Source organism: Carcharhinus amblyrhynchos, chromosome 1 (assembly GCF_965287045.1).
Source record: "Carcharhinus amblyrhynchos chromosome 1, sCarAmb.v2.hapA, whole genome shotgun sequence".
NCBI classification, from domain to species: Eukaryota; Metazoa; Chordata; class Chondrichthyes; order Carcharhiniformes; family Carcharhinidae; genus Carcharhinus; species Carcharhinus amblyrhynchos.
Window position 1 is genome coordinate 161376376 of NC_137324.1, and position 72089 is coordinate 161448464.

Consider the following 72089-nt stretch of genomic DNA (forward strand, 5'->3'; position numbering starts at 1 on the left):
AAGCCAAAATAAAAATCTGAAGACGCAAACACACATGATCGAGGATCAGTTACCCCGACCTCATTATACAGCAGTCTGATGTTACTGAAAAGCGAGATTCAATGGGTGACAATCTGAAGCATTTTCTCAAGATCCTGAACAATTCCACAATATTCAAATTCAAATATTCCAGCAGTTGCTGTTGGTCAGAATCCTTTAATTGCCTCAAAGGATGGATTTTGCAATATGTTTCATCCAGTAGGTGAGATTCCCTATCGTCAATTGTGCTATTAAAGTTGACCTGATAAAGAAAAGCAGTATGGAATTAATAGTACTTTCACATTTTTCTAAACATAAATAGGACTTGACAGTGGCAGCAAGTTAAGAAATCAGTCTTTGAAGGGTATGAGGTTCCAGCTTTACACCATTTATGTGCACCGGTCATGGGGAGGCGGTGGCATCATGGTATTATAAAATGTAATTATTATTGTCATAAGTGGGCTTATGTTAACATTGCAATGAAGTTACTGTGAAAATCCCCTTGTTGCCACGCTCCAGCGCCTGTTTGGGTGCAGTGAGAGAGAATTTAGCATGGCCAATGCATCTAACCAGCACGCCTTTTGGAAAGTGGAGCACCTGGTACAAACCCACACAGGCATGGGCAGAATGTGCAGACTCTGCACAGACAGTGACCCAAGGCAGGAATCGAACCCAGATCCCTGGTGCTGTGAGGCAGCAGTGCTAATCACTGTGCCACCATTCCCTCCCGCATCACTAGGCTATTAATCCAGAAGCTCAGCTAATATTCTGGGGACCCAGGTTCAAATCCCATCAGAGGATGGTGGAATTTGAATTTAATCTTAAAAATCTAGAACTCAGAATCTATGGATGACCATGAAAGCGCAGTTGATTGTTGGAAAAACCCATCTGTTTCACTACTGTCCTTTAGGGAAGGAAATCTGCATCCTTGTCTGGTCTGGCCTATATGTGACTCCAGAGCCACAGTAATGTGGTTGACTCTCAACTGCCCTCTGAAATGGCGTAGGAGGCCATTTGGTTGTTTCAAGAAGGCGGGTCACCACCATCTACTCTAGGGCAACTAGAGATGGGCAATAAATAGTGGTCTGCCAGTGATGCCCATGTTTCACAAGTGAATTAAAAAAAAAGTCATTTGGATTACTTAGCCTTGAACTGATCTCACAATTGCAAACTGATGAGTAATCTTCCTCTCTTCACGTCGAACACTAGGATCACGATTTGTTTGCTCTGGTCGAATCTGAGAGGATTAAAGAGCCTGAAACTGTGCACTCACTTTTTTTTTCCTATTTGAAAAGAGTAATATTTCTTTCGATAGATTTCATGCAGAGAATGAGGTGATAGAGCCATGAATTACTGCTGTCTCAGATTCTGGATGGAACTGACATGGATACTGGACTAAGGAATTTGGTTATTTTACAATTTATGTCTCAAGTTTTCTGCTGATCATCCATCATGATAACATTTTGGACTGAATTCTTTCAATAAACCATTTTCATATTTTTTAACCTTCCTGCTTTCAGCGATGCCACAGACAGAATGATGTGTTATATTAACTCTCATCTTCTATTTGGTGTAGTTCCAAGTGTGTGTAATTGCAATGAATAAAAGTGCATTAACTCTCCAAGCTCTCAACCACATCAATACAGCAAAAAGCTATAGAAATGAATTGAAGTATTGACTAAAGTCAATCATCTGATCCTGGATTAGTTGAATACAAGGGACCGTTTCAGTTCTTGCCTGGTTGACCCAGGCAGTATTTTCAATCTCATGAAAAAAATATGAGAGCTTCCCTAAAGCTGATTAAGACAGCGAATCACTGAGCTACACAGACCAGGAAGGGTTGCAGGTTCAATCCTTGATCCATGTTGAGCTAGTTGATCTCAACTCAAGGGACTAGAAATGTCAACACTTCCGCTCTTGATTGCCATCTACTGACCCCAGCTAGTAGTGAGCTTACGTGGGTTGTTCAGCGAAGACACAATTAGGATCAGTTTTATTGTACCTCCCCCAGGGGCCTACCACAACCTCACATTGTCTTGATTCAGACATAAATAACAGCCACTCAGGCAAGGTCCCAGAGTGGAGGCCACCCATGGATCTGTACTATAACAAGAGGCCTGACAGAGAGAATGACAGAAATTGTAAAGAACGTCTGAATGAATAGATAAAGACATAAATAGATCGATAACAGAATTTCAAACATGTAGTTATTATTAGGATTTGAACACAGGATGGGATCAGTGCCTGATGGCTGAAGAATAAGGATGCATCAGACAGTCATGGAGGCCTCAAGGGCCACACAGGCCTCAATAAAATCGTCTCAACCTGTTGTCAGACCGAGACGGCTAGAGGCCAAGCAAAGCAATGCTGACCATGTCTGATGGTGCCCAGTGCTTCACTTGCCCCTGCTGCTCACAAAGATTCAACATAAAGCCATATTTTCTTTAAATTTAACTTAACCTCTTCAGTTCTGCCGTGGTTCATCTACGTCAAAGTTAGTTCCATGCAAACCACCCAAGTGCTGAGGTTAACGTGTGACACAATGTTGATGAAGTCATTCATCGCATGTCAATTTTTAGTTTTAAATGAATCCCCAGCTGTTTGCATTGGGAGTTTCACTGGCTGTGAATTAAGTTTAAGTTTATTTATTAGTGTCAAAGTAGGCTGACATTAACACTACAATGAAAAACCCCTAGTCGCCATAATTCAGCACCTGTTTGGGTACACTGAGGGAGAATTTAGCACGGCCAATGCATCTAACCTGCATGCCTTTTGGATTGTGGGAGGAAACCGGAGCACCCAGAAGAAACCTATGCAGACACGGAGAGAACATGCAGACTTCACACAGACAGTGACCCAAGCCAGGAAATGAACCCAGGTCTCTAGAGCTGTGCGGCAGCAGTGCTAACCACTGTGCCACCATGTCGCCCATGGAAAGGTGGATAAGGGCAAGGCAAAGGGAGTGGGGAGATCACCAACATCAATTACAAGGCATTCTGATGCAAATATACTAATTTTAATTTGTTGTAATGTCATCTAAGGCAAACATGTTACATAAGTCTCAGTTGCATTCTAATTGAAAGCATAAAGTGATGAACTGTCCAGGCCTAATCTTGGGAGACTTGGCCCCGTATCTTTGAATGTAAAATCCCAAGCAAAAGCAGGTGAGCGTACTCAGTCACCCTTTCACTATTGGCAATCATATAAAATCGGATTTTAAAGGGGAACACCTTCCTATAGCCTTGTAACTTCAGAAGTTTCATTGATTGATTTAGAATATTGTGAGCAGCTTCGGGCCCCATACCTAAGGAAGGGTGTGCTGGCCTTGGAGGGGGCCCAGAGGAGGTTCACAAGGATGATCCCCAGAATGAAGTGTTTGTCATATGTGGAGTGGTCGAGGAGTCTGGGTCTATACTCGCTGGAGTTTAGAAGGATGAGGGGGGATCTTATTGAAACTTACAGAATACTGAGAGGCCTAGATAGCAAGGACGTGGAGAAGTTGTTTCCACTAGTGAGTGAGACTAGAACTCGAGGGCACAACCTCAAATTGAAGGGCACTTCATTAAAATTGAAATGAGGAGAAATTTCTTCAGCCAGAGGGTGATGAATCTGTGGAACTCATTGCCACAGAGGGCCCTGGAAGCCAAGTCTTTGATTGTTTTTAAGACAGAAATAGATGTGTTCTTGATCAATAAGGGGAACAAGGGCTACAAAGAGAAGGCAGGAGAATGGGGATGAGAATCAAATCAGCCATGATTGAATGGCTGAGCGGACTCAATTAGCTGAATGGCCAACTTCTGCTATTATATCGTATGGTCTTGTGATTTTTTTCCTGGTGGCACTAATGTAATAAGTGCGGGCTAGCTTTAAGAACAAGGTCAGGAGAGCACAAAATTGACACAAATACCATACAACAGACAGCATCATTACATCTCACTGTTACTGAAGACCTGTCCAGTTTGCACATCAATTGTGAATGGGAAAATCATTCAGCCTGTGTTGACACAAAAATACATTTAGTGCACATTTTGCAATAAAAATGCATTTAACTGAAATGCAAGCAAATGATACAATTCTAGTTGGGTTTGCTTTGGCACATTATGGAGCAGGCTATGAAAGTGAAGCTGACATTAGGAATTCGGCATGCTGGTGTAAATGAACTTCACTCTGTTTAAGGTGCTGATCTGACATGCTGACACCACTTTGTAACACATATTTATTGGATTGGATTTTCTGGTATTCTGGTGGGAGCAGGTTTGCAGCCTAAGGTTCCATAAAATACCATGGGTGTCGTGCATGTGGCGTACTTACCTTCTCCTAGAATCACAGAATCCCTACAGTGCAGAAGGTAGCCATTTGGTCCATTGAACCTACACCAACTCTCTCACAGAACAACTTACTCAGCCTCTGTCCCCACAGCACCGTATATTTACTCCACTTATACTCCTAAACTTCACATCTTGGGACACTAAGGGGAAATTCAGCATGGCCAATCCACCTAACCCGCACAGCTTTGGACTGTGGGAGGAAATCAGAGCACCCGGAGAAAACCCATGCAAACACGGGGAGAATGTGCAGACTCCATACAGTGATCCACGGCTAGAATTGAACCTGGATCCCTTGGTGGTGTGAAGCAGCAGTGCTAATCGCTGTGCCACCGTGACACCTGTAATTATCTGTTGCAATTTTACCAGCACTGGGGGGGATACAAGCAGTCCGCTCACCCATTAACTAGTTGAGTCCCTAAAGTGGAAAATTAATGAGAGTGAAACATTCAGTCTGGCAGTTCACATTGAGCAGCCGGTAAGGGAAGAACTGCCTCTGTAATGGGCCCTCTGTGCTCATCAGAGACCTTCCTCCCCTTCTCATTCTGACAGGTGACTCTGTTGTTCTAGGTTTGTTGAACGCAGCACATGTCTGCTTGGCAAGCTGCTGGAGTCAGGGTTAGTGTACTACCAACATTTTCATTTGGGATGGGTGGGGAACTTGTTAAATCCAACCATTTATTACACTTCACTATCGCCTTCATCTTATTTAGCAGGAAAGGAGAGATTTCAGATTTTAAAAGTGGGTATTTTGGAACAATCCATGTCCAAATGTGGCAGGACCTGGCCAACATTCAGGATGGGACTGATAAATGACAAGTAACAATCATGCCACACAAGTGCCAGGCAATGATCATCTCCAACAATGATGTTCACTCGCCTGATGAAGGAGCAACCCTCCGAAAGCTTGTGATACCAAATAAACCTGTTAGAACAAAAGAACAAAGAACAAAAACAGCCCGGGAAACAGGCCCTTCGGCCCAACGAGCCCACGCTGCCATTTTAACACTATCAGTCCTCCCCTCCACCCATGACCCTTATCTATTGTTTTGTGGCCATCCACATTGAGGGAAACTAATTTAGGGCTTTAACCTGGTGTGTGAAACTTCTTCCTATCTCCAACCATCTCCCTGTGACATTCAATTGTGTTACCTTCTCTAAAACCCCCTCTTTTAACATCCTGGGGTTATCATTGACCCGAAACTGAAGTGGAGCAGCGTACAAATATTGTGGCTGCCAGATTGGGTTAGAAGCTGGGAATCCTGTGGCGAATAACTCACCTCCTGACCCCTCAAAGCCTGCTGTCCATCTACAAAGTCAGGCATTTGATGGAATACTCACCACTTGCCTGCATGAGTGCAGCTCCAACAACACTCAAGAAACTTGACACCGTCCAGGACAAAAACGTCTGTTTGATTGACAACCTATCCACTATTTTCAACATTCACTCCCTCCACTGCCCATGTACAGCAGGAGCAGAGTGTACCACCCACAGCAAGCTTGTCCGACCTTTTTGTGTGGGGTGGACGGTATGCATTTCCATCTTTTTCTCACACCAGGGCCCAATGAGGACATTTTGGAAAGCTTTGGGGGTAGTTTGCTGACCGTTCACGCTGGAGGGGTTTTCTGACCCCGTTGCAGTGAATGGAGATTTGACTGAGCGCCACATTCTCAGTCCCTGCTTCCAGCAGCAGTGGGTGTGAATGGCTGGAACATTCCAGCCTTGGTTTGGCACAATGTTAAACATGATTTTTTTTTTAAAAAATGAAGTATAAACAAAGTAATCAACTTGCTGAGCAAAAATAGAGCAATGTCAAAGCAATGCATTGATCATTTTAAAAATAGTAATTAATATGGATGACTATTAAAGTGTGAGAGTGTGCGTATCTGGCTCGCTGCAGTCTTAACCTACACTCACCCACTGTGAGAATGGGTGTGAGCATGTGTTAGTATGTTGGAGTAAGGGTGAATGAGAGTGAGCCAGACACACACACACATGTATGCGCGCACACACACACATACGCTCACACACACACATACACTCACACACACAAACACACACATGTACGTGCGCACACACACACATATGCTCACACACACACACACAAACACACACACACACATGTACGCACACAGTCCCTATTTATCTCGCACAAAGGGCAGGATTTTCTGGCCACGCTCACCCTGAAACTGGAAAGTCTCACCCAAGGTCAATGGGCCTCTCCATGGGCATCCCTCACCCACCATGGTTCCGGAGATGGGGTGGGGGGGGTGGGGGGAAGAATGGGAACATTTGCTCCAAATTCTCTGGGCGGGGTTTATGGCTGGTCCCCCAACTCTTCCCCCTGCAACTGGTTCCCTGGCATCTTTATTTTAAGAAGGTCCATCTTCTTTCTTCAATAGGGGCTCAGTGATGCTGGACATCTTTCCAGTGGAACATTAACCTACCCTTTTTTTCTGAGATGCAGATGAAACTGGAATGTATTTCCAAGGCTTGTTGTTTTTTAATGATGATAGTATGGGCTTGTTACATACTTACTGAACAGTGCCGAGTAATACTTTATGCTCCAAATACAATTATAAGACACTGCAAAATGTAATATCTTCGTAAGTAAATTGGAAGAAAAGAAAAAGAGCAAGCTTGCATTTTTATGGTGATTTTTATGACTTCAGATGTTGCAAATTGCTTCACAGTTAATTCCCCTCATACTGTCCATTCCCATCCATGATTGTAAGATCCTGCTCACCGCCTGCTCTCCGGTGCCTCCCCCATGCCCACAAGTTTCTTCCTCACCACACATGGTGGGGGAAAACCCCCACCATGGACTCCCCTGGCACTGCTCCAGCAATGCCCCTTGGCACAGGTTAGCACTGCCAGGTTGGCACTGTGTTCACATAATTGTTCACATGTGTGAAGAAAATGTTTCTTTTTTAATACGGCTAGGGTCAATGTGTTACTCTGTAACAAAGGTTTGAGGGGGTCTTGAGTGCATGGGTGTATGACTAACTTAAGTAAGCTGGGGATTGAGTGTCTACATGATTGAGGGCATCAAAGGGGTAGGAAGTGAATAGATAAAAGTTTATTTATTTATTAGTCATTAACATTGCAATGAAGTTACTGTGAAATTCCCCGAGTCACCACACTCTGACGCCTGTTCAGGTCAATGCACCTAACCAACATGTCTTTCAGACTGTGGGAGAAAATCGGAGTACCCAGAGAAAACCCATGAAGACCTGAGAGAATGTGCAAATTCCACACAGACAGTGACCCAAGCCGGGAATCGAACCCAGGTCCCTGGCACTGTGAGGCAGCAGTTGCTAACCACTGTGACCAACAGGGTGAGATTAGATGCTTTACACGTAAAAACAACATGGATAAAGATGTGCATTAGTAGACAAGTAAGGATATTGATGTTTAGCTGTTCAATTTCAAAGGGAGGCAAGAAGAATATTACAATTTAGAAAAGGTCAAAAGGAAATAAAGCAAAGTTATGGCATTTTGTCTTACTCAAACATAGTGACCACTGGGAAAATATATATTTTTTGTATCCTGGAACAAGTTTAATTCAAAGAAGAATAAGGTCAATGGGGAAAAAATAAAATGTAAAGAGAGGTTGGAAACTGTACTGCATGTGGCCATATAAGATCTCCTGAAGAAAATTCTTCATTCTGATACAGAACTGTGAAGAAGTGAAGTGCGTAGCCTTCAGCCATCCTAGATAAGTATCTGGTTGTTACAGGAAGCAGGGTTTTCATTTAAAGACTTGAATTTCTGATTATACCTCTCCTAAAGCAACAGTGAATTGTGCTTTGTATTAATATTTCTGGAATGTTATAGATTAAATTGCCTAACAGGACACTTATTTGTGAATCGAACCAAGCAATAATCTTTTTGGGAAATATTCTATAAGACTAATTTTAACTGTGCAAATGGAAACCTATGTGTTGAAGTTTTACTTTCTTTTGTTAATGAAGGGTTTGATTTTTAATTTAAAATTTCAAAAATGTTATAGGTATTTGGGGCTCCTGACTTTAGTACACATATTTTCACATGATAAATACAAGTAGGAAACAGTCATTGTCGTTGTCAACTTTCATTTTTTGAGAATTGGCTCATATTGCACTTACCATTCTTGAATCATAATACATGCATTACAGTACTTTTCCAGTGGGAAAACACCATAATGCAGTGAAAATATTACAGAATGCCATTTTAGCCTGTGCTGTCAATCTTTCATAGTGCGATATAAATGGCGTGACAGATCTGGCTTATAAAAGAAAACTGATTTTGACATTTACAAAAATCCAACTACTTTCTTCCATTCATTGATTTTCAGGCACATTGTTTTGAAATTGAAATGAGCACCTTCTGTTCTTTCTAACTCAGTAAGTACTCTATTTTTATTTTGGACAGTTTTGGTCATAATGAATGCTTGTCCGAGTTTCAAGTCACAGAATCACAGAATACGACAGCGCAGAAAAGCCTTTCGACCCCTCGAGTCTGCACTGATGCATGAATGTCCTAATAGGTTTTAGCAAAATTAATATTCCACTCATCTGAGACCGGATGACAGCCTTAAGTTTTTGTAAAAGCAGAGTGTGCCTTTGATGTGATTTCATGCTTGCTAACACAAGCAAATAGGATTGAAAGTATTAGGTGGGTTGTCTTATAACAGAGTGCATCTTTTTCCTCAGTAAAATTGATAATGTGTTTGATGGAGGTTAAATGATGGTGAGAGGTTTATTTATTTCCCCAAAGAATGTAACATATTTTCCATGAACATTGCACAGAATCTGAGGACGGTACACTGTGCATATTAGTTGAGTGACTATGAGATGTGCATGGAAGGGGGCAAGAAATGACAGAGATGAGTGGTTGTGGGTAGTGGGAGGTAGTGAGGAATAAGAGTTAGGGGACCTTTACATAATTTTAGAAGCTGTGCTGCTGTCACTGAGACCTGAAGTGGGCCATCTTAGCAGCCAAACTCCTCTCACACAGGTTTGCACCTTGCAAATGCATTACCAACCCAACGCCTGAGGCAAAAGACAAAAGTCCTGGGCAAAATCGCACCCCAATCGCAAGTACAGTTTGTAAGCTGCCAAAATGGCAAAACTTGCAAAATCTTCTCCCAGGAGAAAATTCAGCCCTTGGTTTCACTGCAAAAACTCTTACAAAAGTTAGCATTGGCTGAATTAAGTGTATCCAGGTTCTGGCCACATGTTAAGTTCTTAATTACTTTAAAACACTCCGGCCCTGAAAGAGTAAATTTACACTTTTAAGCGCAAAATGTCTTCATTGTGCTAAAAGATTTCACATACTTTTGACGTTGTTCAATAGTTTGGTTACAGCATTTTAGTTTCTGCCTTAATCCTATGTGTACATCCCAATCATTTATTTCACTATCTGTAACATGTCAAATTAGAAGTGAAGGGATTCGGCGATTGTTACTACCTGGTTTGCTATCTTTGTGAATACTTTATGAGATTGGCTGCCTTTCCAGCTAGATTATGTCTCTTTCGTTTCAAGTTCAGATTCAAATTTACATCAGCAGAAGGAGATAACATTGGAAGAGATATTGCTAAATCTTTTTGTGCAGCTTTCTTGGAGATCAATAGCAAATACTGTTGTTCCGTCCTGTTGTTCTATGTCTATCTGAGAACATGGCATCTCTGACAGTGCAGCACTCCCTCGGTTTTCCACCAAAATGTCAGCCTAGATTATGTGCTCACATTTGTAGAGTAGGATTTGGAACCTGTAACTTTCTAACTCAGAGGTGAGAGAGAGCACTACCACTGAGCTAAGTATTTTCATGCATATCATTCCAAAGTTGTGCTGCAAATACAATTTTAGTTTTTAAAAAAACTCCATATTTCTCCCTATAACACTGTAAGTTTATCCAGTTAGTAACTGAGGCTCACAGATATAAATTGTCACAGACTGATCCCCAGTTTTTGCTGCACTAAGTGGGTTAGTAAGCTGAGAGTCAATCAGATATTATTCTCCTCCTTGCTATGTGGCAAGATACTGCTGAAAAACATGCATGTTAATATGCATAATGTCAGGATCATGCTCAGTAATAAGACCTGCAGCTAACTCCTGCTGGAATTGTACATGCGGTCATCAATGAGGAGAGGATTAAGCTCAACTGTGAAGCATCCAGTCAAACAACTTGCCAACAGCTCACTGTCACGTAGAGACGGCCACTGGGGAAAAGCTCTTGGCAGAATCTGGCATCCATTAACTTGCAAACCACCAAGGGTTCTGTGCTCTGAGGAGAGAGGAGACTGAAAAATATGGTGAAGAAAATTGTTAACAAAAACCTGTGTTCCTTTTTCTCTCCCTAAACTAAAAACTGAGGTTTACCAGAAAGAGGGTCAATCCAAATGTTAAATAAGATGCAGTTCTTGTTGTCAGTGTGAAATTAGGAGAGAAAGGCCAAAGAAAGGCACAATGAATAGCAGCTAATGCACTAGGAGACTTGAGGTGAAAATGAAATGAAAAGTCAGAAATGCAAAGTTAATATCAATCATTTTCTTTTACCTTTCTAGTTGACTGATATTTGAAAGTTGAGGAGGTGAGTGAACCTGTTAGGTTTTTGCGGTGACACCAAACAAATTCTGCAAATTCAAGCTCCTCCAATTCAATTCCAATACTGCAACTTGTGCAATGTGAAATGTATAAAGTTAGTTCAACAACCCAGCAAAGTATATGGACTGACCGACTTTGATTGGCACTGGCCTAATGGCAAGGCAATTGTTTTTGGCAAAATTTAGTGGGGTCATTTAACTGCAGGTTATTGGTGGCTTAAAAGGAAATACTGTACATGAATTGAGTTGCAAATAATGCTTTGGTGCGAATTTAAAGCTATAAGTGGGTGGGGGGGGGGCATAGTTCCACAACAGGTGTGAGAGACCCTCTTGGGCAACACTTAGAAGGGATTGGGAACTTGTGGACGGGGGATTAACTCCTGGCATCTAGACCCAAGTCAGATCACCCAAACACAGTGCAACACCATCACTGACGTCCTTAGTTCTCTTTGCCCACCAAGCTGACACCCAATAGAAGGGAATGGGCCAGAGTCACAGATGGACAGGAACACCTGATCTGAAATCTAAGGAGAAGGTGGATTTCTGAGCCATGACAGAGCCCATTGGTGTCCAGTATTGTTGAAAATGTTCAAGATGATAACATGGTCTGGCCTTGTTCCCTTTCCCAGTTCCCATTGCTCCCTTGCCCTGCTACCCGGATAATGAGCAAACTGTTGGTAGTGTGATCAGGTACCCCTTGCTTTTCAACCCAGCTCTCCTTCCCTCAAACCATCCTTCCCCCACTGATTTTCTGCCTTCAGGCACCCGAGAGCTTTCACCTACCCAGCTACTGCAGAGGAGGAGAGGAACAATACAATTGAACCGATTACGGACCCTTATCACTGACAGCCACTCCTTCAGAGATTGGTATTTCACATTCCTCATGGCTGGGAACTTGCTCATGGTGAGTCACAGGACACCGCAGGACTAAACTACACCAGAAGGAATGGTGGTTTGTGTGTCAGCTCTACGGAGGGCAATGTCACACATTAGCTCTGTGACAGACGGTGCATATGAGGATCTCAATGATGAAGCTCAGAGGAGAATGCTGATGGAAATGCACATCAAGATGTGTACAGTGCTGGCCATCTAAACTGACTTGCTTCATAGTCACAAAGTTTGGAGGAGATAAAGCAGAGATGAGAAGGGTGTCTGTGCCCTTCTTAAGATGATGCTTCTTGTGTGCAGCATGCACAGAGCACCAGGAGGGCAATCGGCTTCTGTAGTATCATCTCTGCCAGCAATACAGATCCAAGTTTGGAGTGGGATTCCTCCAAAAACATTCTAAGTGCCAACTTCATGTAAAAACCACTGATTTTTCATCAGGAGTTTCAAAATGGATCTCTCACACTCTGCGCACTGCAGAGTGTACTTGCAAGAATCTCATTAAAAATCTGTGGGCGCTGTCTATTCATGTCTGAGAAGCCGGCATCATAGCACTGAGCGGGCCACTGCACATGCGTCGATCTGTCATTGCAGAGATTGGCAAATGTGCAGTGGCCCCGCACTGCCAGCCTCCCAATCACTGGCCAGCGCTGTGATCCTATATCGCTGGCCTCGTGACCTCCCCACCACACCCCCTTGATCGCTGGGCCTACTGGATGTGTCCGGTCCAGCCCCAAAGATCCCCCAGCCCATGCCACCAGTAGGCCAGACACCCTTCACCCCCACCCCGCAGTCCCGACCACCCCACCCTGCAGTCTTGACCCCTTCAATAGGCCAACACCCCCCACGAAATGCCAGCCTCAATCACTAGCTTCCCTGTCTCTGTCACTGCTGACTGCAGAGTAGCAGCTGTAACCCCCACCCCCACCGATCTCCCTGCCAAAGACCGCCCCCCCTCCATGTAGGCCCTACCCTGGCCCCACCCCCTTGGCACTGCCTGATGCACGTTTTGGGCCGTGCCAACGTGTCCCCTGGGCATTGCCACTTTGCCCCTTGCGTCGTGCCAGGGGCCAGGCTGGCACTGCCAAGGTAGCAATGCCTGGGGGCACCCCTCTCACCCCGATCCCCTGCTGGCTCTGATGCCCACTTCACTACAGTGGGGTCGGGCTGCCGGCCCTCCATTAGTGAAACATTCCTGGTGGGTGGGGGGGCAGGAAGAGGCTGGCGGGCCCAGAGACTTCAGTCTGCTTGTGGGATGCAAATCCTCATTATAATAATTTATGCAGCTCCGTACCGATTTCTGGTGTGGAGATGGCGATACCAGAAATCCGGCAGCTGGAGGTGCACGGAGGCCATGGCACTCAACCCACACCACGGCCTCCGCTGTGCTGTGAGAGCAATGCACCAGGCTGCGAGAATCGCCCTCTTTATGTTTGACCTTTTTCAGATGTGCTCCAAAGCTTGTGTTCTCATGCAATCAAACGGGAGCAGAACACAGATGAGAAACTGATGAGATTGAATTATAAGCTAAATTTGAAAACAGAGGTGTGAAGAAGCCCTTTGGATGTGACATCTACTGAGATCATGCAAATTTGCAGTAACATTTAGAAACAATGCATTATCCATTTTAGTACAAGTGTCGACGAGGCAATTCTTCACAAAACGCCCAGAGGACATTCACCCTCAGGGTTATTTGTAGGTTGCAGGATTATGCGATTGCATGCAATTATGCTAATTCTTGGACCATAAAGGGAGTTAGCAACAAGGCACGCCGACTGCGCGGGGAGTGGAATGTCCCGACCTGTGTGCAATCGGCGTATACAATTGTCAACCTAACAACAATCAAATCTATTTCAGAATTGATCTGATGAAAGACTTGAAATGTTCACCAGAATGCCTCATTCACCACGGAATCGAGACAGATCGCGGAAGTGTCCATGGACTTCGGAAGGGAATTTCCGGTCTCGTTTGAGCGAGGGCATAAAATCCCGCACACCGTTCCCTCTGTTTCTCACTCCACAGATGCAACCTTACTGGCTGAATGCTTTTTGCATTGACTGTATTAAATTCAGTATTCCGTGAAATATAGGATTACAATAAATCTATTGGTTGTAAAGTTCCTTTAGAACATTCTGAGGATGTGAATAACATTTCATGAAAACCAGCTTTCTTCAAAATACTTTCCCTTTGACAATTTATAGCCCGGATGCTCCTTCTTCTGCTGGAGGCAGGTTGAGGCCTGATAGCATTACCCTCAATTCACCCCCATTAAGACACCATCCTATCTTCTGGGTCAGAGGTCAAAGTTCATGAAGTATGACCTCCCTTTGGGGTCCTTCAGTAAGTGGAAGCTTATCACTGTAAATAAAAGCACTACCAAGAGCTGTGGTTGCAGGGCCATTAGATACAGACCATGTAGACCATGAGTTCCAACAAGGTGTAAAGAAATATGTCTTTTAAATTGTAAAGGTTAATAAGACATATACAATGAACTTCTTGAGAAAAACTAAGGGTGCCATTTGATCAACTAGCAGGTTGATGGTAAAGAGCACAATGATGTTAATAGATTGGACCTATAGTGCTCATTTTGAGACGATCAGAATGGAATTATAGAATCATAGAACCCCACAACGCAGAAGGAGGCCATTCAGCCCATCACGCTTGTACCGACAACAATCCCACCCAGGCCCTATCCCCGTTACCACATATATTTACCTTTCCTAATTCCCCTGATACTAAGTGGCAATTTATCATGGCCAATCCACCCAACCTGCACATCTTTGGACTGTGGGAGGAAACCAGAGTGCCCGGAGGAAACCCACACAGACACGGGGAGAATGTGTAAACTCCACATAGACTGTGATCTGAGACCAGAATTGAACCTGGATCCCTGATGCTGCGAGACAGCAGTGCTAACCAGTGTGCCACTGCACCGCCCGCACAGTGTTCGGGAAGATAAGCTGGAAAAATAAACTTTGACAAACGAGATAAAGCAGCAGTGGCAAGGCAATGATCAATAGAGTTCAGGATAAATAGGTTCTTCTAAAAACAAGAAAAAAACTAACCAATAATTAAAGTCAATAGAGGAATAAAGAGATAAATATAGCTTTGAAACTAAAGAAAACTACATACTCCAACTACTCAGGTATTAAAGGAGAGGATGGCAGAAGAGGTTGTGATAAAAAAAGCACAATTGGGAAAGAAAAGTCAAACTACAAACTGTATTGATCAGGGAACTAATAAGAAAATTATGTCGCAGATACATAAATAATCAAAGAAACATCAGAATAGGGATAAGTCCATTGATGTGATATGTGAGCCACGTTCACAGGTAATGTCAGTAAAGTGGCAGGAATTCTGAATAATTACATCGTCTCTTTGGTAAATACAGAAGCAAACAAGGTGAACATGACTTTGGTAAAGGAGCAAAGGGACCCAGGAGTACAGGTAAGTTGCAATACAGGCTTATAAGGCCATTAAAAAAAAAACAAGCACTGAAGATCATTTTTTGAGATATATTGTTGAAAAGGAAGGAAAGATTGGATAGAACCAGCCTTGGATACAAGTGCAAAGTTCATTTTGCATGTTGTAAAAAAACGACATTAACGAAGGTGTAAAAAGATTGCAAGGATAATAGACTAATCCAAGATGGCGCTGGAACATGGCAACTTCTTGCAAGCTGCGCCCAGCATTCCCTCGAATTCTCTATTTTACTCTCGTTCTATGCTTTTCAAACTCAATTCTAACATTTTTAAACCCAATAACGGTGCTTTAATTCAATCTCTTATCTTTTTGTACAAATAGCTATAACTGTAACTCCACAGGCCCTATTTTACCACATTGATTCAAAGTGCTGGGCTGACTTGAAACTGGGAATGTTTCATATTTGATTTTTAAACTTATTTTCAGTGCCACTACACACACTTTGCCTGAAAAAATAGCAGCGATTCTGAATCACACTGCAGAAGCCTATGGACGAGGCTTGACGCAACAGAAACACTGCTGTTCCAATTGGTGCCTCCAACTCCGCATGAAAGAACAAATAGAAACACGCTTCTCTGCCACATCGCTCCTGAGCTGGATAATGCCTCCCCATGACCTCCCCACAGATTTTGCCCCATCCCCACAACATTAATGGCCCCCTTGTCCCGCACACCCTCTGCCACCCAGACCAATCGTGGGACCCTGCTCTCCTTCCCCCCCACCACTCACACACAGAATAGCAGCGGAAACCCTCGTCCCCCTTGCACTGCTCACACACAGAGCGGCAGTGGAACTCCCTCCCCCCGCCCCCCCAGTCATAGGCATAGTGGCAGCAGACTTCCCCCTTCCGAATCGGACCTTTACGCACCATGTTTGTTTCGCGCTGAATCTGGATGGGGGAACATGGTAGTAAAGGGGGATGTGCCGGGAGGTTTGGGCATTCGGCCCATTAAGTCAATTTAAATGAATGCAAATTCATTTAAATTGACATTGCGCCCGATCACGACCATTTTCAGCTCTTGATAAAGGGGGAACCAGCGTGGAGGTGGGCGTGTATCGCGCTATTCACCTCGTGCCCGACTTTACCAAGTTTTCTCACCCAAAAATGGGTCCAACTTGATGGTAAAATTTGGCCCTACATTCTGTACCATCTTTCCTTTTCTATGTCCAGTATGCTTTGCAAGAAACAATATTTTTCACTGTATACTAATAAATGGGCAATAATACCCTCCGTCATCAGGTCAAAAGTGAGGATGATCACCCAACATTTGCACCATGTTTAGCACCATTCATGTCTCCTCAGATACTGAAGCAGTCCATGTTCAAATGCAACAAGATCTGGACAATATCCAGGCTTGGGTTGACAAGTGGCAAGTAACATTCATGCCACTCAAATGCCAGGCAATGACCATCACCAATAAGAGACACTCTAACCACCACTCCTTGACATTCAATGATGTTACCATCGCTGAATCTCCCACTGTCAACATTCTTGGGGTTACCTTTGTCCAGAAACTCAACTGAACTTATCATATTAACACAGTGGCTACAAGAGCGGGTCAGAGGCTATGAATACTGCAGCAAGTAACTCATCTCTTGACGCCCCAAGCCTGTTTACCATCTACAAGGCACAAGTCAGGAACGTGATGGAATATTCCCCACTTGTCTGGATTGGCACAGCTCCAGTAACACTCAAGAAGCTTGACATCATCTTGGACAGAGCAGCCTGTTTGATTGGCACCACATCCACTCCCTCTATCATTGACACTCTGTAGCAGCAGTATGTATTATCTACAAGTTGCACTGCAGCGATTCACCAAAGATCTTAAGACAGCACCTTCCAGACCCACGACCACTTCCATCTAGAAGGACAAGGGCAGCAGATACATGGGAACACCACCACCTGCAAGTTCCCCTCCAAGCCACTCACTATTCTAACTTGAAAATATATCACCGTTCCTTCTCAATCACTGAGTCAAAATCCTGGAATTCCCTCACTAATGGCATTGTGGGTCAACCCACAGCATGTGGACTACAGCAATTCAAGAAGGCAGCTCACCATCACCTTCTCAAGGGCAATTAGAGATGGGCAACAAACGCTGGCCAGCCAGCAACATCCAGGTCCCACAAGTGAATGAAAAATAGTTGTAAATTCCCATTGTCCCCATATACGCCTTTAGCGCTGATTCACTAATCTTCATATGATCACACAGAGGAATCTCCTCAGGGTCAACTTTCAGAGTTCCAAAACTTATGTCACAATGTTCTGCACTCCCTAATTTCACAAACAAAATGCAAAAAAGAATCCCATCCCATTATTGAAATTGGTCAGGACCCAAAAACAGGAGTTGGGTAATTGTGATGTAGAATTTTTCTATATCCCTCTCTTCTGATCCAGTCACCACCCTAACGTTTTGCTGCCTGCTTAATTTAAATCATTGTGCTGATCACACTGTTAACTGCCTGTCTGCCAGAGCTGAGGGCTATAAAACCAAGAGTAACTACTGTGCACTACTTAAAACCAACCTGCACTTCTTCGGGTGATGTATGAACAGTCTTTGTCACTCTTATGCCACCAGAAAGCCTTCTGCACAATGTACACTGAGGGGCTGGTAACTGGTTAACAACCCTCAGACTGTGCTTAATCGTCAGTGTATGTAACTATATGGAAACATGCGCAGTTCTACATGATTGAGCATATGGAGTGAAAAGAATTGTACTCTCTCTAATGAAAATATTGAAACGTTTGTTCTATTCTCATTGTTGAAGTGAAGCACCTCAGAGTGCATCCTGACCTCTGGAGACGACGAGAATATCATTTTATTGTTAGAACCATTTGAAATGTTTTAGTAATGTGTCTTTCAGAGATTTTATGACAAAGTTTTTTTTTGCAAAAGAAAACTTTGCAAAGAATGCCTCTTCACCAAAACTTTCAAACAAGCACCAAGACTTAGCCGGCGATGAGAAAGTCCCTCCACATCCAACCTGTCTCACATCCTCACATTGCCCCCCAGATGACCGTGGTGGGGAAGAGACTGTTGTCCACGTCCTTATAGAGAGTGTCGTTGCAAAGAAGATCTGGAGAGGGATGCAGTGGGTCTTTGTCGAAGTTCATCCTCAGCAGCTCTGTGACAGAGGACTCTGTGCTCTATGACTTGTTCCCAAGGATGCACACCGAAACAAACATCAACTGCTGCTGAAGCTCATCAATTTGGTGAAAGACGTTCTTTGGTCTGACTGAAACTTGCTGGTTTGTCCCCTGCCAAATGGCACATTCCAATGGCCAGGACTATATGCTGAGGGACACACCAAAACTTGGGGCAGTGGCCACAAAAACACAATGGAGAAAGTTTGTGGTCTCAGACCTTTCAGTCATAGTGCACTAAGGGGCTGTGAACTATATAGACGGTCCCCACCACCTTGGGCTGGATGACAACATTGAATGTACACAGTGAATAAGACATGTATTACAATTGTGTTGAAGAACCTCAGAGTGCAACCTGACCTACGTAGACAACTTAAATATCATTGCACTGTAATCACCATTTTGAAATGGCTATATTGTTCCTTTAATTGTAGTGAAGCATGCCTTAATGCAACATGGTCCATGTATATAATATTAACATTATTGATGGCCATTTTGAAAAGTTTTATGATGTTCTTTCAGATATTTTACAAATAAAGTAAATTTTTGCAAAATAAAAATGTTGAAACATGTCAAGGCAAAGGTGCCCCACCTCCAGATAGATCTGAAGTGACACAGGCGCTGTCAAGAAAATCTTCAGCAGCGGAAACAGGCTGAAGGATGCTCTCTCTCTCTCCCTCTTCGGAATAAGCTTGTCTCCCGGTTCTGCACCAAAAACCTACGGGTCAACCGAAACCTCGTAATTATTGCAAAATCTTTTATGTCTGACAGCACCCAAGAAACCAACTAACCCAAACTGGCCGCAGCGTTTAAAACCTGTGCCTCAAGGATAATCAAAAGACCCATAACCATGGTAGGGTATGGGGTGGGGGGAGGAGGTGGGGGTGGTGAGTCAGTGCTTAGTGGTATGATCACTGGGCTACTAATCCAGACATTCAGTAATCCAGATAATAGTCTGGGAACCAGGTTCAAGTCCCGCCACAGCAGATGGTGAAATTTGAATTCAGTAAAAACCTGGAATCAAAAGTCAAACAATGACTATGAAATCATTGTTGATTGTCAGTAAAAACCCATCTGATTTGCTAATGTCCTTTAGGGAAGGAAATCTGCCATCCTTATCCAGTCTGGTCTATATGTGACTCCAGATCTACAGACTGATGAAGTGGGCTCAGCAAGCCACCCAGTTCAAGGGCAATTAGAGATGGGCAATAAATACTGACCATTGACACCCACATCCCATGAATGAATAAAAAAAAGTAACTTTTTTTTATTGGACCCGAACTCTCCACAAGTTTTTTTTTTACACAGAGGGTGATGGGTGCCTGGAACTCACTGCCAGAGGAGGTAGTGGAAGCAGGTATGACAGTGACTTTTAAGGGAGGGATGTTGTGACAAGTATATGAATAGGATGGGAATAGAGGGATATGGTCCCCAGAAGTGTAGGGGGTTTTGGTTCAGTCAGGCAGCATGGTTGGTGCAGGCTTTTAGGGCCGAAGGGCCTGTTCCTGTGCTGTAATTTTCCTTGTTCTATTTCATATATGTGTGTGTTTGAGTGAGTGAGTAAATCAATCTGAATGACTACATGATGGCTGGCTGCATCACGTCGCAGTTTTATGTCTCTTGGGTTCAGTGATTAATAACTTGCTCTTTCTTCAACTCAAGAAAGGTTTGTTTGATTGGCTCCTTACTGTTCATGGATTAAATAATCAAACCAGTTCTGATTTGGAAAAGACCTATCCTTGTCATACAGAAACTCAACATTTGTTGTGACTGACCAAGCAGGTTGAATAGAGGGGAACCAGTTCAAACTCTTTCACCTACTTGTAACACATTGGATTTTGAAAATATATTTGGATACCACCCCAATTGGATCAAGAACAACATCTTGAAAGGTGATTTGTTTTCAATATGTTTGAATAAAGAGATCTAACATCTGCATCTTTAGTGTCAAGTTTTGACTCCTGAAACTAGTTCATTAATATTGGAATATCTTTATTATTAACAATTCCAAGATCATTCTTTGTGATAACTCCTCTGTGTTTTGTAGTTCAAGAAATACTCTTTGGCCAGAAGTTTATGCTGCTTTGGGTAGCACGCCCCCAGCTGGAAAGTATGTGAAATCACGCATGAAAATGTTGGGCATTTACCCCAGTGTCATCATACACTTCGATCAGCAGATGTGTGCAAGGGTTGCGAGAGCCCAATGCCAACAGTCAAATAGGCAAGTTAGCCCATTATGAAGCCAATTGAAAGCAATTTTACATGGTCCGTCTGCTTTTATAGTTGGTGGGTGCACTGATTGTCTGGACAGCCTTTATGTTTTAGCTTCAACCTCGATCCAGAGTGGGATGAAGTATCAGAGCTGAAATAAAAATTAAAAAGGTGTCTAGGGTCTGGATTTTGTGTTTGAATGTGCTGCCAAGACACTCTTTATTCCCTCATTATTTATTATTCACGGGTCTGCAGCTGCCTGAGGTAACTACACAGCATTGTCCCCCTGATGGTGTATATTACAAGCATCAGCACGCCTCCTCCCTTTTTCTCAGCGCTTACCCTCTTCCTGCCATCCCTGGCAATTTCAGGCTGACTGTCCGCACTGTGGTGATCTGGGGCCAATCACAGGCAGAAGTGCATTCTGTGCCCCCCCTCCAGACCCACCAAGTGTGTATGTCAAATGAGCAAAAAATTCAGGCCCTTGTGGTCTTTGTCATTGCCTCCTCAAATTTGCATTAAATGGAGTGAATTCTGGGTCCCTGGGTTTTAAAGCCTTGTCATCTCTTGTTTAAACATGTCAGAAGGCCTTCGATAACATCTCGCGTAACAGACTACTATGTAAAGTTAAAGCACATGGGATTGCAGGTAATGTCTTGGTATGGATAGAAAGCTGGTTAGCAAATAGGAAGCAAAAAGTTGGCATAAATGGGTCTTTTTCTGATTGGCATTCAGCAACTACTAGGGTTCCGCAGGGATCAGTGCTAGGACTCCAACTGTTCACATTATATGTTAACGATTTGGAGAGGGAACTGAATGTAAAACTTCTAAATTTGCAGATGATACAAAATTGGATGGGAGGGTGAGCTGTGAAGAGGATGCAGAGATGCTTCAGTGTGATTTGGATAGGCTGAGTGTGTGAGCATCTGCATGGCAGATACAGTATAATGTGGATAAATGTGAGGTTATCCACTTTGGTAGCAATAATAGGAAGACAGATTATTATTTGAATGGGTGTAAATTGACAGAGGTGGATATTCAATGAGACCTTGGAATTGTTGGGCATCAGTCACTGAAAGTTAATTCATAGGTACAACAGGCAGTATAGAAGGCAAATGGTATGTCGACCTTCATAGTGAGAGAATTTGAGTATTGGAATAAAGATGTTTTGCTGCAATTGTTTAGGGTGTTCGTGAGACGTCATCTGGAATACTGTGTGCAGTTTTGGTGTCCTTATCTGAGGAAGGATATCCTTGCTATAGAGAGAACACAATGAAGATTCCTAGGAGTGAAAGGGGACCTCATAGAAACTTATAAAATTCTAACAGGTTTAGGCAAGGTAGATTCAGAAAGAATGTCCCTGATGTTGGGGGAGTCCAGAACTAGGAGTCAGAGTTTGAAGAGAAGGGGTAAACCTTTTAGATCGCAGGTGAGGAGAAATGTCTTCACCCAGAGGGTGGTGAATGTGTGGAATTCATCACCACAAAATACAGATGAGGCCTAAACATTGTCTGGTATCAAGAAGAAATTAGATATAGTTTTTGGGGCTAAAGGGATCAGGGGATCTGGAAGGAAAGGGGAAAATCAGGATATTGAATTTGATGACCAGCCATGATCAAGATGAATGGTGGAGCAGTCTCGTAGAGCCAAATGGCCTATTCCTATTTCTAGTTTCTTTGTTTCTATGTTAAACCTCTCATGAACGACAACTTTGATTGCTGAATATGATTTGGTTTTGGTACTGACTACTGGTGAGTATGTACTGAAAACCAAGGAGAAATTGATGGTCATGTTACTTCTTGTCTCTGTATTTAGCAAAGTAGATATTTTTTTTAAAACCATACATCTCATTGTGATCATTAGTGCTGGTCTCAGTGTTTGTACCTTCAGATAGAAGTTCGCTCTACCAATTCTGTCTAGATTTCATGTACTCCGTGTGTCGCTCTTTTCAGTTTTAAAGATTATATCATTGTGGTCCATGACCTCTAATTTTAAAAATGTCCGTCCCCCACCAACCCTCCACCCCAATCATTGCATTCTCATTGAGATCATTTGAAGACTGCTTCATTTCAAGGTTTGAACTGAATTAGGATGCCGCTGTTCCATAAATTGACAACAGGATATGGACTGGCGATCTTCTTAGTTGATCTATTTAAGTTCAGGCTTTAAACCAGCCTCACCGCATAATGAGTTACCTGGGCTCAGATTCAGTCCTCAGATCAGTTAGCATGTTTGACATGATTGACAGGTTTAACATTTCCTAGAGGCCTTTGCAAGGTTTGAAATGTTCTGGATATCTTCAACAGGTTTGACAGCAGTACAGCTCCTTAACATCTCCCTGACAGCTAGACTGTTCCATGATAATTCCTTGACAGCTGGGAGGTTCCTGGACAACTGGGCATCTCTTTGACAGCACCAATGATTTTGTGCACAATCATGTCACTTTTACCAATTCCAAAGAATGTTTTACCTCCCTCAAAGGGTGTCTTGTCTCTCCCAGAGGTGTCCTGGAACCTATCCAAAGGAGTACCATATATCTCCAAAGGGGCTCAAATCTGCACACTCAAGATTCCACATTCTTCTAAAATTCCATTTCAGTAGAGGCAGTTAACCATTTAAATCACCAGCTGCTTCTGCAAAAACCCCAATCATCATAGAATCCCTACAGTACAGAAGGAGGCCATTCAGCCCATTGAGTCTGCACCGACAATTATGCTACCCCAGGCCCGATCAACCCCACATATTTTCCCCACTACTCCCTCCAACCTACTCATTCCGGGACACTAAGGGGCAATTTAGCGTGGCCAATGCACCTAACCCACACATCTTTGGACTGTGGGAAGAAACATAGCACTCGGAGGAAACCCACGCAGACACAGGGAGAATGTGCAAACTCCATACAGACAGAGACCCAAGCTGGGAATCGAACCCAGACCCCTGGAGCTGTGAAGCAGCAGTGTTAACCACTGTACCACCTTGTCGCCCAGTCTAACTCGTTGGAAGGTAAGAAATGTTGGATGTCAGGGCCAGAGTTAGAATTTTCAGCTATTTCCAGGGTTTTCACCGCAACAGAGAGAGCTTCTCCATTGAAGTAATATCTGGGCCCTTACTTTTGATAACAATTACAGATAATTGCTCCACCTGAATTGACAACAGGTATCCATTTCCTTTCCCTCGGTGAACTGGATCAATTGTTTTGACGTAATTGTAGATCAGGAATTAGTTATAATTAGTTCTAAAATAACTAATGGAACTCAAGATGGGTGGATCATTGATCTCTTTATCACACACCCTAGATTGTTGAAAGAATAGCAGAGGCTGGACAAAATTTTTCATTTGTCCTTAAACATGCAAAGAAGCCAATGGAGGGTAACTTGTCCTTGGTCAAGGAGTGAGACAAAGGATAAAAGCAGGTAACTATGAATCAGTTAACCTAACATCAGAAGTAGATAAATTGGACATTAAATCAGTGAACCTTGTGCATAGATTAATTGAGGTCAGCCAGAACAGATTTGTAAAGGTGAATTTTGATTGATAAATTTTAGAGAGTTTTGAAAAAGCAACTGATTGGATAGTTAAGGGAATGCAGAATATGTAATGCATATGGGTTTTCAGAAGATGTTCTACAGGTTGTCAACATCTGGAGGAACCCCACACAGACACGTGGAGAATGTGCAAACTCCATACAGAAGTTGATTCCCAAGCCGGGAATCGAACCCAGGCCCCTGGAGCTGTGAGGCAGCTACAAATAGTTGAAGTGAAAAAATGCATCAGCTGGGAGAGAAAGTTGGTTGATGCACAGGAAACAAAGATTTAAAGTAAGGGGATTTGAAAAGAGTTGGAAGTTACATACACTAAGAAAGGGCCACTTTTGGGATTGAGAGCTATGTACACTAAAACATGTCCACTTTTACTCACGATATACATATAGCTTATTTGGAATTGAGTGAAGAGAATATCAAAATGTGATGATAATCTAAAAGTAGCTTTGGAAGAGAATAAAGAGAACAGTAGTGGACTTCATAAAGACTGAAGCAGGGTGCTAATTCAATTAGCAGAATTAATAGGGAATGACTATAGACCCCGATTATAATTTGGGATAAAAACTTTTTAATCTTTCATGGGCCACGGGTGTCACTAGCTGGCCAGCATTTATTGCCTATTCCTAGTTGCGCTTGTTCAGAGGGCATTTGAGAGTCAACCACATTGCTTTGGTTCTGGAGCCACATGTAGTCCAGGCCAGGTAAGGACAGCAGATTTCCTTCCTAAAGGACATTAGTGAACCAGATGGGTTTTTCCAACAATTGACAATGGTTTCATGACCATCAGTAGAATCTTACTTCCAGATGTTTTTTAATTGAATTCAAATTCCATCATCTGCCGTGGCAGGTTTCGAACTTGGGTCCCCAGAACATTAGCTGAGCTTCTGGATTAATAATCTAGTGATAATAGCACTAGACCCTTGCCTAGGTATGTAAGGGTTTTAATAGGTAGGTAGGTAGATAGGTAGGTAAGTAAGGGCTTTAACAGGCAGTCAACCAACTAGTGCCTCAAAGTGAAGCCCAGTGTGACTTAAATCTTGGGATTCCTTTGAATTCCACAATGCTGACACTTGTGGGACACGGAAAGGTAATTGTGATTTGTATACTTCTAAATTTGCAGTTCGAGGATACATTTGAGGGAAGGAAAGCAGATTTTACCTTATGCTTTGCCCACACTACATCTTCCTTGATGCTAAATCTAGCTGCAAGGAGAAAACAAAACATAGATTTCTTATTGTACTGATACCCTCAACCTCAACAAACAATAGGAATAAGAACATGCTTTTAAAAACACAAGTAATTGTTTCAGAACATAAATATACACTGAGTCACATTGGCGAATTGTACTTAGGAATAAATTGTAGGTTGTGAACTGATAGACTGTAGTCATTATGTTAAAGAAATAAATGCTTTAATGGGAGTGCTATTGAATGCACAGGTTTATAGGATTACAAGTACACCTTTGAGGTGCTCTGCCATACAATTAAATCACACTAATCGGGACCTCAGCTCTACTTATCTGCCTTGTTTCATTATCTCTCAATACTTTGCCTAACAAGAACATTGCAAACCCAATTCTGAAATTTTCATCGACCTCATTTCAACAACTCTTGTTGGGGGAGAGTGCTGTACATTCCCAGTTGCCTTTTTGTGAATGAAGCATTTCCTGACTCTGATCTTACATTATGACTCATTGCCTGGACTCTGCCACCAGAAGAAATATTACCTGCTATCTACCCAATCAAATCTTTTAACCATCCCAACACTTCATAGAAATTAAAAGCAAGAGTAGGCCATTTGGCCCTTTAAGCCTGCTCCACCATTCATTTTGATCGTGGCTAATCATCAAATTTAATACCCTGACACCACCTCTCTACCCTACCTGTGATCTCTTTAATGCCTAGAGCTGTGTCTATTTTCCTTTTAAATCACTCAACATTTTGGCCTCAACTACATTTTCTGGTAGTGAGTTCCACACATTCGCCTCTCTCTGGGTGAAGAAATTTCTCCTCATCTCAGTCCTAAAAGGTTTACCCCTTATCCTCCAACTATGGCCCCGAGTCCTGGACTCCCCCACCATTGAGAATATTCTTGCTAAATCTACCCTGTCTAATCCTAATTAGAATTTTATAAGTTTCTAAGAATTCCCCTCTCACTCTTCTAAACTCCAATGAATATAATCCTAACCAACTTGATCTCTCCTCATATGACAGACCTCAATTATTACCCCTAAATCAAAGAAGCACAAGCTTGGCCTATCGTACAACATGTACTCATAACTTAATTTTTAAACCCTGTAAAATTCTGATGAATCTATGTTAGAGTTAGGGGCATGTTGTGCTCACAAAGCCAATATATCCTTCTGGAATTAAATGCAATACTCTTCCAACTGCAATCTTACCAGAGTTTTATTGAACTGAAGCATAACTTCTATCCTCTCTGTTAAAGACCTCAGGATAGAGAGTGGTGATGTATTCAGATTAGTAATTCAGGGCAGCTGGGGAGGTGGTGGCACAGTGGGCAACTGGACAACTAATTCAGAGGCCCTGGGTATGCTCTGGGTACGAGGGTTCAAATCCCACTATGACAGATGGTGATATTTAAATTCAATAAAAAGTTGGAATTAAAAGTATAACAATAACTGCAAAAACCATTATAGATTGTCATTTAAAAAAACCCATCTGATTAACTGATGTCCTTCAGGGAAGGAGATCTGCCGTGCTTACCTTGTATCTGGCCTACATGTGACTCCAGACTCACAATGATGTGGTTGACTCTTAACTGCTCTCTGAAATGGTTGAGTTAGCCATTCAGTTCAAGGGCAATTAGGGATGGGCAACAAAAGCTTATCATGCCAATGATGTCCACATCCCCTGAATGAATATTTTTAAAAGCCCGCTTGAATTAAAGGTTAAATTCCATTAACCTTTTAATTTTTTTTCTACCTTTGCAGTAATTTTTAGTGACTTTGGGATGTGAACATTTCAATCATTCTGTTCCTCCATAATTTCTATTTCCTCACCATTTAGAAAACTGATTTTTCTTTGGACAATGTGAATGGAATTCACACATTGAATGACATCTCCTACAGTTTGTTTTCCCCACTCATTTCATCCTTTTGCAACTTTCTGCTTCTACCCATGCTTATTATTTTGCTAGTTAAGTCAGTGTCATCAGATAAACCTGGATACAAAGCTCTTTATTCCTTCGAAAAGTTGGCTCCAGATCCTTGGGGCATCACTTCTCACATTTACAAGAAAATTATTCATGGGATATCACTGACTTGGTCAGCATTCATAGCCCATCCCAAATTGCCCTCAGAAGGTGGTGGTGAGCTGCCTTCTCAAACTGCTGTAGTCCCTGAGGTGCAGGTACGCCCACAGTGCTGTTAGGAAGAGAGTTCCAGGATTTTGACTCAGCGACAGTGAGGAAACAGTGATATTTCCAAGTCAGGATGGTGGGAGACATGGAGGAAAACTTCCAGGTGTTCCCAGATGTCTGCTGCCCTTGACCTTCTAAGTGGCTACATTCGCAGGTTTGGAAGGTGCTGAAAATTGGCATATATCTGAAACAAACTGGAAACTAGAATATATATCATTATCCCTACACTCTGAGGTGGACATTTATTTTGGGGTCAGGATCTCAATATCAGGTGAGTTCATGGGGCTTGACCTATCAGTATTTCTGGTTGAAACAACTTGTTTCAGAGATGGCAAATTAGTGGACAGAGAGCACATTCACTGTCCAATTAAAGATGATTGGCAGGCTCCCAAGGATGGAGAGTGAAAAGAAAGCCCTCCAACGATGATACATGGGAAGCCCCACAAGCTAAGGTGTGGGGTAGCCGATGTATGTAACAGAGAAAGAGAAAACACAGGAGAAAGTTGCAACGTTTTCAATCTACGAACACCCAGAGTTGTCGGGCTATCATCATGGGGGGGAGTAATTATGCCTTAGCTGCCGTGGAAAGCTCAGTTCTTCCCAGAGCCCGTGAGGGCTTGAATTGGATACACATCATTTGTGGGGAAATAGCCATCACCCACCCCAATCATTTACTTTTAAAATGGTCCAGAGATAGGAACATGATGGCAAATAGGCATGCCACTCTCTGAATGGAATTTTCCAGCATTGTCTGGCCCCTGCACACCCCCAACGCCTGACAAATAAACACTTTCCCTCTTTCTCCTGCCTGTTAACAAATCTCCAACTCATGTCAAATGATTTTTCATTTATTCCTTCATGAGATATGGGAGTCGCTGGCTGGCCAGCATTTATTGCCCATCCCTGGTTGCCCTTGAGAGGGTGGTGGTGAGCTGCCTTCATGAATCGTGGTGTGGGTTGACTACAATGCTGTTAGTGGGGAATTCCAGAATTTTGACCCAGCGGCTGTGAAGGAATGACAATATATTTCCAAGTCATGATGATGAGTAGCTTGAAAGGTAATTGCAGGTGCTGGTGTCCCAACACCTATCTTATTATATGAAAAGAGACTGAGCATTTTAAATCAGAATGAACTGATCGAAGGTAGCCACCATGGATTTGTAAATCATGTTTATTGATCTGGTTGGTTTTTACTTGAAGAGATCCTGAACCTTTGTCCTTGGTCATAGCTTTGGAAGATGCTATCTAAGGATCTTTGGCGAATTGCTTTCAATTCAAGCTGGTTCAATTTTTCCTAATAGTCTCTTGTGTGGAAACTTATTGAACGCCGCCTAGTAGTCCAGAGAAGTAATGTCCATAGATTTCCCTTATTTACCATGTTCAGAATCTCTTCAACCAACCAGATTAATAAACATGATTTACAAATCCATGGTGGTCAACTTCAATCAGTTCATTCTGATTTAAAATGCTCAGTCTCTTTGCATATAATAATAGATAGGGGTTGGCATGGTGGCACAATTGAACCTGAGTCCCCTTCGCTCTGAGACAGCAGTGTTAAGTGCTGTGCCACCTCAATGTCGATGTTGTTGGGGTGGGGGCTGGTGGTTGGACAATACTGTCTTCCTGTCTCTTGTGCTGTGTTAGAGAAGGGAGTGTGCCCCCCGGTGCCTGCGATGGGTTGTGGGGAGGGGGGGGAAGGGGCCATTTACTTTCTGTGCTTTTAGGGGCTCGCTTTGAAAAGGGTGCCCCAATCTTCATGGAGCCAGGCTGCCTTGCAGATGCTGCGAGACCTGGGTTCAATCCCAGATTGGGTCGCTGTCTGTGCAGAGTCTGCACATTCTCCCCATACCTGCATGAGTTTCCTCCAGGTGCCCCAGTTTTCTCCCACAGTCTGAAAGGCGTGCTAATTAGGCGCATTGGCCACGCTAAATGCTCTCTCAATGTACCCGAACATGCGTCGGAGTGTGGAGACTTGGGAATTTTCACAGTAACTTCACAGTTAATGTAAGCTTACTTGCGACACTAACAAAAATAAAAAATCAGTAATATACTGACATGGCTGGTACTTTTGTCGTGTCCACTTGCACAAGGTGGTAGAAACGGCTGCCATTGACCGGTAAGTCGTGGCGAACACCATTGCCAAAAAAGTAACCAAAATGGAGTGAAACCATGCCGTGAAGTTGTAGCAGTGTAACAAAATAACGGATATTCTGCTGACTTAAGTCATTACATTTTAGGATTCTTCAATCATTGTTTGAGCCCCACAATAAAATTGTAGCTTTGCAATTATCTTCGAGTTTCCATTAATTTGATAAATATATCAAAGTCTTTGTTCCTTAATTGGCAAAATATATTTCAATTATATTTTTCCTCACAGAGCAGCTTTTATACTATCCATCTAATTGCCTCCAAGTCACATGAAGCACCATCTTTGACACGCATGAAACTTAATGAAAAGTAGTTTCAATGTGAGACCTAAATTCCTAATGAATTCAATTAGGAATGCACTTCATGGCTGTGTATCTACCACTGCACAGCAGATTGCAAGCTCAGGAAGCATGCCTGTAAAATCATAATATTAATGTTTCACTCATAATTGTAGTCCTTAAGCACAAAACCTTAATAGCCGTTACTTTCTGCAATCTCGGCAACCTTGAGAATTTCAGAAACGTTGCTGTTTACAATGAATTTTCTTGCATTTATTCAGAGTGTCAGGCTCTGACTGAAAGTCAGTGTGTGGCTCTCCAGCTGCAGAGCTGAGCTTTTATGCTAGATTCTCGTGGAAAAAGAAGGGCGGGCAGGGTTTATGCCATCATTCTGACAAGGCAGAGTCTGATAGAGTCGGCAAGCCTGGCTCCATGAAGATTGGGGCACCCTTTTCAAAGGGTGCCTTTATCAGCACAGAAAGTAAATACCGCGCCCCCGCCCCCCCCAACCCCCACAACCCATCAGAGACATCGGGGGCACACTCCCTTCTCTAACACAGCACAAGGGACAGGAAGACAGGATTGTCCAACCACCAGCCCCCACCCCAACATCGACATTGAGGTGGCGCTCTGAATGCCTCCCTTTGTTTCCCTCTCCTCGTTTAGCCGCAGCAGAATTATAGTTTTGAAAGGACATCCTTGCCAATTCAATGAGTGTTCATCTGTTTAAATGCTGTGACCATAAAAGATACAAACAAACAGTTTTCAAAAAGAAAAGAGGATTGGTTGCACTCTTCAATATGGTCTCAGTAAAATAATGACAAAGAGCACTCTGGCTTTCACACATAGATACATAAGTTGGAGTTCACACACTTGCACTGAAATAGATTACAAAGTGAAGAGGATAGACTAAGTAATTTGGAGCTCAATAAAATGAAAGGGGCATACAGCTCTTGAAGATTGGTAACTTGGTTAGCCTCAGGCTGAATTTAATAGTCCTGTTGCTTTCAGACTTTGAGATGATTGGAAACCGATAAGCAAACAATTTGTCTGTTCTTCTGGAGACAGCAGCTTCAGGTCAAATACTAGTTAAAATATCTATCTGCAGCAACCAGGTAGTTAAAATCAGCAGGCAGGGTTCAAAATGTGAATTCAACTGGTGCATTCTCCATGGCAACATTTCTACCAATTAAGGGCTCACTTGCTAACCAATCAGGACTCTTTCTTCATGCAGTATAAACTTGTTCATCTGAAACCTCTGACCTTGCCACAGCTGAGATTCTCTGGACTGGCTCCAAAGAATGGAGTTTTGGCCGAGTATCAAATTCTCCATTCTCGCTGGCAGCAGGACGGGAATGAAAAAGATCGGAGAATCCCTCCCCTTGTTTTCCCTGATAACATTTACATGTGGGCAGCACAGTGGCTAGCACTGCTGCCTCACAGCACCAGGGACTTATAACCCCAGATTCGATTCCCAGCTTGGGTGACTGTCAATGTGGAATCTGCATCTTCTCCCTCTCTCTCCATGGGTTTCCTTTGGATGCTCCAGTTTCCTCCCACAGTCCGAAAGGCATGCTGGGTTAGGTGCATTGGCCATGCTAAATTCTCCCTCAGTGTCCCTGAACAGGTGCCAGAGTTTTGTGACTAGAGGATTTTCGCAGTAACTTCATTGCAGTTAATGTAAGCCTATTTGTGACACTAATAAATAAACTTTATATCTCCATATTGCTCATTAAACCTGGCACAATCTGCTGAGACCAGTCCTTATGATGTAAATTTGTTAAGTGGAAATCTTCTAAAGATCTGTCTTGAAGATTTCATGGGATGAGGCCATGATTATTTTGTTTGGCAGCTTGTTCTATTGTGGGACTGTCCTTGAGAGGAAAGATTGTTGAATTTAACCCAGGTCCCTGGTACTGTGAGGCAGCAATGCTAAATGAGCAGCACGGTGGCACAGTGGTTAACATTTCTGCCTCCCTGGGCCAGGGAACTGGGTTCGACTCCTGGCTTGGTTCACTGTCGGTGCAGAGTCTGCACATTCTCCCCTTGTTGCTGAGGTGCATTGGCCAAATTAAATTCTCCCTCAGAGTACCCGAACAGGTGCCAAAGCGTGGCAAATAGGGGATTTTCACGGTAACTTCATTGCAGTGTTAATGTAAGCCTACTTGTGACACTAATAAACAAACTTTAACCACTGAATCTCCATACCGCTGCTTTGGATATTACAGCATCTTCTGAATGCAGAGTCTCTTTCTGACAGAAGGATTCATATTCCAGAATCTAGTTAAAAGCCATGTACTCCTGCTGTCTTGTTAGCGGGACCCAACCAACAATGAAGAAGCTTTATTGACCTTCGTGAAAAACACGGGGGATTTTTTATGCTGATTTCCACCCTGTACGCTATTTTAAGATTTTTCAATCATTGACTGTGTCCTTTGATTAAATTGTGGCTCTGCAGTCATTTTGAGGTTTCCATTATTTAATTAAAATTTTTATAAAAGTTCCCCTTCCTTAATTGCCGATGTATACTTAAACTGTGTATTTTCTCACATCTTAGACCATCCATCGAAGAGCCTCCATGTCACGTAAAGCAACATCTTTGACATTCATAAAACTTAATGAAAGGTAGTGTCAATGTGAGGTCTTTGATTCTGAAAAAATTCAATTTGGAATGCACTGCATGGTTATGTCTCTCTAGTAGATTGCAAGTTCAGGATGCCTGCCTGTAAAATCATAATTTTGCACATAACTATGGTCTTTCAACACAGCATCTTAATAACCACAAAATTCCTGTCATTTCAACAATTCTAAGGATTTCAGAAATGTTGCTAGTTAACACAGAAACAGAAGCTAGGAGCAGGATGAGGCCATTTGGCCCTTCGAGCCTGCTCCGCCGTTCATGGCTGATCGTCCAATTCAATAGCCTAACCCTGCTTTCTCCCCATAACCTTTGATCCCATTCACCCCGAAGTGCGATATCTAGCTGCCTCTTTGATACATTCAAAAGTAGGGAATTACATTACTTCATCTCTCTGTAGGGTTACAAAGCAAAACTGTGAATTAAAATGCTGGCGGTATTCCCAAGGCCCTTTCCTGTTGGTAAATTTTTCAAATGAAACAGTTGGTAAATGGGCCAATAACAGGGAAGCAGCGGCCTCGTGGGATTATCACTAGATTACTAATCCAGAAACTTGGTTAATGCTTTGGGAATTCCAGGTTCCAATCCCCCCACGGCAGATGGTGGAATTTGAATTCAATAAAAAAAATCTGGAATTTAGAATCTAGCGATGACCATGAAACCATTGTCGATTGTCAGAAAAAACAACTTGGTTCACTAATTTCCTTAAGGAAGGAAATCTGCTGTCTTTACCCGGTCTGTCCTACATGTCACTCCAGAGCCACAGCAAGGTGATTGACTCTCAACTTCCCTTGGGGCAACTAGGGATGGGTGATAAATGCCAGTCAGCCAGCGACACCGATGCCCCATGAATGCATAAAAAAAACTACAATGTAAGAAAGCAGTAAACCATGAAATTTAGAACAGAAAGTTAAACATTTACTTTTAACTGTCTGTAAGAATATTTTAACTGATCTGGAGGTATCTGAGCTGGATCTAATGTGGGTGACCAAGATCTCACCCATCAATTGGCAAACGGGCAGGGTACCTCCGTCACTACTGAGGGTGAGGCCCAAAGGAATTAAGCATCAATCGGTATTTAAATCTCCAATATCTGGCCTTCGCTGGGATTTAGAATCCCGTGGCTAGGAATCCAGCCTGCCCAGAGCTGCTGTCCAATCAGACACCAGCGGCTCTCCATTGCTGGTGGTGACACAGGGAGTGGTGGCTGCTGTGGGTGGCACCGTGGCACAGTGGTTAACATTGCTGCCTCACAGTGCCAGGGACCCGGGTTCAATTCCTAACTTGGATCACTGCCTGAGTGGAGTCTGCACGTTCTCCCTGTGTCTGCGTGGGTTTCGTCCGGGTGCTCCAGTTTCCTCCCACAGTCCAAAAGACGTGCTGGGTAGGTGCATTGGCCATGCTAAATTCTCCCTCAATGTATCCGAACAGGTGCCGGAGTGTGGCAACTAGGGGATTTCCAAAGTAACTTCATTGCAGTGTTAATGTAAGCCTACTTGCGACACTAATAAATAAAATGTTCCCCGGTCTAATCTAAGGATTGCAGCTGGATTCCTGCAGTTAAGTTGAGTGTGATGGGCTGTCATGTGGAGGGGGTTGCTGGGGAAATAGGTCAGGTGGCAAGCAATCCAACATTCCTCACTTATGGCAGGTCCATGGGTTGGGAACAGACTTCTTGACAATGAGGGTCAACTCATCCCCCAAGCAACAAACTCAACACCCAAACCCCCCACACCCTTCAATACACCCTCCCCCAATCCAGGAAGAACCAGCCAACACCACACCCCTACATCCTTCTAAGCTCCTGTCAATTTCAATAAGGTTTGCTGGGCTGCTCTCTGGAGGTAACAGAGAGCTGTGCAACTCCCATATAATCACTGAGCCACCACTAAATTACAGTGGGCTCAGGATGTTAATTCGTTCATTAAGTTGGCTTTCAGCTACAGGCAGGCAAGTTACCTGCACTGCTCCCTTCCCACCTCCAATTTGATCGGGGATGGTTTACCCAATGCTATGAGACAACAAGGGCAGTACAGTGGCACAAGTGTTTAGCACTGCTGCCTCACAGTGCCAAGGACCCAGGTTCAATTTCAGCCTTAGGTAACTGTGAGGAGTTTGCAATTCTCCCCAAGTCGATATGGGTCTCCTTTGAATGTTCCAGTTTTCTCCCACAGTCCAAAGTTGTGCAGATTAGGTGGATTGGCCATGGTAAATTGCTCCTTAATGTCCGAAGATATGTAAATATGTACGTTCAGGGGATTAGCAGGGTAAATATGCGTGGCTATGGGGATAGGGCCTGGGTGGAGAGTCAGTGGAGATTTGATGGGCTCAGGGCCTCTTCTGCACTGTAGGGATTCTGTTCTAACACACGGCCTTTCCTGCAGCTAAATGGACTTGGCCACCATGTTCCTCACCAGGACTGATTAAATTCCACTAACAGTTTCAAACACCAATATTAACTTATTCAAACATGCGGGTGGTCAGAGAGGAAAAGTCATGTCCAAGATAAGGAACCTAAGACTGGTGAACAACATGAATTCAGCCTATGTACCATGCAGTTGTATTTTCAATAGCCCCACTGTTTCTGCTTCTGTTAATTTGTTCAGTAAATTATTCTAAATCTTCTTGAACAAAGTCTTACTTGTTTCCAATGATGGCCTACTTTTGGTCCTACTTTTTGGAACACTTTGAAGTTATTAGTTAGGTTTATTGATGAGTTTATGTCTTAAATGTCTTCAGAGAATCTACAGATTGAGGGGAAATGAAAGACGAGAAGGAATACGTCCTATAAACTTGCCTCAAGTGTTCCTGCTAACATGGAGCCCATGAGTAGGTCTTGTCTCCAGGCCACCCTGCTGATATCAATTATGAGGAATGTTCCGTGGTGTCTCAATTGTCAGCAGTATTGGGGCATGCCTTGCAACATTGCCTTAGGGCTGCTCGAGAGCTCCCCGAACGCAGGAAACCAAACTACATGTTGGAAATGCAAACGTTGTAACATGTAGCAGTGTTTCCAGGGACTGAGAATCACTGTAAAAGCTGTCAGACTGGATTCTTAGCCACATCCACCAGGGCTTCATAAAGTTGCTCAGAGAGGCTTCCCAAGAAGTGGGAGATCGGTTTGTCTGCAGCGAGTTTGCTTTTAAGGAAAAAAAAGTAAGCTCAAGTAAAGGTGACTTTTAATTTTCACCTTTTCATCTCATTTTTGCATCAGATATAGGCTTTCTCTTCCAGCCTCTCTGAACCTTCCTGATAACTCAATCCTGTTTTACACTCAGAATCTGTCTCATTGCTTCAAAGTCAAACACCATATCATAAGTACGAACGATTAGAATAAAATCTTTAGACTTGGATCTTTCATTCTTTCTATGTGGTAGCAAATAAATGACATTTTCACTGGACTAGTAATCCAGAGACTCTGGATACACAGTTCAAATCTTGACCCACTAGCAGGACAGACCAGCAGAGACAATGGCATTGTGGTATAGAGTTAGGAGGGAGTTGAGGGAGTTGCCATGGGAGTCCTCAACATTGACTGAATGCCATGAAGTCTCACGGTATCTGGACAAACATGGGCAAGGAAGCCTTGGCTGATTACCAAGTATCACATTCCCTGAGCTGATAAATCAGTGCTCCCTGATGTTGAAGACCATTCAAAGGAAGCATTGCGGGCGTGAATGGCACAAATTGTACCCTTGGGTAAAAGACTTCCATATCCGTCACCAAGAGTGGCTCTGTGGCATCACTATTGACTGAGTTGGAAGAATCATAAAGGACATACCTGCAAGACTGGGCCTGTGGAGAGAGATTTCAACTTCAGCAATCCACCTGTCTCTGATACATACGTCCATGACAGCATTGGTAGGAATGGCCACTGTCACCTTGAAGGCAATGTCCCATCTTCATACACAGCATACACTAAAAAAGCAAAAAGTTTATTTATTAGTTACAAGTAGGCTTACATTACTGCTGCAATGAAGTCACAGTGAAAATCCCCTAGCTGCCACACTCCAGCCCCTGTTTGGGTACACAGAGGGAGAATTTAGCATGGCCAATGCACCTAACCAGCACATCTTTCAGACCGTGGGGGGAAACCAGAGCACCCAAAGAAAGCCCACGCAGACATGGAGAGAACGTGCAGACTCCACATAGACTGTAATTGAACCCAGGTCCCTGGCACTGTGAGGCAGCAGTGCTAACCACTATGCCACTGTGCTGCCCCATATATATCGTGCTGTGTAGTACCATAAACCTTGCTAAATCGGATAGATCCAGAACAGGTCTGGCAATTTAAAACTGGGCACCCGTGAGGGCCATCGGCAGCAGCAGAATTTTACACAACCACGATCTGTAATCTCTTGGCTTGACATATTCTCCACTCTACCATAAACATCAAGCTGGGGATCAACCCAGGGTCAGTGAAGAGTGTAAGTGGAAATTCCAGGAGCAACACCAGGCCTACCTAAAAATGAGGTGTCAACCTGGTGAAGGTACAACACAAGACTACTTACATGCCAAACAGCAGAATAAGTATGTGAGAGAGCTAAACAATCCTATATCCAATGGATCAGATATAAGCCCTGTAGGCCAGCCACATCTATCTGTGAACAGTGATGGACAATTAAATAGCTCACTGGAGAATGAGGCTCTACAAATATCCCCCAACCTCAATGCTGGGGGAGTACAGAAAATCATTGCAAGAGACAAGGTTGAAGCATTTGCAATATTCTGCAGTCGGAGCTGCCATGTGGATCATCCATCTCACCTCCTGACTGAGGTCCCTGTCAGTCTTCAGCCAAATCGATTCATTGCACATGATCTCAAGAAACAGCTGAAGGTTACTGGATTCCATCCTAACAACATCCTGGAAATAATACTGATGGTTTGTATCCCCATTGCAAAGGTGATCCACTGTAGCAACAATCCAACCTCGACCTGCCAATGTGGAAAATTGCCCAGGTATGAACTCTTCACAAACAGATGAGCTAACCCAATCTGGCCACTTACTGCCCCATAGTAAGAAGTCTCACAACACCAGGTTAAAGTCCAACAGGTTTATTTGGTAGCAAAAGCCACAAGCTGCAGCGCTCCGAAAGCTCGTGGCTTTTGTTCCAAATAGATCGGCTGGACTTTAACGTGGTGTTGTGAGGCCTCTTACTGTGTTTACCCCAGTCAACATTGGCATCTCCACATCACTTACTGCCCCATCAGCCTACCCTTGATCATCAACAAAACAATGGAAGACCATAAGACAGAGGAGCAGAATTAGACCATTGGGCCCATCGAGTCTGCTCCACCATTAAATCACGGCTGATATTTTTCTCACCCCCATTCTCCTGTTTTTACGCCATAACCCTGATCCCCTCATTAATCAAGAATCTATCTGTCTCTGTCGAAAAGACACTCAATGATCTGGCCGCCACAGCTTTCTGCAGCAAAGAGTTCCACAGATTCACCACTCTCTGGCTGAAGAAATTCCTCCTCATCTCTGCTTTAAATCTCCGTCGCTTTAGTCTGAGGTTGTGCCTAAAAATGCCATTTGCACAGCAATACCCCCATGGCTGATGCTCAGTTTGGTTTTCCTGAGGGCCACTTGACTTTGTTACAGCGTTGGTCTGAACATGAAATCAAGAGGGGAGGTGGGAGTGATTGCACTTGACACTAGTTGGAGCCATACCTGGCACAAAGTAAGGTGGATGTTGCATGCAAATAATCTCTGCTCCAGGACATTACTGCAGGAATTCAACAGGATAATGTCCTAGGCCCAACCATCTTCTGCTGCTTCCTTCCAACAGGAGTGGGGATGTTTAATGATGGTTGCAGCTTTCGCAACTCACCAGCTAATGAAGCAGCCCATGTCAATATGCAGCCAGATATGCCCACCATTCAGGGTCGACTGATAAATGGCAGGTTACATTCATACCGCACAAGTGTCAACAAAAATCATCTCCAACAGGAGAGAAGCTGGTCATCTTCCCTTGACTTTTAATATCAGCGCCATCAGTGATTCCCCCACTATCAGCATCCTGGGGGTTACCATCGACTAGAAACTGAATTGGACCAGCCATGTAATTACTGTGGCTACAAGAGCAGAGCAGAGGCAAGGAATCCCGAGGTGAGAAACTCACCTTCTGGCTCCCCAAAGCCTGCCCACCATCCACAAGACACAAGTCAAGAGTGTGATGGAACATTCTCCACTTGTCTGGATGAGTATAGCTCCAATTATACTCAAGAAGCTCAACACCATCCTTCACTGTGGTTAGTACTGCTGCCTCACAGTGCCAGGTTGGCTGTCTGTGTGAAGCTTGCACATTCCCTCAGTGCCTGTGTTGGTTTCCTCTGGGTACTTTGGATTCTTCTCATAGTGCAATGATGTGCAAGTTAGGTTGATTTGCCATGGTAAATGCACAGGGTTACATAGAACATAGAACATAGAACATTACAGCGCAGAACAGGCCCTTCAGCCCACGATGTTGCGCCGACCAGTTAAAAAACAATGACCCACTAATCTAAACCAATCCCTTTTCGTCCATAAACCTATCCACGGATCTCTTAAACGCCCTCAAACTAGGCGCATTTACAACTGCAGCAGGCAGGGCATTCCAATCCCTCACCACCCTCTGGGTAAAGAACCTACCCCTGACATCCGTCCTATAACTACCCCCCTTAGTTTAAAGCCATGCCCCCTCGTGCTAGCTTTCTCCATCCGAGGAAAAAGGCTATCACTATCCACCCTATCTAAACCTCTAATCATCTTATATGTTTCAATAAGATCCCCTCTTAGCTGCCTTCTTTCTAGCGAAAACAACCCCAAATCCGTCAGTCTCTCCTCATAGGACTTCCCCTCCATACCAGGCAACATCCTGGTAAACCTCCTCTGCACCCTCTCCAAAGCCTCCACATCCTTCCTGTAATGTGGGGACCAGAACTGCACACAGTACTCCAAGTGCGGCCGCACCAGAGTTGTGTACAGTTGCAACATGACGCTGCGACTCCTAAATTCAATCCCCCTACCAATAAACGCCAAGACACCGTATGCCTTCTTAACAACCTTATCTACTTGATTCCCAACTTTCAGGGATCTATGTACACATACACCTAGATCCCTCTGTTCATCCACACTATTCAAAGTCCTCCCGTTAGCCTTATACTCAACACATCTGTTATTCCTACCAAAGTGAATTATCTCACACTTCTCCGCATTAAACTCCATCCGCCACCTCTCGGCCCAGCTCTGCAACCTGTCTAAGTCTCCCTGCAGACTATGACACCCTTCCTCACAATCTACCACACCTCCGACTTTGGTGTCATCAGCAAATTTACTAATCCACCCAACTATACCCTCATCCAGATCATTAATAAAAATTACAAACAGCAGTGGCCCCAAAACAGATCCCTGAGGCACACCACTCGTAACCGAACTCCATGACGAATATTTACCATCAACCACCACCCTCTGTCTCCTATCTGCTAGCCAATTCCTGATCCAATTTCCTAGACTACCCTCAATCCCATACATCTGCATTTTCTGCAGAAGCCTACCATGGTGAACCTTATCAAACGCCTTACTAAAATCCATATATACCACGTCAACTGCCTTACCCCCATCCACCTCTTTGGTCACTTTCTCAAAAAACTCAATAAGGTTAGTAAGGCACGACCTCCCCGCTACAAAACCATGCTGACTACCTCCAATCAATTCATTACTCTCCAAATAACTATAAATCCTATCCCTAATAATTTTTTCTAAAACCTTGCCCACAACAGAAGTAAGACTCACCGGTCTATAATTCCCGGGGAAGTCTCTGTTCCCCTTCTTAAACAATGGGACAACATTCGCTATCCTCCAATCTTCCGGTACTATACCAGAGACCAACGACGACCTGAAGATCAGAGCCAGAGGCTCCGCAATCACCTCTCTTGCCTCCCAGGGAATTCTAGGGTAAATCCCATCTGGACCAGGGGACTTATCTATTTTCAAACCCTCTAGAATATTCAGAACATCCCCCTTATCAACTGCAATACTGTCTATTTTACACCCCTGCAACCCAGTGTCCTCCTCAGCTATATTCATGTCCCCCTGCGTGAACACCGAAGAGAAATATTGGTTCAATGCCTCTCCAATCTCTTCCGGTTCCACACACAACTTCCCTCTACTGTCCGTAACTGGCCCTAATCTTGCCCTAACCAACCTTCTGTTCTTGACATACCTATAGAACGCCTTAGGATTCTCCTTAATCCTATCAGCCAAAGTCTTCTCATGTCCTCTTTTAGCCCTTCTTAACTCACTCTTCAACTCCCTCCTAGCCAATCTAAAGCTTTCTAATGCACTACCTGAGCCCTCAAGCCTCATCCGAACATAAGCCTCCTTTTTCTTTTTAACCAACGAATCAACTTTTTTAGTGCACCACGGTTCCCTAGCCCTACCAAATCCTCCTTGCCTGACAGGGACATACCTATCACGGACTCGCAGTAGCTGCTCCTTGAAAAAACTCCACATTTCGGACGTTCCCAGTCCCTGTAATCTCCTAGTCCAACCTATGCTTCCTAATTCTCTCCTAATAGCCTCATAATTACCCTTCCCCCAGCTAAAACTACTGACCCGAGGTTCATGCCTATCCCTTTCCATCACTAAGGTGAACTTAACCGAATTGTGATCACTATCACCAAAATGCACACCAACTTCCAAATCTAGCACCTGGTTTGGCTCATTTCCCAACACCAAATCCAATATAGCCTCACCTTTAGTTGGCCTATCTACATACTGAGTCAAAAAACCTTCCTGCACGCTTTGTACAAAAACTGACCCCTCTAACGAGCTAGAGCTATAGCAATTCCAATCAATATTAGTAAAGTTAAAGTCCCCCATAACAATTACCCTATTACTTTCACTCCTAACCAGGATCGTCTCCGCAATCCTTTCCTCAACCTCTCTAGAACTTTTAGGAGGTCTATAAAAGACTCCCAACAGGGTGACCTCTCCCCTCCTATTTCTAATCTCCGCCCATACTACCTCAACAGACAAGTCCTCATCAAACTTCCTCTCTGACACTGTGATACAGTCCTTGACTAATAATGCTACCCTCCCCCCCTCTACCTCCTTCTCTACTCCGATACGGGATAGGACAGTGCGGTGAGCCTGAGTCAGTGCAAATGTGATAGGCTGAATGGCCTCTTTCGACACTGTAAGGATTCTATGGCTCTATCCCAAGTTGATGTACACCCCACCTTGTCTCCCTCCACATTGGCAATGGTATATGCCACCTGCAAGAGTGGCACAATGGTTAACACTGCTGTCTCACAGTGCCAGGGACCCAGATTCAATTCTGGCCTTGGGTTACCGTCTGTGTGGAGTTTGCACATTCTCCCCATGTCTGCATGGGTTTCTTCCGGGTCCTCCAATTTCCTCCCACAGTCCAAAGATGTTCGATTGATTGGCCATGCTAAATTGACCTTAGTGTCAAGGGGATTAGCAGGGTAAATATGTACGGGAATGGGGCCTGGGTACAGACTCGATGGGCTGAATGGCCTCCTTCTGCATTGTCAGGATTCTTTCTATGACTCACTGCAACAATTCACCTAGACTTATTTGTCAGCACTTTCCAAATCACTAGCAGCAAAAGTACAAGGGCAGCAGGCGCATGAGAACACCACCACCTTCCAAGCCACACAACGCCTCCTGATTTGGAACTATATCATCATTGCGCCATTGTAACTGGATCCAAATCCTGGAACTCACTTCCTACGAGCATTGTGAGAGAATCTGACCAGATTGACTGCAGCGGTTCAAGAAGCCAGCTCACCCTCAAGAACAATTAGGGAAGGGCAACAAATGCGACCTCACCAGTGACACACACACATCCCATGAAAGAATTTTTTAAAATTCTATTTGCTTTTAGCATTTGATTTAGTTTAAAGTACTTATTTAGGCTTAGGTCATGGACATTTAGGACAGAAAATGCTTTTAACATTGTTCCTGCAATATATCTGATCTCCCTTTGACCCCTCGCGAATATATTATTTCTTTTAACATGTGTATGTTACAGAGAAATGAAATGATTTGTGTTTATGTGGTGACTTGCATGAGTTCAAGATGTCCCAATGCACTATACAGCCAATTTTGAAGCGTTATCATTGTTATAATAGAGGGAAATAACAGCCAGCAATGTCCCCCAAACAGCAAGATGATCGTTACCAGGGATTTTGTTCAAGTGATGGTGTTTGTTTGACATTCCTTTTGGGAAAATCATATGACACCTTCTGCAGCCAGCGCATATCAGAAAACGAGCAACTGGAATGAATCCAGTGAGACCTAATCTATCTAATCAATGATGCATGTTGTTGAGAAACTTCCAGCAGATAAAATCTGGATCTGCGCCATGGACAGAGCTCTCTCCCCTCCTCCTCCCCGGGTGAGTTCTGAGACAGTGTGGGCTGTGTGATTGGGAGACAGTTGTGGGGTAGAGAACACATCAACTTCCTGTGCCCTTTCAAAAAAGCTTGATGGGAGAAGGCTTGCAGGCAGCTATCCAGAGAGGCTAACCGGGGTGGACTACAGGAGGAAAGGGATCCACTCATGGGCACTCTGCCTGGTCTAGGGACTGAGCGTTGGGAAAGAGTGGTCTTGCAGGAAGCCATCCCTCCTGTTCTTGCATCTAACTCCCCTACCAACTTATTTGGCAATCCCCATCATACCCAAAGAACAAAGAACTGTTCGGCACTGGAACAGGCCCTTGGCCCACCAAGCCTGTGCTGACTTATGATGTCTCCCTAAAGAACTTTGCCTCTACGTGGTTCTGATCCTTCTGTTCACTGCCTATTCATGTATCTGTTATCTGCCTCTTAAACATTGCTATTGTATCTGCCACCACCACCACCTCCCCTGGCAGTGCACTCCAGACACTTAGCGCCCTCTATGTAAAATTCTTGCCTCTCACATCTCTTTTAAACTTTCACCCATTTTACCTTAAACCTATATCCCTTAGGACAAAGAATAAAGAAAATTACAACACAGGAACAGGCCCTTTGGCCTTCCGAGCCTGCACCAATCATGCTGTCTGAATAAACTAAAACCTCCTACTCTTCCAGAGATCATGTACTCCTGTTCCCATCATATTCATGTATTGGTCAAGATGGCCCTTAATTGTCTGTATCGTATCTGCTTCCACTACCTCCTCTGGCAGCGAGTTCCAGGCACCCACCACCCTCTGTGTAAAATACTTGCCTCGTACATCTCCTTTAAACATTGCCCCCCGCACCTTAAACCTATGCCCCCTAGTCATAGAGTCATAGAGGTTGACAGCATGGAAACAGGCCCTTTGGCCCAACTTGTCCATGCCGCCCTTTTTTTTAAACTACTAAGCTAGTCCCAATTACCTGCATTTGGCCCATATCCCTCTATACCCACCTTACCCATGTAACTGTAACTGTCCAAATGCTTTTTAAAAGACGAAATTGTACCCGCCTCTTGATTGACTCTTCTAATCTGGGAAAAGGCTTCTGACTACTCACTCTGTCCATGCCCTTCATAATCTTGTAGACTTCTATCTGGTCACCCCTCTGTTGTTTCAGTGAGAACAAGTAATTGACATTTCTACCAGACTCACCTTTACCTGGGGATCCATCAGCAAACCTCAAGGCAGGATCCATTGTGGTGGCTACCATGCCCAGTGGCACTACAAGTACCAGAGAATCCAGCCTCCAATTGGTCGACAGCTCTCGGGGGAAGGATTTCCACCCTACCTGGGGCTTAATCAGATGGAAGGCCCAATGCTGCCCAAGTAAGTGCCCGATTGAAATTAAATAACATTCGGCCTCTCAGAGGAAAGCAGCACAGGGCTCGTAGCAGTTCTCCAACTAGTTGGCCAGACACTCATTGGTCAAATTAAGTCCTGGCCCATGTTTCTGGGTAATCAGTTTATGGCCTGTTGAAGTTTCTGAAAAGATGCAGCTATTGTCATTGTTTTAATATGGTAATGTTCCTTTTAGCCCCAATAGCAAAAAGGTGCCCTGATATTTTATGTGTTAATGTAATTTGTATTGCTTTTTTTAATTATCGCTATGTTGTTAGTTTTCTTTTGTGATGCAAATTCTGCGTGAATTAAAACAAGGTTGTTGATGGGACTGCACTATCACTTCCTGCACTGGAATTTCTACTTTCTCATCGTACGACTTTGCTGATTGACGCTATTTATCAGTTAATGTTGGCGATATGTGTGAACGTTTACAGTCATTAGTCATGGTCATTAAGATCCTGGTAGTCAAATCAGAGCGGTCAGAATTAAACCAGAATTCTGGGCCTCTCCAGTCGGCTGGGTGCCTGGCATGTGTCTCTAGTAGCCAACACAATGAGCGTCAGCCAACCTTCCATCCACAGGAAGGATCTCAGCAATTCTGAATTTATTTAACATCCATGTATTATCCTCCGGTCATCTCCAGGTAGCAGAAGGCATGGGAACACTGGCTGATTCTTTAATGCTCCAAGAACTACGGTGATCAGTTAAATTCAGCACAAACTGTGAGTTGAACTTGAGACCTCCTTGGTGTGTGTGTGTGGCTCACTTCCAAATTGCAACATAGCAGTCACCCCAATAATTCATCAGGCAAGCCCTAAAGACTTCTCCTATCTCCCATCATAATCTAGTTTTTAAATCACAGTGTTAATGTGTAGCACTAACAGCTTAATTCCCCCCATCGGATTATCTGCATGAAGTATTCTCTTCCTCCGTAGGTTATGGCAAAACAAAATGATTAATGAATCTGACACAGTTACTGGAAGTTTATTGAGAAATAATCCATGATCGATTACTGGAAAATTTGGTCTTCAGTTGTAATATATGAAATGAACAATGGGTAGTTTGTGAGCAAGAAGTCATCATCTAATTTCTGCAGGCTGATAACGAATCAATACCCGGAGCAATGAGGGTCACTTGTGACAAAAAGATCTCCACAAAGTCAACACACAGCATAGACAAGTAAGGGAGCCAATATGCTACACAATTAACACTGCACGTGTCAAGGTCTTGCAGTTGAAATAGTTGTAGTTTATGTGTTAATTATCATTAAATTAAACTAATTTCTAAATTATCTTCCTCCTCTGCATTACTTTGAAAGGGTCATGCTTTCAGTCTATAGCACCAAAGATTAGTGCTTTTGAAAATGAATCAGCCCTGACTTTTAGTTTATTAATTGACAAATGCTTTTTAGAATTGTCATAGAACCCCTATAGTGCAGAAGGAGGTCATTCGACCCATCGAGTCTGCACCGACCACAATCCCCATAACCCTACTTATTTACCCGACTAACCATCTGACAGCAGGGTCAATTTAGCATAGCCAATCAATCTAACCTGCAGACCTTTGGACTGTGGGAGGAAACCGGAGCACCGGAGCATCTGAGCCCATGCAGACATAGGGAGGATGTGCAAACTCCACACAGACAGTAACCCAAGCCGAGGTTCGAACCCAGGTTCTTGGTACTATGCGGTAGCAGTGCTAACTAGAGGGCATAAGTTTAAAGTGAGCCGCCCCAAGTATTGCAAGTTACATAGAGTCATAGAGGTTTACAGCATGGAAACAGGCCCTTTGGCCCAACTTGTCTGAACCACCTTTTTTTAACCACAAAGCTAGTCCTAATTGCTTGCATTTGGTCCATATCCCTCTATACCAAGCTTACCCATGTAACTGTTACTGTTTTTTAAAAGACAAAATTGTACCTGCCTTAACTACTATCTCTGGCAGACACTCACCACCCTCGGTATAAAAAAAGCCCCTCTGTACTCTTTTGTGTCTCTCCCCTCTCACTTTAAACCTGTGCGCTCTAGTTTTAGGCTCCCCTCCCTTTGGGAAAAGATGTTGACTATCTGACTGATCTATGCCCCTTATTAATTTATAGGCCTCTATAAGATCATCCCTAAGTCTCCAATGCCCTAGGGGAAAAAGTGCCATATTATCCTCCATTGCAAAATATAGTAATTGTTGGCTCATTTCACAGCATTTACTCTGCATATTTCACATATGTACATGCCTGATATGTATCTGAAAATATTATTTATAATTCAAGACTAAACCATCATATCCCAGATTTTGTGGTAGTATTGTGGCAAAACTATTATTGTTCACTGTCATTACTCTTCCAAAACAACAGTTTCTGGAGTCCAATATGTGTTGTTAACCATGGAAATCTAAAAACTACAATGAGTAATTCTATATTTCCCATGGGATGGGCATTTGAAGTACCCCCAGACTGCAAACAATTATAAATCGACAAACATTGGCTTTTTCATTTTCAGCCTTTACTCTATCAGCTTTGTTATAAAATGTTTTATATTATTGAATGAGGTGTAGCTGTTTTGTTAATAACAAAACAAGTTCATCTTTACTCTCTGGCCCTGAAGGACTAACTTTATATAAGTGGAATATCAAATATCTCAATTGTTGTTAAAAGTTAAGTTCACATTTTTGATTTTTTTTACATGCTTTTTATGATATTTCAACTTCTTACTTAATCCCATGCATATGTTCCAATTATTTATTCCCATTCTCTTAAATTTAATGTAAAAAGAAGGATAATCAGTGAATGTTACTCCCTGGTTTGCTGTCTGTGAGAATACTTCAATGTGTTTGGCTGGATAGCATGCTTGGTGATAACATTATTGCTGGATGCTTGGAGGTTTCCTTGACTTCAAATCATAGAATCCTACATTGTAGAAGGAGACCCAGTGAACCTACACCAACCACAATCTCACCTGGGGCTATTCCCATAACCCCATGCATTTACCCTAGCTAGTCTCCCTAACACTAAAGGGCAATTTAGCATGGCCAATCCACCTAACCCGCACATCTTTGGAATGGGGGAGGAAACCAGAGTACCCAGAGGAAACCAAAACAGACACGAGGAGAATGTGAAAACTCCACACAGGCAGTGACCCAAGGCCAGAATTGAACCCAGATCCCGAGTGCTGTGAGACAGCAATGCTAACCACTGTGCCACCATGCCTCCCTTGGCAAACAGACTTAAACTAATATTGGGAAAGGGGGAATCCATGAAACAGGGGTCACCTAATCTTTGCGGGAAGCTTTCTTCGATATCAGCTGCATCCCTTAGCTGCTGATTAGGAGATTTGAATAATTGTTGTTTATAACAGTCCCAAAAAAAAAATAATGATTCATATATATTTACTTTTGAAGAAGAGAATTGTCTCCCTTCTTCATTGAAGAAATATAAGCTTGAACTTACTTTTGGCAATGTTTGTGGATATATCATTAACTGGCACATATTAACTTGGTGCAAAAATATTTAATGGCCAATGGAGTATTAAGAGAAATATATATGCAGCTGCAGAATCACTATTACAAGGTTTATATTATCACATAGAATGAAAATCTACTTGTTCAATTGTTACCACTGTCCACTATTGTAATGTTGGCAATGAGTCAATTATTTTACATATCTCTCCTGAAATGCTTATTTTCTGTGAGTGTTTGTGAACATAATTGGCTGTTTTGATTTTCAGACGCCATTGCAGATGTCCCTCAGCATTTGTCCTAAGCATCTTGAGTTGTTCATTCATGATCTTCCATCTGCCTTAAGAAGCTTTCTCCATTTTGTCTCCTCAATCTCCTCGCTTTCAACCTCCTCATACTATGAAAACTGCTAAAGTTAAAGTTGATTAGTGTCACAAGTAGGTTTACATTAACAATGCAATGAAGCGACTGTGAAAAGTCCTTAGTCGCCACACTCTGGGCATCTGTTTGGGTACACCGAGGGAGAATTCAACACAGCCATTGTGCCGAAGCAACATGTCTTTCAGGCTCTAGGAAATAACTGGAGCACCCGGAGGAAACCCGTGCAGACATGGGGAGAACATGCAGACTCCACACAGACATTGACCCAAGCCAGGAATTGAACCTAGGTCCCTGGCAATGTCAGGCAGCAGTGATAACTATTGTGCCATCGTGCCACCCCACTGTCATCACCATCTTGCTCAAAAAGTGCTGAGCTCCATGCTCTTACAATATACTAACCCCTTTGTTCCTCTCTACAAGGTTGTCACCTCCCAAAACCATTACCTGCAACTACCTGTTTGAGTTTCTGCCATTGCCACGTCATTGAAACTTTCCTGGTCAAATGACAAGTGGCATCCACTGTGCGGCCTGTTATGTCACCTTGAAGAACATAAGAATGTAAGAATTAGGAGCAGGAGTAGGCCATCTGACCCCTCGAGCCTGCTTCATCATTCAATAAGATTATGGCTGATCTTTTTGTGGACTCAGCTCCACTTACCCGCCCATTCACCATATCCCTTAATTCCTTTACTGTTCAAAAATTTATCTATCCTTGTCTTAAAAACATTCAATGCTTCACTGGGCAGGGAATTGCATAGGTTCACAACCTTTTGGGTGAAGAAGTTCCTCCTCAACTCAGTCCTAAATCTGCTCCTCCTTATTTTGAAGCCATGCCCCCTAGTTCTAGTTTCACCTGCCAGTGGAAACAACTTCCCTGCTTTTATCTATTCCCTTCATAATCTTATATGTTCCTACAAAATCTCCCCTCATTCTTCTGAATTCCAGTGAGTATAGCCCCAATTTACTGTATCTCTCCTCATAAGCCAGCCCTCTCAACTCCAGAATCAACCTAATGAATCTCCTCTGCACCCCCTCCAGTGCCAGTATATCCTTTCTCAAGTTTGGAGACCAAAACTACATGCATTACTCCAGGTGTAGCCTCACCAGCACCTTACACAGCTGCAACATAACCTCGCTGTTTTTAAACTACATCTCTCTATCCAAGTAATGTTAACAAATGTTTCCAGATGCTAATTCTTCTGGCTTTGACAGGTACAATAGTTAGACTGTACGAGGGAAGATGCATCACTTAGTGAACCCTCTGAGGAAAGGGGGAAAATTATTTTACCAAAATAATTTTTTTTAAATTTAAGTTTCCTGACAAGGCTCCATCCACTTTGCAGAGGATTGATAGAGGACATCCTTCCCATGCAGAGGCCAACTGAAGTGCTTAAGTGGCCAATTAAGGGTCACTTAAGAGCGTCTTACCATCGCTGACATTTTACTAGTGACATGGGGTCCTCTGTGAATAGGGGGCAGAAGGTGTGGGGGGGGCTACTGTTCGGAAAAATCTGACAGATTCCTGTGAAGGAATTCCTGTGAAGGCCAAGGGGCTTTCCTGAGTGGCAAGAGCTACCCGCCCAGAAAATCTCACCTGTTCTCACCAACGACCAAATGCACACCTCCTCAACAGAATATTCCTAACTGGTCACGGCAAACCTAACCCTATTTACCTGCATTCTAGGGCCTGGTCATGTTGCTCATCCTGCTTGGGTGAAGTCACTCCAATGACCAACAGTTTGGCTCATAAAATCACACAATCCCTGCAGTGTAGAAGGAGGCCATTTAATCCATTGAGTCTGCACCAACAACAATCACACCCCAGGCCCTATCCCCACATATTTACCTTCCTAATCTCCCTGACACTAAGGGGCAATTTAGCATGGCCAATCAATCAAACCTGCACATCTTCTGCCTGTGGGAGGAAACCAGAGCATCTGGAGGAAACCCATGCAGATGCAGGGAGAACGTGCAAACTCCACACAGTCACCCAAGGCCGGAATTGAACCTGGCTCTCTGGCACGGTGAGGCAGCAGTGCTAAGCACTGTGCCACCATGCCGCCCTGGTTCTGCTGGGACTGGAGGGCAGTTAGCTCTCTAATTGGCCAGCAACTCTTGGAGGCAAGTTGTTATCCCTGAAAAGGACGGTAGCCCTGCTGTGAGGTAGTTAATTGTCTGATGGGTACAGAATTGCACCAGGGTTCCTGGAAATGGCTTCAGAATTACTCCTGACAAATGCCCCTTATATTTCCAGCTCAGATGTAGAGCATAATGTCATTAGCATTAAATTCAGACCTATATAATTCCAATTCACTGACACATGCTCCTCATGTTCCTGTGGTGCTAACATTTCCTAACCTCAGAGTCACAAAGAGATAGAAGAATCTCATAAAAGGTCTTGGGTCATACTTTTATCTAAATGAATTTCAATTTCAATTGGACCGCTATATATAGTGTATATCAACATGTCTATGCCACAGAGCTTAAATTAAAACTAATTATCCTACAAATAGTGTTACAAATGAACATACTATTAACCAAGGGAAAGATAGAAAATGTGTTTTAGAAATCTGCATTGATATTTAGATGATTTTTTTTAATGCAGGCATGATTGCAGCAGTATTTACATATCAAAATTATTTCCTTGACTGTAAAATAATTTGGGATATCTTAAAGTCATTTGATTTGATTTATTATTGTCACATGTATTAGTATACAGTATTGTTTCTTGCGTGCTACACAGACAAAGCATACTGTTCATAGATAAGGAAAGGAGAGAGTGCAGAATGTAGTGTTACAGTGAAAAATATTGTTTCTTACGTGCTATACAGACAAAGCATACTGTTCATAGAGAAGGAAAGGAGAGGGTGCAGAATGTAGTGTTACAGTGAAAAGTTTTGTTCCTTGCATACCATGCAGACAAAGCATACCGTTCATAGAAAATGAAAGCAGAGGGTGCAGAATGTAGTGTTACAATGAAAAGGTTTGTTTCTTGTATACTATGCAGACAAAGCATACCGTTCACAGAGAAGAAAAGGAGAGAGTGCAGAATGTAGTGTTACAATCATAGCTAGGATGTAGAGAAAGATCAACTCAGTGGGAGATAGGCCCATGGCAGTTGCCATATAAATAGAAGATTTTCTTTCCTTCTTGTAACATGCTACATCATGCCTCAAGCGTATTAAATCTTCACTCCACTATATTTAATGTGGCTGTGCTCAATCCTTTAATTTTGTTTTGCATCAGGACAATATCTTATGCTCTCAATAGTGAAAGATCAGAATGAAATATTAAGAACAGAACTGATAATGAAGCAGAAGAAATGGGAACCCCTTGTACTCCCATCCTGTACAATTTTCTTCAGTTTCAACCTGTCCTTCACTGCAAATTGCACTTCTTCTGGCTTGCTTTTAGCTTTTAGCTTTCAGGCTTTAAACACCGCTCCATGTCTTCATGTACCACTTCAGATCAATGAATCCGTGAAAAAGGTAGCTGACAATTTCAAATAATGACTGCACATGTAAGTCTGAAGTACATTCTGTACCAGAGCCCTGGGGCAAACAAAAAAAAATAATGCACTCTAATTAATGACTTTCCATTTTCATAGACGCAATCTCATTAGCGGTTTCGGTCGTGCATGTAAATTTCTTTTCTAAAAAAAAGAGAAACTTCCAAGTCATTCGTGGATGATATTTCTCCATTTCAAATAATAATATGTTCCTAATACCTGAGATCAGCATCTCGAAGCTGACATTTAAACAAGATCCCTGAGATGCTGCTGTGCTGCTGTATTCTAAGTCGCTGGGATAAGAAGACGACAAACACATCTCACAGTGAATATCGAGCATCTGTCTGACATGTGACCATTGCTGGCATTTCGCTTGCTGAGATGGAGGTTCAACTTTGCCACTGCGTTCCTGCTCATCAACACCATCATCCCCCCCCTCCCCCCACCATTGCCTCCGCAAACCCTGACTCACAACAGAGCAGTTCGCATTTGAGTCAACTGGGCGGCACGGCGGCACAATGGTTAGCATTGCTGCCTTACAGTGCCAGGGACCCAGGTTCAATTCCCAACTTGGGTCACTGTCTGTCTTGAGGTTGCACGTTCTCTCCGTGGGTTTCCTCCGGGTGCTCTGATTTCCTCCTACACTCCAAAGATGCGCGTGTTAGGTTGATTAGCTTTGTTAAGTTGACCCTAGTGTCAGATGGATTAGCAGGGTCAACAAGGCCGATGGGAAAAGGGCCTGGGTAGGATTGTGATCAATACAGACTTGATGGGCTGAATGGCCTCCTTCTGTGCTGTAGGGATATTTAAAAAAAGCTCTCTAATCATGAAGCCAGTGATGAAATGAATGAAACAAAGCTGAACATGATAGCAGAGGTGCTACCAAGGAAGGCTAGAAATATAAAACAGCAATGATCCTGACTGCTGTGCCAATTTTGTGAGAAAGCAGACTTTGCTGGGTTATAATTAGTGCACCTCCGCCCATAGATATTGGGTGGCATGGTGGCACAGTAGTTAGCACTGCTGCTTCACAGTGCGAGGGACCGGGGTTTAATTCCAGTCTTGGGTGACTGTGCGGAGTTTGCATGTTGCCCACGTGTGTTTCCTCCGGGTGCTACGGCTTCTTCCAGAGATGTGCGGGTTAAGTGGATTGGCCACACTAAATTGTCTCTGAGTGCCAAGGGGATTAGCAGATTAAAAGTGCGATAGGGCGTTGGTTGGATTGTTGTCAGCGCAGACTTGATGGGCTGAATGGCCTCCTCCTGCATTGTAGGGATTCTATGATTTTTCACCCTTGTGTTTATTTTTTGAGGCGGATTCACAGGTCAGTGATTCCGATGTTATGACTGCAAACTATATTTGGACTTTCTTCTTCCTCTCCCCTGAGCCCTGAAGGTGACTTGCTGGACAACCAGCTTAGGAATTAATAAAACTCATCATATATTTGACTGATGTATGAGTTCCAGCCAAGACTCTGCTGCTATTTCCGACTAATATTCTCTTCATTTCGTTAGCGGGGGGATTTCAATACCACTGAGATTGTTTTAAAAAGTGCTTCACATCTTGAGATATATTATTTAACTTTTATCACCAATGTAGAAGTGTGATTTGTGAGGGAAGTGGCAGTAAAATGCACCATACTGGTATAAATATGTTAATTTTATGTTCTTAACGTTCCTTGTGCATATATCGAGGGAATAGCGGTAACCTTTTGGGGGAAAAACATATTGTAAAGGACAATATGAGCTTAAAATCTGAATGTTGAGTTTTGTGAAACAAAATGTTGATACTTCCAGATGGTCTCTCTGTACAATTCTGTGGTGGCGGTCTTTAAGTGCTGCATTATGTGTCCTCCACAGCCAGATTACTGTTGCAGAGTAAGGTTCAGCACAAAACAGGAAAGCAAAAGAACTGACCGATAAAAGGCAAGATATGGCAGATGGATGAAAGAAGGGTTTCACACAAGCAGGACTCCAAAATCCACTTTAAACTAACCACAGATACTCAGCAAAGTGCATAGATGTCCTTGGGATAGAATCGTAGAAACCCTACAGTACAGAACAAAGCAACTCAGCCTATCAAGCCTGCACTGACAACAATCCCACCCATGCCCTATCCCTGTAACCCTACACATTTACCCTGCTAATTCACCCAATACTAAGGGGCAATTTAGCACAGCCAATCAACCTAACCCGCACATCTTTGAAGTGTGGGAGGAAACTGAAGCACTGGGGGAAATCCATGCAATCATAGGAGAGAATGTAAGAACGCTAAACAGTCAGCAAGGCCGGTACTGAACCTGGGTCCCTGGCGCAGTGAGGCAGCGGTGCGAACCACTGTGCCGCCGTGCTGATTTGGAACTGGTTGCGAATGTTGTGAAACTTTGTTTTGCATCAAGGAAATTATTTTTGAGTTTATTGGTTGCAAACTCCTAACTGATCTTTAAAAGAAAAGACTAAAGGCACATCCCAGCGACTGGGGATCATAGTCAAAAGATAGCCGCACATATTCATCACCGTACATTCTATACTTAAAAATAATTAAAATGGAAACAACCTGTCTGTACAGAAACAACTGGCTTGAAAGAGCTGGATGGGGGCCTACCCCAAACCTGTCAGCAAAGCATCCAGGCAATCTTTTGAATCCAAATTCCACATCTGAAGTGGCGGATTTCGAATCTCAGGTCCCCAGAACATTAGCTGAGCTTCTGGACTAATCAGCTACCGATAATACCACGAGGCCAACCCCTCCTCTTCATCTGATCATTGGACAGTCTGGCAAAAGAGAGGGCAAAAAAACAAACAATTTGCCTTCAACTGGAATCAGAAATAGATATACTGGAAAGGTGGGAAATTCTGTTCACCACCACCATAGGTACATCTTAAAATCATTCTTAGAATTGGAGAATGTTTCCTTGTCCAATCCAAGACATCTGAAAAAAACAGTGTAAAGTACAATATGAAAGGTTAAAACAAAGACAACAATGTCTCTCATGTAAACCAATAGATACAATAAACACCAGCAATCATCAATCAAGAACAAGAGGCCCCGAGTGACTAACAAAATGACAATGGTTCATGCTAATCCCAGATTGCGCTGCACAAAGAATTGTTTAGGCCCTATTTAAAACCAGCAACCATTGGCATTAGTCCCAGGTGGTCTTTTACAAAAGGAACTGTCAACTCCTCACAACGAGAAGGTTATCTACAGCATAACCACAACAAAACCATTCCATTCATCAACAAAGAACGCTCAGACTCAGTGGAAAGCTAATAAAATGTATGTGTATCAGACCGTAAATTTAGCCCCCAGAAGGAGCTTGGTACCTAAAGTTGTGAGTTGAAAGGGCAGCTTGAAGTTGCCTGAGTAATGCCGGTTTCTCCGGTCACAGCAAAGAATTGGCCTTCCTGGTTGCCTAGCTCAGACAGAATTTGTTTGTAACCAGTGTTGTTAAAGCAAGCCACAATAAACAAATTACCAAAGTGTCCTCTGCAGCCAAAAGCACAGACAACAACAAATATTTATATAGTGCCTTTAACATAATGAAACATCCCAGGGTCCTTCACTATCCTATTCACAACAGTGAACAATAAGCCACACATGAGGAGAGATTAATTTTGTGAGGATTATATTCACTGGAGTTTCGAAGACTGAGAGGAAATCTCATAGAAACTTTAAAATTCTAACAGGATTAGACGGGGTAGATTCAGAAAGAATATTCAAGGATATTTTGGCCTTGGAGGGAGTGCAGAGGAGGTTTACTAGGCTGATACCGGAGTTGAGGGGGTTGAGCTATGAGGAGAGGCTGAATAAACTAGGCTTGTACTCGTTGGAGTTTAGAAGAATGAGGGGAGATCTCATTGAGATGTATAAGATGATGAATGGGATGGATAGGATAGAGGTGGAGAGACTCTTCCCGCTCAAAAAAGACACTAGGACTAGGGGGCACAGCCTCAAGATAAAGGGGGGGCGTTTTAGAACGGAGTTGAGGAGGAACTTCTTCACTCAAAGGGTGGTGAATCTCTGGAATTCTCTACCCGTTGAAGTGGTGGAGGCTGCCTCGCTAAATATTTTCAAGAAGCGGGTTGATGGGTTTTTGATAAGAGAGGGGATTAAGGGTTATGGGGAGAGGGTCGGAAGGTGGAACTGAGCCACGACAGATCAGCCATGATCTTATCGAATGGCGGGGCAGGCTCGAAGGGCCAGATGGCCTACTCCTGCTCCTATTTCTTATGTTCTTATTCCTGATGGTGGGGGAGTCCATGGGATCATAGTTTGACGATAAGGGGTAAACCATGAGGAGGAATCTCTTTACCCAGAGGGTGGTGAATGTGTGGAATTCACTACCACAGGAGGTAGTTGAGGTCAAAACGTTGTGTGATTTCAAGAAGAAATTAGATATAGCTCTTGGGACTAAAAGGATGAAGGGATATGGGGTAAAGCGGGATCAGGACATTGATTTCGATGATCAGCCATGGTCAAAATGAATGGTGGAACAGGCTTGGAGGGCCGAACGGCCTACTCCTACTTCGAGTTTCTATGTTTTTATAAAGAGATATTAGAGCAGATGACTAAAATGTTGGTCAAATGGGTAGGTGTAAAGGAGTATCTCAAAGGAGAAAATAGAGGTAAGGAGGTAAAAAGGTGAACGGTGGGAGTTTCATAGGGCCTTGGCAGCTGAAGGAATGGCCAATCAATGGCAGAGTGATTAAGATCAAAGATTCTCAAGAGGTCAGGATTAAATGAGAAAGGTACCTTGTGTAGCTCGAGTACAAGAACAAGGAGGTCAGACTGAATCTATAAAAGACACTAGTTAGACCTCAGCTGGACAATTTGGGTGCCACACAGTAGGAAGGATCTGATCGCATTGGAGGGACTGCAGGGTACAACTGGGTGTCCTCAGTAGACATCTAGGGTGGGATTCTCTGGCTGTTGATACTGGGAGGATTCTCCCATCCCGCTGCAGTGAATGGAGATTTAGCTGGGCGCCAAATTCTCCATCCTCTCAGGCAACCGTGGTGGAGCGTGAACAGCCGGAGAATTCCAGCCATGGAAACTGATGTTGCATTTTCCGTTCATAACACTGAGGGGTCAGCATATAGATCATAAATAAGAGGCAACCAAAGTTGATACATGGAGTCTCCAGAGGGAACTGCAGGAGTGAGGGAAGGGAGCCACAGATTGTGATTCCCTAACCATAGTTGAACAGATAAGAATGAAGCAGTCAAGTGCAGTTTCCCCTAGCTGAGAGATGGTGGAGAAGTGTAGGAGAAGATTGATGTGTTAAACAGTATAAAGATGGAAACAAGCCTACTTGTACACATTTCCTGTTGCCCTGACTCAAATTTAGTTGTTAACCTGAGGTGCTAGTGGACAAGTGAAAGAAAGAAAACTTTATATTCATATACCAACCTTCAGCACAGATATTCCATAAAACCAAAGAGCACATACAGTGCAGAAAGAGGCTATTTGGCCCATCAAGTCTGCATGACTCTTCAAAACAGCATCCCACCCCCTCTGCCCTATCCCTGTAACCCTACGCATCCTACACATCTTTGGACACTAAGGGACAATTTACCATGGCTAATCCACCAAACCTGCACATCTTTCATCATCTTTACAGCCATTGAAGCGCTGAAAGTTTATTTATTATTGTCACAAGTAGGCTTACATTAACACAACAATGAAGTTACTGTGATAATCCCCTAGTCTAAACACTCCGGCGCCTGTTTGGGTATACTGAGGAAGAATTTAGTACGGTCAATATACCTAACCCGCGTGTCTTTTGGACTGTGGGAGGAAACCCATGTGGACACAGGGAGAACGTGCAGACTACACACAGACACTGACCCAAGCTGGACATCAAACCCAGGTCGCTGGTGCTGTGAGGCAGCAGTGCTAACCACCGTGCCACTGGGCTGCCCTTGTGAAGTCTAGATGTGGAGATGCCAGCCTTGGACTGGGGTAAACACAGCAAGATGTCTCACACCTGATGAAGGGGCAAACCCCAAAAGCTAGTGGGTTTACTATCAAATAAACTTGTTGGACTTTAACGTGGTGTTGTGAGGCTTCTTACTTGTGAAGTCTAGTCATTGTTTTAATTGTTGCATAACTGGCCTCTAACACAAACTTAGCAATCACACACAATGAATGGTAACAAATGTTTGAGTTCTTTATTGATGGGCAGCAGATTATATAGAGAGTTACAGAAGAGATATCAGAATATCATCACTGCTCCAATTGCTGTGTCATGTATTGCCCAATATCATTTCCTGTGGTGATGATGCATTGGGATAAAATACATATTCAGTGATATGCTACTCAGAACACGGCACTGCATACATTAAAGCAATGCCACAGCACTAATGTAGAAAACACAGCAGTCCATTTGTTCACAAGCAAGCTGCCAGAAACAGCAGTGTCATAATGACTAGATTATCTTCTTAGTGATGCAGTTTGAGGGATAAATATTGGCTAAAACACAAGGGATAACTCACTTGCACTTCTTCAAAAGTGCCATGGGATCTTCCACATTCGTCGGAGAGGGCAGGTGGGCCCCAGTTTAACATCTCATCCAGAAGATGTGGACTACCTTAGTACTGCCCTAGAGTGTTAGCCTCTTGTGCTTAGGCCTCGCAGTGGGACATGAACCCACAGCCATCATCCTCCAAGGGGGACATCCACTGAACTGTGTCTGAAGTGTTCGGAACTCATTAGACCATCATTAAATTATCCTCCCTGTATGTTCTCCCCAGATGCATTTCAGATGGGAGTGTGGGAGAGTATAACAGAATCAAAAGACTATTGTACGGGTTTTAGTTGATGAGTTTAAGTCATTTTAAACCTGAAACTTTGTTAGTGCCTGAAAGTGGCCACATGGAATATGGGCCGTGAGATGAACATATTTATTCTTGTGACTGAATGTAAGTTTGGTGCTCATTATCGTGACTCAGGTGAACAGCCAGGATGATTCATTAGCTACTGACCTATTTGAATGGGATGGTATGGCAACGAGATGGGAAATCAGGCTTAATTGGTGCTACTTAAAGGCAGCCAGCACCTCTTAAGAGAGAAGGCAGAGAGATAGGAAACTTCACAAGTGGCTGCTGATGGTCTAGAATGAGCAAACCCTCTCAATCAGTGTTGGAGGCCCTGGCCTAGGTTGTAGCGAGAAAGGGTAGAATTCTGGGGTCCATTACTGGCAGGTTTGCTGGTTGGGGGACCAGAAAATTCTGCCTGTTTGTTTCACATTGACCCATCCCTGACCAGGCAACACTTTTACAGAGAGCAGACAAAGCCTAGGACAGCCAGCTCATCCCCACCCTTACTGAAGTCCTTCAAAGGCCAATTATTCGATTTGATTTATTGCTACCACATGTATTGGGATACAGTGAAAAATATTGTTTCTTGTGCGCTACACAAATCATACTGTTCCTAGAGTACACAGGGGAGAAGGAAAGGAGAGGCTGCAGAATGTAATGTTACAGTCATAGCTAGGGTGCAGAGAAAGATTAACTTAATGGATAGTTTAAAAGGGTTAGTGTACAGTCTTGAAAGCATAGAACAAGAGTAAAAAATAGAATTAGAAGGGTATGCTGGGGACATCTCACAAGAAGTCGCCGTGCTCTGGTGCCATTTTCTGCTCCAATGGCAACTTAAGGAGATCCTCTCAATTCCATGCATGTTTTAGACTTTTAGGTGGGAGAAGGATTGGGGAAGCCCAGTAAGTTAGAGCTGGCAGAAAAAGGGCACTCCTCCCTCATGGAGCCCCTTTCACATTCAAGCCCCACCCCAATGTGTCTGCTCAGGTATCATTCCCCACTGAGGCCTTTTCAACTTGGCCCCAAGTCCTCTTTCCTCCCACTACCCCGTAACTTCCACTCTTGCCCTGTTAAGGGATCCCAGGCTGACCTTCATCCCAGGCCGCCAGATTTTGTTCAGTGGGATTCAGTGTTGTCCCAGCAATGGCCATTGCTCTTGGTGGCACAACTGGAACAGTTAGCCAATAAGATTAGTTCACAGCTCTCTGAGGTGGGCTGTGCTCCACAGATGAGAGCAGAAAGCCTACTTCCAGTCAAAAAACACTCCACAGAGTGTGAAACAGTCGTGGGGCAACCATCAGCGCTCGGGTGCATTCCTTGCCAATCTTTCAGTGCCTGAGCAGGAAGATCCACCATCCAAAACCTCTGCCACATGATTTTTTTCCCCCAATGGGGAGGAAATTACTCCAGGCCATACCACCATTGCCAGTGGGAAACAAGGCATCACAGAGCACCTGGAGTCAGCTCATCAAGACCATCTGACTTCTCCCTTTCAGCAGGCCTGTTACAAACAAGGTGGATGCATGATGGACACGCATCAGAAACTAGATGGATGCACACCTGGACCATCAGCAGCCATGGGCAGCATGGTGGCACAGTGGTTAGCACTGCTGCCTCACAGTGCCAGAGACCTAGGTCCGATTCCTGACTTGGGTCACAGTCTGTGCGGAGTCTGCACGTTCCCACTATATCTGCGTGTTCTCCGGTTTCCTCCCACACTCCACAAATGTGTGGGTTAGGTGCATTGGTCAAGCTAAATTGCCCCTTATTGTCCCGGGATGCGTCAGTTAGAGGGACTAGCAGGGTAATTATTTGGGGTTATGAGAATAGGGCTTAAATGGGATTGTGGTCCGTGCAGACTTGATGGGCTGAATGGCCTCTGTCTGCAGTGTAGGGATTCTATGCTATGACATCATTGCAGCTCTAGGATGGTTAAGCAGCACACAAAATAAGTACACTTAAAATGTTGCACAAGAGTGTTTCATGATTTTTCCTGTCAAATATTAAACTCAGGTGGAAGTGAGTATTTGGATCATTTCGTTTTACCCTAGAGCATTGTTAATTTGGTAGTGAAGCGAGGAGATGGACTACAAGAAGATATTCAGATGGTGGTAGAAAGGTTGGTAGTTAGATGGGTGCCAAAACTTGATCAAGCAAAAATACCACATTTCAGGAATCTTTTTAATTGGGGCACTGGGAATGGATAGTCTTCATGAATCTCTCTTGGATGAGCTGCTCTCCAAGAGATCCTTCTGTGATGTTGAGTTGCCGGTGTTGGTCTGGGGTGTACACAGTAAGAATTCTCATAATACAGTAAAAAGTCTGACAACACCAGGTTTTAGTCCAACCGATTTATTTGATAATAGACTCACAAGCTTTCGGGGTTAGTCCCTTCGTCAGGTGAATTCTCATAATATCAGGTTAAAGTCCAACAGGTTTAATTGGTAGCACAAGCCACTAGCTTTTGGAGTGCTGCTCCTTCATCAGGTATGTGGGAGTTCTGGATCCACAGAGCTTCCTGTGTCACTGCCTGAACAGGCAGGAGAGACACTGCAGCAATCCAATTAAACTATGTTGGCCTGGGAATTACAGCGTGTGCCCACTGTTTTTCATAGTAAAGGTAGCGCCAATGTAGTGGGCAGGAAGCACGGGCAACAGAACTCCCACTTACCTGATGAAGGAGGAGTGCTTTGAAAGCTCGTGGCTTGTGCTATCAAATATACCTGTTAAACTTTAACCTGGTGTTGTGAGACTTCTTACTGTGATTTCCTTCTAGACATCGCCCTCTTCTTCCTTCTTGTCCTTCTGCATTTCTTATTATCCAAGCTGATGAGACAGGCTGACACCTCGTCATGGAAAAGCCGTGCAACCTTCAGCAGGTCATCACAGATCTGGAAACTTACTCGGGTGTATAGTACACAGCTCCTCCAGAATGATTCAGGCAGAACAAGCATGGAAACACAAACTGCTTGCCACTGATGTTTCTTATGGCAGGTAGGCCCTCACTACAATAGTGCCCGGGTTCCTGAAGCAATCCTTCAGGCATCTCATGAAAAGTTTAAAGTTTATTTATTTATTAGTGTCACAAGTAGGCTTACATTAACACTGCGATGAAGTTACTGTGGAAATCCTCTGGTCACCACACTCCAGCACCTGTTCAAGTACACTGTGGGAGAATTTGACATGTCAATTCATCTAACCTGCACATCTTTGGACTGTGGGAAGAAACCGGAGCACCCAGAGGAAACCCGCACAGACACCAGGAGAACGTGCAAACTCCACATAGGCAGTGACCCATTCAGGAATCGAACCCAGTTCCCTGGCACTGTGAGGCAGCTGTGCTAACCACTGTGCCACTGTACCAAGCTCACCTGGTAGGCAGCCTCTGATTGACATAAAGGTGACACAGTAGGGAACCAGCTCTGAATGAATTAATCATGATTCATGTCAGGAAACTGAACACAGGCCTGCGTGATGTGCAGACTGTGGCCTCAAAAGCAGTGGACCATTTTGGCATGGAGATCATCGGGTTACCTCCCCGATACAACAAATTGGGATATGTCACCAGCTGCAACCTGGAGTGACTCTGTGACAGAGATTTTATTGTATTTATTCGTGGGACATGGGTCACTGGCTGGCCAGCATTTATCGCCCATCCCTAGTTGCCTGAGGGGAGTTAAGAGTCAACGCATTGCTGTGGTTCTGGAATCACATGTAGAGCAGGCCAGGTAAGGAAGGCAGCTTTCCTTCCCTAAAGGATATTAGGGAACCAGATGGATTTTTTTGACAAACCACAATAGTTTCATGGTTATCTGTAGATTCTTACTTCCTTTCTTTTATTGAATTCAAATTCCACCATCTGTTGTGGAATTCAACCCCCAGTCCCCAGAACATTAGCTGAGTTCCTGAATTAATAATCTAGTGATAATATTACTACCCCACCGTGATCTGAACAACCATAGTTATCCATGCCTTGGTTCCAAGCACAAGTGATGGAAGTCTTAAGTAGCAGATGATAAGACCCCAAATTTGGATATGTTTCAGGTGTTGGGAAAGATTGCTTCCTGTTTGTCCTTACCCAAAGTGACAGACAGTTCACAAGCCGTTGGAAATAGCCTGTGCTTCCCACCACCACATTGGCACCACCTTTACTGTGAAAACCAGTGGCCACATGCTGCAATTCCCAGGCCACCATAGTTCAATTGGATTGCTGCAGTGTTTCTTCTGGCTGTTCAGGCAGTGACACAGGAAGGTCTATGGGTGCGACAGCATGGCGCTGTCCATGATGATGATCTCAGAGATGGAGGCAAGAACCGGTCTGCCTTGACAGAATCACAAACTGCACGTCAGGAGCAGTGCAGCACTATGGCAGAAAGTTGCACTCGCCCTGAATTGTCTGGTGAACCTTGCGTCCATCAGTCACTGGCCATCAGGTTTGGCACTAATGTAAGTCCCTGCTGACATGATGCAAGATTGAAAGGCGACTATTTTAATGGGCATTGGTGTGGTGAAAATGGCTTCTGAGTCACCTGACAGTGGGAAGAGTGACGCTATTGCATATGCTGCAACTATACAGGACCTTGATGAGACCACATTTGGAAAATTGTGTACGATTCTCGTCACCTCACTATAAGAAGGATGTGAAAGCATTGGAGAGAATACAGAGGAGATTTACCAGGATACTGCCTTGTTTATGGGGGTGGGTCTTACGAGGAAAGATTGAGGGAGCTAGGGCTTTTCTCTTTAGAGCGGAGGAGGATGAGAGGCAATTTAATAGATGTTTATAAGATGATAGGGGGATACTTAGAGTGGACATTCAGAGACTATTTCGTTGGGTGGATGTAGTTGTTACTAGGAGGTATAACTATAAAATATAGGAGGGATGGCCGAGGTAGGTTCTTTACTCAGAGAATGGCTGGGACGTGGAATGGATTGCCTGCTGTCATAGTAGAGTCAGACACTTTAGGAACTTTCAAGTGGTTATTGGATAAGCACATGGAGCACACCAGAATGATAGGGAGTGGGATAGCTTGATCTTGGTTTCGGGCAAAGCTTGGTACAACATTGAGGGCCGAAGGGCCTGTACTGTGCTGTCCTGTTCTATGCTCTATGTTCTAATTGCAACGAGACTTTATGCTGGCAGCTTCTAACTTTTTGGCTCCCACTAGATTCACCGCACCTGCCCACCAGCAAACCTGCCACGGGCCGGTTGGGAAAATTGACCCAGGAAGAGGATTGTCTCTAAGGTAAGCCACATGTATCTCAAGTTACAGCAGTGCTTTACAACCTCCGCTTACAAATGAATCCACTGTCAATTTTCAGATTGTTTCATTAATGATCAGCATCCAAATGCATCAAACGATACGGGGCAGTTGCAGTTTAACAGATGAAAAGGTTGACATCAACCACTTGAAGTCAATGGAACAATTTATGTCTGAATGCAAAAAAAATCTGATTTTATCTTTCATTCAACTGCTCAAATTACTTTATAATTGGAGCACTGAAGGTCGGTACAGTTATTTCCAATAGATCTTCATAGAGTTGGCGCCATACGGACTGCTCGGCACAGGATGGATATCAATACCCCTTGAGAAAAATACATTTTTTTTTAAAAGAACATCTGAAAGCCTCGCTTATGAACAACATCAAAGCACATGAACTCAACAGCAAACTCTACTGAACCATTGTAATACTGCAAATATCAACCAAGAGTTTGGAGTAAAAACTGAATAAAATCCCTGCGCGTTTAAAATAAACTGTCTGGCTACAGAATGGATCTGGAAATGGTACCTCATTGAAATAAAGACTGGTTTCCCATTGCTTTACTGGATGAGCATTCAAGTGATACACAAAATAACCTTACAGATCAGGGATTTTAGTTCCAATTTTGAGTGCTGGTCATGCAAAGTTTCTGATCAGGATCCACTAAGACTAGCGATCCAGGACTTGTGAATATTAATGATATAGGATTCAACTTGGTTGAGTGATATGCCAGCACACATTTTGTAGTCTCACACATGAAGAATTAACACCTCGTTGAAGCCCTACAAATGTCTAAAAGATAAATGAGTTATCACTGGGCGGCACGACGGCACAATGGTTAGCACTGCTGCCTCACAGCGCCAGGGAGCCGGGTTCGATTTCAGGAGTGTGGAGCTTGCACATTCTCCCCATGTCTGCGTGATTTCCTCTGGGTGCTCCGGTTTTCTCCTACAGTCCAAACACACACAGGTTAGGTGGATTGGCCATGCAAAATTGCCCCTGAGTGTCCAAGGATTTGCAAGTTAGTTGGGTTAGCCATTGTAAATGCACAAGGCTATGGGAATAGAGCTGCGGGTAGGAGGAGGTTTGTGGTGGGGGGCGGAGGTTGTGGGCTTGGGTAAGGTCCTCTTTCAGAGAGTTGGTGCAGACTTAATGGACTGAATGGCCTCCTTCTGCACTGTAAGGATTCAATGGTTCCATTCTAAGGAAGGGAGCGGGTTTAATTTTTTTTGTTATAGCCCTATAGGAAGCCATTTGGCCCATCATTTTTGCACTGACTCTCCAAACGAACATTATGGTTTAGTGCTATTCCCCTGCCTTTTCTGCATAACACTGTAGAAATTATCATCTAATACCCACTTGATGCCTCAACTGAGCCTTCCTCCACCACACTTCCAGGCAGTGCATTCCAGACCCCAACCATTTGTGTGAACAAGTATTTTTTAACACGTCATATTTCCTTTGTTAGTTAAATCATTTTGAACTTGGGTCACCTCGCTCTCAGTCCTGTCATGAGAGGGAACAGCTTCCTCCTCATTACTCTGTTCAGCCTCTTTATGATTTTGAACATCTCTGTCAAATCTTCTCTTGGCCTTCTTCTCTCCAAGGAAAACAGTCCCAACTTGCCCAATCTATCCTCGTAACTGAAGTTTTTCATCCCTGGAACTATTTTTGTAAATCATCTCTGCCCTCCCTCCAATGTGTTCATGTCCTTCCTATAGTGTGGCACCCAGAACAGAACACAATATTCCAACTGAGATTTAACTAATAGCTTGTGTAAGATTAGCATATCTCCTTGCTCTTGTACTCTATGTCCCTATTAATACAGCCCAGGATACTATATTCTTTATTAACTGTTCTCCCCACTTGTCTTGCCAGATTGAATGATCCATGCACATATACACCAAGGTCCCTACTCTCCTGCACCCTTTTAGGAATTTTACCCCCTATTTTATCTTGTCTTTCAATGTTTTTCCTATCAAAATGCATGCTTTTTTTTATTCATTCCTGGAATATGGATATCACTGGCTGTCTAGGATGTATTGCCAATCCCTAGTTGCCCTTGTACTGAATGACTTGGTAAGCCATTTCAGAGGGAAATTGAGAGTCTATCACATTTCTGTGACTCTGGAATCACATGTAGACCAGGCCAGGTAAACTTGGTAGATTTCCTTCCATAAATGATGTTAGTGAACCAGGTAGGTATTTTTCCAACAATTGACAATGGTTTTATGGTCATCAGTAGATTCTTAATTCCAGATTTCTCATACTGAATTCAAATTCCACCCCCTGCCATTGCGGGATTCGAACCCGGGTCCCCAGAACATTAGCTGAGTTTCTGGAGCAACAATCTGGCATCAATATCACTGGCTATCGTCTCACACTTCTCCACATTGAACTTTGTCACCTATCTGCCACTCTACCAACTTGTCTATTTCCAATTGTAAATACAGAGAAAAGCACACCCAAACTAAATATTTATTTTGAAGTTCAACCCTGATCGCTTTCAGAATAATGCCAACGTATTTAACAAATTGCAAAGTCTATAAAATGTCAGCTTTCATTCCTGAGCTATTAGTATTCATAACACATCACCAGTGTAATGTTTCTGGTATGAAATGGTGGTGAGTAAAATTGCTTTCAATAGACCTGCATCTTGAAGCAGAAAGCCGCCTGTCTTCAACAACAAGTGGAATAATATTTACAGTTTACAGAAATTTTGCTACGCGAGAGAAGGCTATGCTGATATTTACTAAATAAAACTTTTAATACTAGAAGACTTTGTTTCTTTCATTCAAAGGAAATAATTTAACAATATATTATTTTCAAAGTTGAAGCCAATTTTTTTTAAAGTTTAGTTTATTTATTAGTGTCACAAGCAGGCTTACATTAACATTGCAATGAAGTTACTGTGAAAATCTCCTAGTCGCCACACTCTGGTGCCTGTTTGGGTACACTGAGGGAGAATTCAGTATGGCCAAACCAGCATGTCTTTTGGGTACAGGACGTGCTGGTCCTCAGAGGAAACACGGGGAGAGGGTGCAGACGTCGCACAGCCAGTGACCCAAGAAAGGAATTGAACCTGGGTCCCTAGCACTGTGAGGCAGCAGTGTTAATCACTGTGCCACCATGCCACCCTTAAAAGTGAATGGATGTAAAGTCAATAAATGAAAACTCAAGAAGTTTATAGCAGAGACCAAAACTTGTTAGTTTACTCAGAGTAGTCTTCAGCAGGGAGAAACTAACTGTCTTTGATTCATCAGAAGGGCCTTAGAAAAGAGGAAACAAACTTGTGTTGATGTATTTATTTGAGCTAACTGCAGCGCAACTATTCATTGAATTAACAGAACAGGCTAGTAACATACACACATGTGGCGCTATGCTGGCCACAATGGCTGTGATTTTCTGACCCCATCATGGTGGGACCCACTGCAGGGAATGCAGCAGACCAGCCATAAGCCAAAAGGTTATGAGGGACATGGCAAGAGTGGATAAGGAGCAGCTGTTCCCTTTAGTTGAAGAGTCAGTCACACTTGGACATAAGTTCAAGGTGAGCGACAGGAGGTTTAAGGGGAATGTGAGGAATTTTTTTTTAACCCAGAGGGTTGCCTCTCCCTCATATCCTTTGAAAAGTATCTGGATAAGCACTTGGCTCATCATAACAGTCAGGGCTTTGGGCCAAGTGCTGGCAGATGGGATTAGACGGGAGTTCAGGGAATTTCTTGAATGTCAGTACAGACTCGATGGACCAAAGGTCTTTCTTTTGCACTGTATGATTCGATGAATCGCCCATTGCCTTTCGGGACTAACTTGGGTGATCCTGTAGGTGGGCAGGGCCAGTAAATGGGGTGGCACAGTGGCACAGTAATTAGCAATGCTGCCTCACAGTGTCAGGGACTCGGGTTCAATTTCCAGCTTGGATTTCTGTCTGTGTGGAGTCTGTACATTCTCCCCGTGTCTGCGTGGGTTTCCTCCAGGCTCTCTAGTTTCTGCCCACAATCTGAAAGACATGCTGGTTGGGTGCATTGGCTAGGGTAAATTCTCCCTCAGTGTACCCAAACTGGTGCTGGAGTGTGGCAGCTAGGGGATTTTCACAGTAACTTCATTGCGATGTTAATGTAAGTCTACTTGTGACTAATAAATAAACTGAAACCCCACCCAATGTGTTAAATATGAACGTAAATATGTTGAAGCAGTTGAAAACTCGATCAGAGAACAAAAGTAATGTTTTGGTCTGATAAGTTTTACATTCTAACCTTTCAACAGGTGTGTAATAAAGATGTCCAGATCATGAGCTCATTGACTTCATTTGCCAAGAGACTACATTTGAAGTAAAATTGTTTGACTGCCTTTGCAGTGCTTAATATCGGCTTTGTTTGTTTGCCCGCATAAAGGGGACCTTCATCAAAAATCGAACACAAACAAAAAAATCTCTTACTGTAAGGTAGTGAAACTAATCTCTCTTCCAGGTTTCATCGGCTGATTTTTTTTTAATCCAACACCAGTTGGTGTTTGCTTACATGAAGAGTTTTCAGCTTTGAGCCAACACACATCAATCTGATGAAAATACCAGACTGAACTCATGGGCTTTACTGATTAAAGAGAACAATAAAAAGGGAAATGCTAGACTGGTCATGCAGCACCAAAACCTGGCATTTACTGCAGATGACAAGGCCCACAGATAAATTCCCTTGTCATTCCCTTAACTCGCACGCTCATGCTCCACTTTAAGCTGTTCGTCTCCAAACAGTTTAGTCTGTCTCATTGAAAATAATTGCCTAAAGCCCACCCTGAGTGGGCGATTCGATTCACCATGAACGTTGTACAGTCTCTGTCTAACTGGTCAATGTCCAAATTTCTTCCATTAGCCCAAGGTAATGCAATGGGCAGGATTTTCTGGCCTTTCTCACTGGGAGATCTTCCAGTGCTGCTGAAGGCCATTCCCGGTGGTGGGATGGGCGAGCGATGCAAAATGTCGTCGACATTGGCAGGGACTGGAAGATCCCACAGGTGGCCCATGACTAGCCACCTCTGCCACCGGTAAAGACACTGTGGAAAAAAGTCTGGCTGCCATAGCGTTGTCACAGTAAGAAGTCTCACAACACCAAGTTAAAGTCCAACAGGTTTATTTGGTAGTAAACACCACTAGCTTTTGGGGATCTGCCTCTTCGTCAGGTGAGTGGGGAGTTCTGATCACAAACAGGGCATATAAAGGCACACACTCAGTTTACAGAATACCGATTAGAATGCCAGTCTTTACAGCTAATCAAGTCTTAAAAGTGCAGACAATGTGAGTGGAGATAGCATTAAGCATAGGTTAATTGTCTCCAGACAGGACAGTAAGTGAGATTTTGCAAGCCCAGGCGAGTCATGGGAATTACAAATAGTGTGACATGAACCCAAGATCCTGGCTGAGGCCGTCCTCATGTGCGCGGAACTTGGCTATCAGTCTCTGCTCAGTGACTCTGCGCTGCCGTGTGTCGTGAAGGCGGCCTTGGAGAACACTTACCCAAAGATGAGAGGCCGAATGCCTGTGACCGCTGAAGTGTTCGACACATGACAGCGCAGAGTCGCTGAGCAGAGACTGTATTCTGTAAACTGAGTGTGTGCCTTTATATGCCCTGTTTGTGATTAGAACTTACCTGGCAAAGGGGTGGAGCCCTGAAAGCTAGTGGCGTTTGCTACCAAATAAACCTGTTGGACGTTAACCTGGTGTTGTGAGACTTCTTACTCCAGTTTACCCCAGTCCAAAGCCGGCATCTCCACATCATGACTACCTTAGTGTTGTAGCATGAATATATTTCAGTAAGCCAACTCGGCAATTGTCAGTGGTGTAGTGGTGTTGTCACTGGATTATTAATCCAGAGAACCAGAGTAGTGCTCTGGGGTCCCAGGTTCGAATCCCATCATAGCAAATGGTAAAATTTGAATTGAATAAAAACTTGGAATTAGAAGTCCAATGGTGACCATGAAACCATTGTCAGTCTTCATAGAAACCCATCTGGTTCACTGATGCCCTATTTGGAAGGAAATCTATCATCCTTATTTGGTCTAGCTTACAATTGACTCCGGAGCCACAGCAATGAAGTTGATTCTTAAATGCCTCCCACAAGAGGGGGAGGGGGACATTCAGGAAAAGCTGATCTAGCCAGCAATGCTTACATCCCATAGAAGAATAAAAACAGAACGTGTTATTCGTGATAGGTGATAAGATAAACTCCTTTCGTGATGTGGTGCAGAGAATTAAATTCTATGAGCTGGGAATTCTTAGTAAGCCACAGCTTTGTATTAAATACATTTTTACCCATGTGAACAATCTCATTACAGCCTTGTTTACAAGTACTGGAACATAATTCTTTAATTCACATGGCTGGTGTTAATCCCATCCTCTATCGATGACATTGCAAGAAACCTACCCTTTAGGAATCCTGTCTCCTAATACATTGACACTGGAATTGGTATTAACAGGAAAAAAAAATAACTTGTAGTGAAGCCTATAAAACTGGCAACTGTGAAAGGTTCTTTTAAGTATACATAATAAATGATCAGGAACGGAAGGAACGAAAGAAGGTGTTTCCCTGCTGGAATGTCCTTTGTTACATTTTAGAGCATGCTGAACTTCATTCACATCCTTACAGCAAATGTCAAGGAAAACTGTGAGGAAGTTATTACATATTTATAGTACAAAACCGTGATTCATGTTTTCGTCTCTATGAATAGAAAGACATGTATTGGCCCAAAGTCTGCAGTCTGTGGTGACAAAATGGCACCTTATGTTCATCGCCGTGACAGCTAATCATCACGTTTTCATGACCTTTGAGCAGAGACTTGCCGCAATTGGCCATCTGTTCCAGAATGACGCCCTCTCCAGGACATCTGTAACTTCTGTGATCAGGACAACAATTTGTGAGGCTCTCACCACTCCGATTCAAATTGGAAAAATTGTCACTGAGGCCACAAAGTGGAAATTACATTTAAAATCCACACACACAAAGTGAAACAAAGTTTGGAAAAGGCAGGTGGGATTAAGTGAGAAAGAGAAAAGGGACAGATGAGAAAAGTATTTTTAAAATCTCCAACACCAATTAACGCCTGAAGGAATGAGAAGCTTTCCAAAGTTTCCAACGTCACAGAAGCCCTTGGGCAGTACCACCCCATATTATTGTACTGTAGCTTCACTTACTCTGAAATGGACTAGTCGTAGCTTTTTCTTTTTAAAAATTTATTTATTAGTATCACAAGTCGGCTTACAGTAACAATGCAACGAGGTTGCTGTGAAAATCCTCGAAGTCGTCACATTTGGGCACCTGTTCGAGTACAGTGAGGGAGAATTTTAGCATGGCCAATGCACCCAACCAGCACGTCTTTCAGATTGTGGGAGGAAATCGGAAAACTGGGAGAAAATCCATGCAAAGGACGCGCAGACACTGCACAGATGGTGACCTCAGAATTGAATCTGTGTTCCTGGCGCTATGAGGCAACAGTGCTAACCACTGTGCCATCTCAAGTATCTCAACTTTGTGCCATTGTGTATCTTGCATTATCAAGTCCCTCAGTGAGGTAATGCTATAGTACGAGACTATGGAAAAACTCAGAATGAAACCTATGTACTTCCAGGTTTAATTGCACATCTATGTTCTCTAAAAGATATTATCTAATTTGCTCTATAATGGTGACAACCTCATTGTTATCAATAATGGAGAATCCTTGTATCAGTTAGTATCAGAGTCAATGCAGACTTGATGGGCTGAATGGCCTTCTTCTGCTCTGGGGGTCCTATGGAACATTCTAAAAGTTGGGAGAAGAATCAAAAGGTGCGCAATGGTGAGTGTTGGTAGATAAGCTAAATCATAAATATATGTCAAAACTGCATTAATTATTGCTCAACACTGTGTTTCTTTAACTGAAGGAATTTAATGTACTACACATGTATTACATTTCGCAAGGAATCATTGAGGAGCATTCTGAAGAGGGAAATATCTACAATTAAATGATGACTCAAAGCCGGTTGGAAACTGAAACTCCACCTGTGGTTAAGCAATCTGCTTCCAGTATATAATAGTGATATCAAGGCCTCATTCCAGCAGTACAGTGCGTTAATCACAAAGCAGCAGTTGAAAACCTGCACTCTCAGTGCTCATATAATTTCATACAATATGCACTGAAAAGCTATTTATCAGACAGCTGCACTTCTCTGAAAAATCAACTTGATCTAAATTAAAGCAGTGTG